Raw genomic sequence first — 71,386 nt, 5'->3', positions numbered from 1 at the left:
GACGTCACACCTTCCTCTGCACTGGGGCCCCCTGGGAAGGCCAGGGGAGTCGTGGAAGAAGGGTCAGCCCACACCCAGGTACAGACCCTCCAGCAGACCCTCCCACAGACGGGCCTGGGAGGCTACAGCCACGTCAGTAATGGGAGCTGCTCCTTCTGCCCCGCCACCGGGACCCCCACCAACTAGCACCGGTGATCAGAGGGGAGTGTGGTGACCTCAGGGCAGCTGCACACCCACCAGCTCCCTGGGGATACGTACCCTGGCTGGGGGTGGGGAACAGAGTGGACCCTCAGCCAGACTCAGAGTGGAGGCAGCAAGGGACTCCTCCCAGAAGGCAGGCCCCCCTCAGGCTCCAGGGGCTGCCCCTTTCCAGGGGGGGCCAAGGGACTCTCCTCATGGGCGCCTAACCGATGTCTCGTATCATTGGCAACAGGGGTCGAGCCCCAGGGTACCAGATACCAATCACCCCACACGTTTCAATGCATATAGTTGCCATCAATCAAGCCCATTACATCCACACAGCCAGGCAATTCCCACCCAACATCGTTCAGGCCATCGGCTCAGAAGTCACTCTGGGAAGCATGGCCACGCTCCCTGCCTGCCAGGTCTGAAAATGGACACAGCACATCGAGCCTGGCTGCTCCAATCTCCAAGCTGCCAGTCACTAAAGAAAGCATAATCTCTGTAAAACACTTACAAATCACTGCTATACTGACACAAAACAAAACAACAACAAAAAATCCATTGCAAAGTAAAATAACCAGGATTGATGTCATTGATTTCTGCCCAGCACAGCCTGCCCATTCAGGATGTGCATTTTACTATAACAAACAATCAATCGTTTGCTAAACAAAAGCATGCCACGTGCAAGAAACACACGTGACTGCCTTCTAAAATACCGCCTGGACGCAGCTGGCCGGGCCGAAACCACACCCAGAGGAACAGGCTGGCGAGACTCAGGCCAAGCAGACACAAGATGGAGGCCCAGCAGTGAGGCCACAGCTCCTCACCTCCAGACTCTGCTCGAGGGTGGAACGTTCAACTCCTGTCGAAACAGACAGAGATAAGCTAGGCTTTCGTGTGATGGAAGCAGATGAGGGGCCTCCATTTCCCGAAGCCCCAAAACTGAACAGGGGGTCAGACACAGGAGGGAGGATAAAGGGGTCAGCCCACCAGGGTGGTGAGAACAGGAAAAGGATGCTCGGTTGGCCTTGTTCTCCGCTTTTCTGTTTTTCTTTTTGCAGACGCCGCCCTGCTCTCATCAGCCTCTGGCCTGCCGTCTCCCTGAGTCCTAACACCATGCCTTCAATTACGTTGCAGAGTTCTGATGGAGAGATGTTTGAAGTTGATGTTGAAACTGTGAAACAATCTGTGACGATTAAGACCATGTTGGAAGATCTGGGAATGGATGATGAAGGAGAAGATCCAGTCCCCTTGCCAAATGTTAATGCAGCAAATATTAAAAAAGGTCATTCAGTGGTGCACCCACCACAAGGTTGATCCTTGTCCTCCTGAGGATGATGAGAACAAAGAAAAGTGACAGATGACATCCCTGCTTGGGATCAAGAATTCCTGAGAGTTGACCAAGGAGCACTTTTTTTTTTTTTTTTTAAGATTGATTGATTGATTGATTGATTGCTATGTTGGGTCTTCGTGTCTGTGCTAAGGCTTTCTCTAGCTGCGGCAAGTGGGGGCCACTCTTCATCGCGGTGTGCGGGCCTCTCACCATCGCGGCCTCTCTTGCTGCGGAGCACAGGCTCCAGACGCGCAGGCTCGGTAGTTGTGGCTCACGGGCTTAGTTGCTCCGCGGCATGTGGGATCTTCCCAGACCGGGGCTCGAACCCGTGTCCCCTGCACTGGCAGGCAGATTCTCAACCACTGCGCCACCAGGGAAGCCCAAGGAGCACTTTTTGAGCTTATACTGGCAGCAAACTACTTAGACATCAAAGGTTTGCTTGATGTTACCTGCAAGACTGTTGCCAATATGATCAAGGGGAAAACTCCTGAGGAGATTCGAAGGACATTCAATATCAAAAATGATTTTACTGAAGAAGAGGAAGCCCAGGTACGCAAAGAGAACCAGTGGTGTGAGGAGAAGTGAAATTTTGTGTCTGATGCTGTAACACTGTAAGGATTGTTCCAAATACTAGTCACACTGCTTTGTTTATAATTGTTGATATTAGAAAAACAGTCCACAAATGCAGCAGCAAATCAGTTGTATTAGCAGAATGTTGTCCTCATTGCATGTGTAGTTTCAGTACAGACTCCAAACTTATGGCTCAGTTTCTTCTAGTATGATCAAAAGTTCTTTTTTCTTTGCTCTGAATAAAACTGAACTGTGGGTTCTCTATAGAAAGTGGCATTTCGGGCTTTCCCTCTTTTTGTAAAGCAATTTCTGCCTAGTTTACTGTCCGGTTAACTTCAGTTTAGTGACTTTTAAAAGTTGGCATTGTAAATAAAACAACTTGCAAAAAATTTTCTGAAATAGAATTAACAACGTATTATCTTTATTCATGAGTTGGAAACTGGAAAAAGGCTACTTGAGGTAAATGTTATCAGAGTGGGGTTATCAGAATGTCTTCCAGCTTCCTGGACTCCACTGGTATTGATTAGCCTGTATGTAGCAGGGCTCCCTTAATTGGATCTGAGGACGTGTTTTTGCATTTTGAATCCTCTCAGCTTTGAATATGTTGGCTAGAGGCTCAGTTACTACTCAGTTTGTGGTTTGAGAGGAAACAGAATTAGACAGTTTGCTGGCTTTTCAATTAAAAAAGACACTTGACCCATGTGGTGTGTCATCTTTTTATAATCAGTAATCCTATGTGGGGAAACCCATAAACACTACTTGCATGTAAAAAATAATTTAACCTTTAATGTTAAAATGTGTGGTGTAACGCAGAAAGCATCAGTCACGAATGCAAGATACTTTCAATAAAAAGTAAGTTACATTAAAAAAAAAAACAAACAAAAAAAACAAAAACGGGCTTCCCTGGTGGCGCAGTGGTTGAGAATCTGCCTGCCAATGCAGGGAACACGGGTTCGAGCCCTGGTCTGGGAAGATCCCACAAGCCGTGGAGCAACTAGGCCCGTGAGCCACAACTACTGAGCCTGCGCGTCTGGAGCCTGTGCTCCGCAACAAGAGAGGCCGCGACAGTGAGAGGCCCGCGCACCGCGATGAAGAGTGGCCCCCGCTCGCCACAACTAGAGAAAGCCCTAGCACAGACACGAAGACCCAACACAGCCAAAAATAAATAAATAAATAAATTAAAAAAAAAAAAAAAAAAAAAGATGCTCAGTCCGGGTCAGGACATGGTACCAGGAACAGGCATTGTGACCCCGGCAAGTCTCAGGCTGCTCACCTAGGGCGGGCATTGTCCTCAGACTCTAAACAGGGAGCTCACACGGTTCCCCAAACTTCTCAAAGAGAAAATGTCTAAAGCAAAAAGGTAGACTTGGTTTTGGTATTTATTCATTTATTTTCTTTTCCATTACAGTTTATCCCAGGATATTGAATATGGTTCCCTGTGCTATACATTAGGACCTTGTTGTTTATCCATTCTATATATAATAGTTTGCATCTGCTAATCCCAAACTCCCAATCCATCCCTCCCACACCCCCACCCACCCTTGGCAACCACAGTCTGTTCTCTATGTCTGTCAGCCTGTTTCTGTTTCGTGGATAAGTTCATTTGTGTCATATTTTAGATGCCACACATAAGTGATATCAGATGATATTTGTCTTTCTCTTTCTGACTTACTTCGCTTAGTATGATAATCTCTAAGTCCATCCATGTAGCTGCAAATGTCATTATTTCACAGAACTGGCTTTGGTTTTTGGTAAACTGAAGGATTTATATGGAAAACGTATTTCTAGTTACCTAAAAACAAATGAGGAAGGTTACCGAGAAAATAACTAGAAATGAGTAAAAGTGTTTTCTTTTTTATTTGATGAAAATCAGTGGGAGGGGTGCCTCTTTAGTGTGCAGTGAATTCAGTTTCCTGAGCACAAAACCATGGTTGCGTTGAGCCAGGTCGTATGTCCATCCTGGGCACTGTTCTGCACACAAAGGTACCTGGACCTGGCTCCATTTGTAAAATGAAGGGAGAAAATGAATTTTTTTTTTTTTTTTTGGCCGCACGGCACGCAGGATCTTAGTTCCCCGACCAGGGATCGAACCCACGCCCCCTGCAGTGGAAGCGTGGAGTCTTAACTGCTGGACCGCCAGGGAAGTCCTGAGAAAATGAATTTTTAATGCAATGCAACTGGGGGCCTCACCATCATTCCTGACCTCCGTGACTTTGAAGGGTGTTTTACAGCCCAAGGAGCCCTCAGGAAAACTCCCCTCCCTCGGCATGGAAGACAGAACTTGAGTTTCCCAGTTGGGCCAGTTCATGGAAATCTACAGGGAAGGTTCTCACTCCGGCTGGCTGAGAAATCGGCAAAGGCGCTCAACCTCTGTCAGAAGCTCTTCCTCGGGGGCAGCCGGCCTTCTTCGCTCTTGGAAGCGAGCGTCTTTCCTCTCTTACAACTGCCAGGATGCTGACCAGCTGGGGCGGGCCAGCTGCATTAAGCACCCCTCAGATTTGGTTTGCGTAAGTGACCATGATTCTTTGAGCCTCTCCCCCAGCTGCTGTGTTCCACTCCTTTAATAAACGTCATTGCTTCAAATCTGGCTTTTCTCCACTTAAAACAGGAAACTTAAAATGTGATGCAGCAAGCTAGACTGAGGTCTGCAAGGCAAGAGTCCTGGGTGCAGGGAGAGAGTGGGGTGACTCCCAGTCTATACCTGTCAGAGGCCAACGGTGGCCACATGCAGGTTCATGAGCCCTTCCTACCACAATTCCTCTGAGCCGGCTTCTCTGATGACAACAGCCACCATTAAATGACCTATTTCATGTTATTTTATTAGGAATACTGTCCAGTCCCCCACGTACAATGTATGCTGTAACCAAATTTCTCATAAAAAGAAAGATAAACAGTTAGCAGGGTGATGCCCAAACATTGTCATTACCAGTTTCAAGATGGAAAACTGTCCTCAAGCCGCGCTGGGCAGACTCTCCCTAGTAGAATCACCTGCCTCTAGTCACCAAATTCCTTGGCTCCCCGCCAAAGGCACCTCCAACTCAGCCTACAATCTGGTCTTATCGTCGTCCCTTAATCTGGCCCAGGTGCAAAGCAGTCTTCCTAGCCAAAAACCTCAGGGCCTTGGTCAGGCAAGACTCGTGAAACTGTAAAAACAAACAAACTGTCGACACATGCATTTTTCTGCAGGATGAGTCTATAGTCTTCCTCAGAATCTCAAAGGAGGACATGAGCTCAAACAGGTTGAGAACTGCTGGGCCATCACACAGAACCCAGACTCTTAGAAGTGTCTGGAGAATCCCAAGCTTTTCCATCTGTCTTGTCCCAGTCTCATCATCCCTGGGCTTTAGCTGCACTCAGATACCCGCTGTTCCTCAGACAGGTCACGTTACTTTTCACCGCTGGGCAAGCACACGGAGGCCCCTCTGTCTGGAATGTTCTAGCCCTGTTGGCTGCCAAGAAAACATCCTTGAAAACGAAGCCTGCTCTATTTGGTGAAGCCCTTCCAGGCCCCTGCTTCAAATGCCCGTCTTGACGGCTCTGTTCTACCTCTGCATCCACCTTTGCATTATATATGCCCTGGAAATGATAGAACAGGCACTGTGACTTTTTGTAACACCAGTGTTAAGCCCAGTGCAAGTATATCGTAGATACACAATAAATGTTTCAATCCCCATTTGTCCCTTCTATACGACCTTACAGACTCTTTTAAATACAACCCACATTTTGATTAAAACCAAGAAATATCCTTTGAAAGAATATCACTGGCTGGCTAAGAATAGGCCTAGCTTGGCCCAATTCTGTGCAAAATTATTAAATTTCTGGCTCTTGCATTTTTATATTATGTTGGGCCAAAATCAGGACTTTGCTCAAAGGAATTTAAATGAGCAGACTGATACCATCTCCAATAGATGACTGAACTTTAGCTGATGTTCGCAACACTGGCGAAAAGTAATTTATGGAATTACTGATGCACTTAATGAAGTGCTGCCAGAAGCTCAGGAGGAGACAGTGCTGAGCCAACTGTATTTGAACTTGAAGGACGGGGTGACTGTTTCAAAGCATTTTGATGTCCAGGACTTAAATGTTGGGCTGTTTATAAAACTAAGGCCACTTTCAGAGCCAGAAAAACCACCTACTGAAGAAAAGCGTTCATTACAAGGAATACTTTTATTAGTAACCAGGCAGGTTTTGAGATGACTTGAAATAATGTGGTTGCAAAGGAGAGTTTCTTTTGATTAGCCAATGTCATAGTGCAACTGAGATGGGTTTATTTTTACATGTTTAAGAAGCTGAAGTATTTTAATCTCTTTGAAAGAGCATTTATGTGTTTTCTAGTCATTAAAGCAAGTGCCCTAAGGCAACATTTTGTGAGCCCAGACTGAGTTACTGTAAATCCCTGAATGTCATAAAAGGATACAAATATCCTGACTTTTCGTTAATTCATACTGATTCCCTACCCCTGTTCCCCTGGAATTGTTGAGAGAGCTTCTGCTTCTGAGATGCAGTGTCTCTGGGTCTAAATGTTAGCTCCGTGCCCTAATGGAAGTGACAGGTCACCCCCTTGCTCTCTGAAATCGTCTCAGGCTATGCCTTGGTCCTTAACTCTTGCCTACAGGTACTAGGATCCAGGGCTCCCATTCTGGAATGAAAAATTTGGAGGCCTCCTCAGATGACAATCATTAGAAGATAAAAAGCTTAGTATCTTGATAGTCTCCCTGTTTTGTAACAAGTGGATTAGTATAAAATGGCTAAGAGCAGGCCAGCCCTGGGAAAAATTGTGACGTAGGAAAAACTGACCACTGGTGTCCTCAAAGCCCTCAAAGCCCCTCCTGAGCCATAGCATATCTCAAACGACCAGAGAAAAGTTTTATCCCGTGACAAGAATCCAGCCAGACTGGTGAGTGAGGGAGGGGAGGCCCCAGGGCTGTGACATCAAATCATGTAAGTGGGTGTCCCCCTTTGAGGCCAGCCTTTTGAACCAGAGAGGAAGAAAGGGAGGCCGGAGCGCCCACGGTTTAACGGGGTACCTGCTGGGACAGGAGGTGGCACCAGCCGGGCTCTGCCCCAGCGGGCTCCCACCCCCGGCACTCGTGCATATTGACAAAGGAGCCAAGGCCAAGTCTGCTGAACTCAGCGGAGCAGACCCACGGAAGCACCGTCCCTGGGACACAGCCTGAAAACGCCAAGTCCTTTTGGGGTCAGAAACAAAATGACAAGGCTGAGTACAAAGGTCACTCAGAATAACATATTGTAACCAAGTAGCTAGGCGACAGGACATTCAAAAATCTTAGCTGAGAAGAAAAATGGAAGTAATTTGCTCCCTAGTACAAAAATCGTTGACTAACGTTCAGCTGGAAACGACCAAATAGATTTAAGGACATTAATAACCAAAACTGCCTGTGTTTACAGAATGGAAATGGAGTGACTTGCTTTGAGGACAAAGCAAGTGTAGCTGAGCAGAAATCAGAGCTCAGATCATCTCGAGCCTTTGATGCCGGTCCTGTCGCCCCTGGACTCCTGGACATGATAGCTGTACCAGTGACCGTCTGGTAAGCAGGAGGCCGTGCTCTCTATACGTGACCTCAATCCATCCACATAACAGCCCTGTTTGGGAAGTGTCATTGTCCCCATCAGAAAGAGGAGGGATCACACTGGGAGACAGTAAGTCACTTGCCCAGAGCCTCAGTGTCAAGAGCCCCAGCCTGACCCCATCCCTCTGCTCCAAAGTCTGTGCTCTGAGTCCTGGGCTGGGCACCTGCCAGTGAAAAGCAAAGCCCGGGGCTTAGATCCACTGCTGGTTCTCAGACAGAGTAAAATCACTGCTGGGGAAGCCCTATGCATACAGCCTCCTCCACTGCCCGGGACAGACAGCTCACACTCGGGTCTGTCACTTCCTCCCCTCCCTCCACTCCTCCACTTTCCACTTCTCTTGGAAGCCTGGATGCCCTGTGAGCTCCAGGCACCTGGCGAGCAACCCAGCATCCCTGGAGAGGATGACGCAGCCAGTGCACCTGCTGGGGAGCGTGGCTGAACGCTGAACACTCGTTCCGGCATGAGCCTTTCTGCCAGATCATATTTAGCGTTGCTGGAACCCAGGCTTGGGGTCCAGACAAGTTTTCCTATCAATTCTTCATTCCCCAGCCAATAAACAGAACAGCAAAACACCTGCCCAAAACGCTTCAGGTTTTTAGCACATAACCAAGGATCATTTTTTTCCTTCAAACTCTCCTCTGTCCCCTGCTGGAGTTTATATTTGTTTCAGGGAGAAAGAAAACGTTGTCACCTTTTTGGATCTCGCATCCAATATACTCTTGATTATATATGAAACCTATTTAAAAACACACATTAAAAAATATATATTTACTTGCTTATTTCGCTGGGAATCAATATAAAAGGGTATGTTTGTTTTTCTGAAAGATATTGCTAACATCTTTTATTTCGTAAGCTTTGACAACTCCTTTGAAGTATTTGCACAACTGAAAGAAAGACATCAGGCTCACATTTCTGGCTCTGGGCCGGGAGCCGTGTGAGTTCAAAGAGGCTGCGAACCACATCAAAACTCCCCAGGTAGAACACCTGGGGCGGCCCTTGATGGACGAGGTTTGGGGAACAGCAGCCAGACGGAGAGAAGAAAAGGAAGCCAGCTTGGTAATCCCCAAACTAGGGGTCTCCCAGCCTGACTCCGGCAGACGCTCCCCCAGCCCCACAACTGTACACCTGCGTATCTGTTGGAGGATTTAGTAAAACTCAAGGAAACCTGTTTTCCTCCGGTGCAGCTGATCTAAAACTCCAACCATCTAGAATGTTATCCAGCACTCTGCTTTTGGAGAAAAACCCAAGTGACAGTACAGTGAGAAGTTAACTCTCCAAAAAAAGCCTTTCGGTATGTCTGGGGTCAGCATGTAAAACTAACACCATTCTGAATATACCCATGAGCCTAATCCTACTCTGGGTAGATCTGGTACCCAGCGCAGAGAGGATGTGGCCCCTGTGATGAACCGGGAACGGGAGGCCGCCCAGCTGTGGATGCAGCCGGGCGTGCGGTCGGCAGCACCGCCTGGACCAGCGTGGATGGGTGAAATCGATCAGCACACTGGGGTTAGGAGGGGCTCAGAGACGGCCCGGTGCCACACGTCTCTCTTTGGAGGTAAGAAAAGTGAAGTTCTGAGGGTTTGGGGGGCAGTCCACAGTTTCATAGCCTTTGTTTTCTAGTCTAGAAGCCATTCTCTTGACCCTGGGGCCACGCTGGTTCTAGACCACACCACTTCTCGATGCCGGTTTGGCTCACTTGCATCTGGCACACAGCCTGGTTTAATCCAGCCCATGAACCCAGGCTAATGCACATAAAACACTGCATCTCCGCCTACCAGATCATTCGAACATTGAAGAGTCAATGGCGTGTGTTAAAGAATGGATTTGTTCATGGAGCACAGATTGAAATACTTAATCACGCAAATTTTACATCATCTTTCAAATTATCATGCAAAAAATAAAGTTAACTGGCATGTCCCACCATATTGATTTGATCTAGCATAGTGGAAGGCACACAAAAGGTATCTATCATCTACTCATGTGGATTCTGAGCTTATTCATTTATTCATTCAAACATCACTGTTTCTTACTGCATACAATACACAGCCTCGGGTATTGGAGGGGACTAATAACCACAATTTACGGAGCGCCAGCCATGTGCCTGGTACTTTATATGCATCAACCGTCACTCTCACAACAGTCCTGTGAAGTAGAGATTACCATTCCCATTCTAGGGGAGAGAACACTGAGGCATGAATCTTGAAAAACTCAGCCAAGGTCATACCAGGACCAGGATTTGAATCCATACCTGAACCCAAAGTCCAGGCTCTCAGAGACATACCTTCCACCCTGAAAACACAAATGACCTGGTAGAGGAGATAAACAAGTCAACTGGAAATCAAAATAGATTCTCATAGCTGCTTCAGGACAGGTAACCTTCTGCAGAACTAAAAGGAAGAGAGATATCTCTTATGGAGAGGGGTTAGGAAGGCTTTGTGGAGACAGGCATTTGTGGGCCTTGAGGTATGAGTAGGAGTCCCGAAGATGGAGATAAAGGGGAAGGAGATTCAGAGTAGGGGGCTGAGCAGGCTCCATCTCTGAGACTCTGGAAAGCATAGGGGTGCCTTCAGGGAGCACAGAGCCATCGCTTCACTAGGAGATGGCACGCCAAGAGAAGTGCTGAAGGCAATCTTGGAACACGCAGTTTCTTCCTAGTGATAATCAAATGTTAAGAAGGCCAGTCTTTATCCTAATGGATATATTTGTTCTTGTTTTGACAGCAGAACCTCTGTAAGTGTAACTCAAACATTATAAATGAAAAAGACATGTCAAATAAAGGAACGGAGGGTGGCGTCCATGGGGCTCCTGACTGATCTCCAACCCGCCTCCTTGGGAGGTCATCTGGGGTCGCTCTGGTCCAGGTCAGACAGTCATTTTAGCAAGTATGTCGGGCATCTCCAGAAGCACTGTCAATGTGGTCCCTAGACAGACCTCTCTTATCCCTCCAGGATCCAGTTCAATTACATAAAAAAAAAAAAAAAATGAGTGGCTCTGCCTATCAACCACAACGGACATCCCCTAAAGAGACACAGAGTCCCCTACATCCGCAGATGCGCTCCTAAAATGTTTCGATTCGTCCAATGATAGCTATCAGAGCCTCCTGTCAGGTACCTGCCTGGCTGGGCACGGAGGACACAGTATGGGCCTCGGGGAAACGACAAGCCAGCCTGTCTTTCCACAGCAGGGTGGAGGCTGGTGTGATCAGACGGATAAAGAAAACATCAGGAAAGTGTTGGGCTGGGTCAGGGGAGTTCACAAGTTTGATTTGGGACATGTTGAGTTGGGGGCATTTGACATCCCAGAAGAAAGGCAGAGTGGGCACCTGAGCCTGGGAATCGCAGAGGACTGGTCTGGGCTAGGACGTGCCTCTGACCTGGAAGGAGGGAGTTTTGCTAAAAGGGGGATGGCTTGGACTGGGATGATGGCAGCAGAAGGAGAGACAAGTGTACCAACGGGGGCACAGTTCAAAGGAGACCCACCTTCACATTCCAGCTTCACTGCTAACCAACCATCGAGCGCTGTCAACCCCTCACACATCCACCTTCAATACGCCCCCTCTGCGGACCCCGGACCCCCATCCTACGGCTGCTGCAGCCGCTCTCAGGGGTGGATGATTTGCACACACACACATCCCTGGAGGGGAAGGGGTAAAGCGCGAGGACACAGCGCTCCGGGGGGCTTCTGCAGGCTTCCTTGGAGGCACTGACCCAGGCCATCTCGGGGCCAGGTGTCCCTCCACAGCAGTGAGAAGTGGCCCCCGTGCAGGGCTTGTGGACCTGGCCACAACGCTTCGCATTCCCTCTGTGCCTCCACAGGGGCCCCGGGAGGCCTCACAGTGACAGTAAAGTGAACTTCCTCAACCACTGCCCACAACTCACTTGGCTGGGGGCGCTAAGTAGGTATGGCTTTAAATCTAAAACCGTCTGGATCCATCTAACGACCTGGCCTTCTACAGGGACAAATCCAGCTCTTAGGTCTCGCTGACACATGGAAAGTCTGGGGATTTTGGGGGGAGGGGAGGGGCAGTTGCTGGTTCACAGGCATCACTAACACCGATGAACAAAGACCTCAGCCCCTGAGGTCACGGTCAGAGGCAGTGTCATGTCGGGGAAGGGCCTGTTTCATGTCACCACCTGGCCCTTTGCTCCCCGAAGGCTTAGAGCCTGTGGTCAGAAAGCCCAGACCTCAGTCCTATTCGCACACAGAGCTCTGCCCCATACCATGAAGGATGAGTGACCATGGCAGTCAGGAGCCAGCCTGGGCCACCGACACCCACCCTTTCACACCCTCCTTTGGCTGAGAGCTCTGGTTCTGAAAAGGCACGGCCCTCCCTTTACCCACTCCCTGCCACAGTTTATATGAGCATGAGTCTACTTTGCAGAGGCAGGATTTCACTGACCTTTCAGACACAAAGACCTCCAGGGACCCTGGGTCAAGAGGCACCGGGGGTCAGGAGCTGGCTGGACGTGGGCCCAGGGACTTCTGAAACATGTGACCAGCCTTTGCCGGTTTTGATCCAGTTCTACCACCTTTCACTCTAGAATACAAGCACACACAGAGCCGGATTCCTCTTTCCTTGAGTTTCCTGGGTTGAAACTCTGGTAGAGAGGTCCTCTTCCGAGACAGATCGATATCACAATTCTGCCAGTATAATTGTTTCACCTTTCTAGAAGGGTTTGCCACGCCAGGAAGGAATTTAGGTCAAGTCCAGCACAATCACTCAGGGCTTGGCTATGCCTCTCCATCCTAGGGGTTGTCCGGCCTTTCCCAGATGGTCCCGGGGAGCCCGCGGGCTTGGCGTTGCGCTGCCCTCTGGCCCAGGAACTCTGACAGGTCACCCTGCTGACGCCGCGGGCCGGCCTGGGCCAGCGGGGCCTGCCCACGTCCCCCGCACTCCCTGCCGCATCTCTGAGCCCCCAGCGGCATCCCACTCCGCTCCCCTCCCTGGGAAGGCAAGGGGCGCCTGGACAGCAGCCCACGCCCCTCCCGGAGTTGGTGCAACTCGGAGTCGCTTCCTCCAAAGGCGCCCGTCTCGTCTCGACCCCCTGCGTGCGGCAGCCCCCAACACACCCGCTTGGCACCCGCTCTCGGTCTCGCCTGCTTTCACACGCGTGCTCCCTGTCGCCGTCCCCCCAGCGCCGTCGCCACCCGCAGACACACACGCTCCTCCGGTCCGTTTACCCAGAGGGAGCGCGAGAGCTGCCAACCTGGTCGCCAAGTTGGGCTGGGGGGGCCCGGGGCCCGAGGGCCGGGGTCGCGCGTTCCCTTGACGCTGGCGCCGGGCGCGCCGCGGGCCGGCAGGGACCGGGCTCGGGGACCCGGCACCCCGGCGCGGCCCCTCCCGCGGCGGCGGCCGAGGCGGCGTCCCCGGCCTGCTCCGGCCGCCCCGGGCGCGCGGCCCCCGGCCCGCACCCCGCGCGCACTCACCTCGGGGGCGCCGGTCCGGTCGCGCCGATCCCGCCGCCGCCGCGGCGGCTCCGCATCTCCCGGGCGCCGGCCCGCCGCCCTCCGGGGCGCCCCGCCGTCCCCGCCGGGCGCGCAGGAGGGTCGTGGGGACGCGCGGAGGCCGCGGGGTCCGGGCGCCGCCGCACCCGCGCCGCCCGCAGCCGAGCAGGAAATTTGGCCGGCCGCTCCCGCTGCTCCTCCGCGCCGCTCGGCTCGGGCTCCGCGGCGGGGGCGGGGGCGGGCCCGGCGCCGCGAGGAGCGGGGGCGACGCCTGGTGTCCGGCGCGGGGAGCGCACCCGGCGCCCGCCCCACCTGAGGCCGCGGCTCCGCCCCGCAGGGTTGGCCGGCGCCCGGCCGGGACCCGGCCTGCCTGGACGTTGTTAACCCAGGCTGGAGCCCCACGCGGAGACCCTGGCCGGGACCCAGGCATCATGTAGGGGGTCAGGGTGTGACAGCCACTTTTACGAGCGGGAAAGGCCCTTGCTACCCAGCCTTGGCCCTGGACACCAGGAAGCGGCGTGGCTGGGCGCCAGCTCTGGGCCATGCAATCGGTCCAGGAGAGCAGAGGGCAGGCACCCTGTACTGCCTCTGGTTCGGAGAAGTAGGGAGAGCCGGGAAATCTCCTGAGCTGGTATCTTCCTCTGTAAAGCGGGAATAAGGGTGGCCACTTGGTGGATGTTGAGAAGGGCTTACTTGTCGTCAGGGCAACATCCAGCACACGCAGGAGGAAGAGCGACTGCCAGAGGGGTCTGGACCGGCTGTTCTGGGGGACAGCTTTCCAGGTGACCTCTTGCAATCTGTTTAGGGAGGTTTCAGAGTAAAGGAGATTCCATGGGGAAGGGCAGAAAGGATACATGTTGTCTCATCTTGGTTCTGAGCCTTCCTGCTGTGCCCTCCACGTTGGTCCAAGGCCCCCGCCCTCATGAAGGATAGTGCATCCCTGTTGCAGGGACCTCACTCATTATGGCTTGTGAATGAAGGAGCCAATGGTGAGAAGCTGATAATTCAGGGTATGTTACCCCACCTTGTATCAGTAGCCAGCAGACCACCTTCTGGGACACTTGGGACCTGTTCTGGACAGAGCTGTAGACCCCAAAGGCTGAGGAGGATGGCCACCTATTGGCTGAGACCATCCACAATGCAACTTCCCTTCCACAGGGTGTAAAGAGGGCTCAAAAAGTGGAGAACCTGAACTCAGCTTTCTTGCCTTGCCCTGTCCATGCTGTCCCTGGGGGATCTTGTCCAGCGCCAGGACTTTAAATACCATGTCTATGCAGGGAGCTCCAGAAAAGCACAGCTCGTCTGGTGGTCTCCTCCAGGCTCTGATCCTCCTGGTTGTCTACCATGGCAGACCCAACTCTTGCTCTGACTCTACTTCTCGGCAGGCATCCTGTCTCCACCTCCCCTCCCACCTCTAATCCATCCCTATGTCTACTTCATGTCTAGCTCCAAAGCGCCTCTTGAATGTGCCCCTCCTCCCCACTCCACTGCCTTCATCTGGTGGCTGCAGTGGTCCGCCAACTTCTGACTCACTGTTTTTTAGGCAATCCTTTCTGAGCACACCATCCAGGGGGACCCCTACAAATGAAACCAGGTCCTGCCTGTCCTCTGCTTAAAAGCCTCTGTTCCGAATAAAATCCAAACTCGTGGGAGGCTCTGCCTGACGTCTCAGCTGCTCCTGAGCCCCTCACCCCGTTCCCTGGGCTCCAGCCCCCAGGTCCTTCTCTCAGGGTCAGAGCCCAGCTCTTCCCACCTGAGACTCCCCTCGTTGGTACCTGGCCTGCACCTTCTTCCTGACTGCCTCTGGAAAATCACCCTGCACCCCTCCCCTCGGCTCCTCTCTCACCAGGTGTATTCACTTGTAAGGTGTCAGTCATAGCCCCCTCCTTCCCCCTCTCTCAGGGCTGTGAGCTCCAAGACAGTCCGCGCTATGCCTCTCCCCATCACCTCTCCATCTTCAGCTCCTGACGCAACAGGATAGCCAGGAGGTGCCCAATAAAAGCCTGTGGGCTGACAGAACAGAGGAGGGGCGCCAGCCCCAGCGCCAGGCAACCCGGTCACCCTGGAGACCAGCAGGTGGGCGGCTCCCTCCTGAGCGCGCCCTGGGGGAACAGCCCCGGTCAGGTGGGGCTTAGGTAGCCCAGTGACTCCAGCCAGCTGTCAATATCCCTGCGTGGTGGCCTCCAGAGCCAGCCTTCTGTACAGGAGGCGATCACTTCAAACTCTGATGAGCACAGCTTTGCTTGTTAACCCTGCAGGGCTGCAGAGGCAGAGACTGTGATGCAAGAAGAGAGAAACAAGTTGCCCTTGTCAGACATCTGCTGTTGGAAAGTCAGCAGCTGGGGGAACATGATGAGGGGCAGATGGTGCCTCTCTCCGGGTGAGATCCTCTCTGCTGGACCCCGCGATTCTTCCCAGAATTAAGCAATATCCCTCAACCTCTGAAGTCTAAAGACATTCATCATCATCGTACAAGAGTGTGTTGTCGGAGACATCGATCCAGGGTTGTGCTGATTCCCATTCGGAAGCCCCTGGATCCTCCACATCCATCTTCCCTCCACCTCTCATGGGCTCAAGGCCCCTCCTGACGTCAGAATCAATTCCCTTATTCCCCTCCTAGGCTCTGAGGACCACCCCCAGCCTCTTGCCATCCTGAACACCTACGTACTCTCATCTTTTATGACCCCAGGACATGGCCCTTCTTACCTCCACAGCTTCCTCTTTAGCCCCGACGCACTTCCTATTTAAACCACCATCGGTTTCACATACGCCATCCTCCCACCTGTCTCTCACCTCCTCCTCTTCACCAAGCCATGCAGCTCCTTTCCTTTAAAACACAGCTGGAGGCAGTTTTCCTGTGACTGGTAATGTTAACTGTAGTTATGTGTCTCGTCTTCCATTTTACTGGAGGACTGGGCCTTTGGATTTCTCTGCAGTAACCCAGATAATGCCCATCATGCTTTAAGGGCTCAACAGATGCCAATCAAAGTTAAAATGCTGAGGACAGAAATGGTCTCTAGAAGAATAAGCAAAAAAGGCAAAATTGGTATGTAGAGAGAAATCAGAGTTTGCTTTTAAACATTGTCCAGAAACATTAACATAAAATTGCTCAAATTTAGGAGATAAAATCAGAAGGTCTTGGTGACTGTTGGCTACAGAGCAGGGCAAGGAAGGAAGATTGATTTTTTTTTCCTTTAATTTTTATTTATTTATTTACTTATTTATTTTTGGCTGCATTGGGTCTTCATTGCTGCGCGCGGGCTTTCTCTAGTTGCAGAGAGCGGGGGCTACTCTTCCTTGTGGTGCGTGGGCTTCTCATTGCAGTGGCTTCTCTTGTTGCGGAGCACGGGCTGTAGGCGCGCGGGCTTCAGTAGTTGCGGCTCACGGGCTCTAGAGCGCAGGCTCAGTAGTTGTGGCACACGGGCTTCGTTGCTCCGTGGCATGTGGGATCTTCCCGGACCAGGGATCGAACCCGTGTCCCCTGCATTGGCAGGCAGATTCTTATCCACTGCGCCACCAGGGAAGCCCAGGAAGACTGATTTCAGGACCTGTCCCCACATAGAGAAAACTCAGGATGGATGGCTATTCCAATCTCTAGAATGTGCCAGAATGAGTAACTCTAGTGGATCCAGAACTTTCCATTTTTACATTACCCATCTATCCTTCTCCCTCCTCTTTTCCCAAGTTATGCCCAAGTATTAACATTTACTAACCAGTGAAATCATGAGGACAGACCCTTTGCTGGAATTTTCCTTTACCCTTTTTTTCTTGGATTACTTTTCATTGTTGAATAATATATCATGTATTATAGAGATCCTAAATGTACAGTTTAATAAATAAGGACAAATGCATCTATCAAGATATTGAACATTTACATCACCCCAAAAAGTTCTCTCATGCCTCTTCCCAGAAAATCTCCCAGTCCTGCTAAAGGCAGCACCTGTTCTGATGTCTATTACCATAGATAGTTTAACCTGATCTAGATCTTCATATAAATGGAATCGTACAGAATATACTTTTTTATTTCTAGCTTCTTTCACACAGCAAAACCTCTTTGAGGTTCATGCTTTATTACCTATATCAGTAATTTAGGTAATGTATCTTTTTTCTCTCATTGCTTCAAAGATTTTCTCATTGGTTTTTTTAAAAATTTGATTAAAATATGTCTTAGTGCAGTTTTCTTTGTCTCTATCACACTTGGGATTAGTTGTACTTCTTGGCTCATAAAGTATATAATATAGTTTATAATATCAGTTTATAGTTTTCATCAAATTTGGGAATTTTTCAGCCATTATTTCTTCAAAAATGTTTTCTGCCTGCCCTCATTTCTGGGACTTCATTTATATGTACATGGTATATCTAATATTGTCCCATAAGTCACTGAAGCTCTTTAAACTTTTAAGCCATTTTTTCCCTCTGTATTTCAGTTTGCCTAGTTTTTATTGCTATATATTTAAGCTTGCTAATCTTTTCTTTTACAGAGCTTAATCTTCTCTGAAGTCCACCCAGTGAAATTTTCATTCAGATATTGTATTTTTAGGTCATAGAATTTTTATTTGGTTGTTTTAAAACTAATTTTTATTTCTCTGCCAAGTTTCTTCATATGTTTGTTTATTGTATTCAGCTTTCCCATTAAATCCTTGAATATACTCATTATAGCACTTCTAAGTTCTTGGCTAATTTTAACATCTATATCATCTTTGAATGTGCATCTATTGAGTTTTTTAGTCCTGATTATTTTCCTGCTCCTTTGCAGGTCTAATTTTTTTTTTTTTTTTTATCGTTTGCAGGATGCAACATTCCTGAGAGTTTAGATTGGTTGATCTTTTGTTAGAATAAGTCTGTAGAAATCCTTATAGGTGAGAGTAGCCCCAGTTTTATGACAGACTTCACTGAAGTTTCATCCTGATAATGTACAAGTTAGTATTCTATGGAAGACTTCAGGAATTCTTACACAGACCTCTAGAACTTCTTTTCTGCACAGATTTATTCTGCTTTGGCACCCCGTCTCACACATTCCAGCCTCCCCAGTAGCCACAAACTTTGATTTCTGTTCCTCTACTCAGACACAAAGCTGCTGTCTCTTTGGGCTTTACTTCTCTGTGCTGCCGTTTAGAAAACTTCCCAGGCAGAATGCTGGGGTTAATGTTGTAATCATCTCATATGTTTCCTTTCTTTCAAGGATCACAGCCTTCCATTGATCAAAACAAAACAAAAATGAAAAAACTTTACCATGTGTGTCTTTCTAGTTTTATACACTTTTATATGGCGGGAAGGTAAGTTTGATATCCTTACTCTGTCATGGCTAACACAGGATTTCCTACATTTATTTTAAATATTTATTGCATTGTTTTGTAATTATCTATATGGATGCCTTCCCCCAAGGCTTGGTCTAAGTCATTTTTGCATCTTTAGCCGCTATCAAGCACCTTGAATGGTGCAGAGTGAATGATTTTTGAATGAGTGAACTAATATACATGTGTATGTGTGTGTGTGTGTGTGTGTGTGTGTGTGGCAATTCAAGATTTATGTTATGTGCTGTTTAGAGTTGTAATTAGTTTAGTAAAGTTATGTGGTTATGTTATTTAAATAGCAGTTAACTTTATACTTAAAAAAAATAGGAAACACATATACATGGCTCAAAATGAAAAAGGTTAAAAAAGTGAAATAATGAAAAACATGTCTCCTTGCTTCCTTGTTCCCCAGACAACCAGTTCGCCTTTTTTGAGACTAATTTAGTTACCAGTTTCTTGTCTAATCTTCCAGAGGAATATTAGGCATTTGCAAACATATGTGTATATATATGAATTTTCTGTTAACTAAATTGCAAGATATGGGTATTTTTCCATACTAGTACTTATAGACCTACTTCGTTCATTTTAGCCTCTGGAGTCAATATGTGGTTGCACCAGAATGTATTTAACTCTGCTTCTGTTGTAGACCACATAGGTTATTCCCAGTCATTTTCTAATACAAAAATAGCTATGTGGAATATCCTTGTTCATATGTCATTCAAATGTCATTTCAAGTATATGAGTATATGTGTGAATATAGAATTCTTGGTCACTGGATCCAGGTTGTTTTTTTAAAAATAGATGAGCAATATGTGTGTGTGTGTGTGTGTGTGTGTGTGTGTGTGTGAGTGATTCTTTGGAGATAAGTTTTCACTATGTGAGTATGAGTGCAGTTACCATTCCACCTGTAATGACAAATAGCATTAATTACTTCTCTTCTTATATGATTAAGAAAGTTTGATTCAACCCCTTAAGTAAACTGACATCTAGAAACTGGAGTAAATACCATTGGAAGGCCAGATAATAAAACAATTCAGCACCTTCTAAGATCTGCTTCGAGGGATGCATGGAATTCCCTCCTATTCCCCACTCAAAAAATCATAAATGTTTATGCTTTGGCAAAAGTGTATTTTTTCCTCAACTTCTTTGAGAAACTTGAAGACCTTCAATGGATTTCTGGCAGAATGAAATGACAATTTCTTTATTTTCCACCATGAAATTCGTGTCTGTAATCCACAGAACATTATTACTTGTGGAATGGTTTAGTATCCACCTAGGTTTTGCCTTGTGTATACTTTTGATTTAGTTCAGGAATTGAGGAAAAATGTTGGTAATAGAATATAATACAGCACTGAGATACCAAGGAAAGTCTCTTGGTAAATAGGAGATAGACAGCTATTTCTTATCAGCTATTAAAGCAGGATAGAAATTTAGTTCTTAAATGTTTAATTTCCGGAAGTATTGCAATGTTAAGAAAGGCTTTTATGTATTAAAAGATTGCCTGTTTGGAAGATAAATACCATATGATATCTGTTACATATGGAACCTAAAATACTACACAATGAACTTATCTACAAAACAGAAACAGACTCATAAACATAGAGAACAGACTTGTGGTTGCCAATGGGGAGGGGGTGGGGGAGGGATGGAGTGGGAGTTGGGATTAGCAGATGTAAACTATTATATATAGGATGGATAAACAACAAGGTCCTACTGTATAGCACGGGGAACCATATTCAATATCCTGTAATAAACCATAATGGAAAAGAATATGAAAAAGAATATATATGTGTATAACTGAGTCACTTTGCTGTACAGCAGAAATTAACACAACATTGTAAATCAACTATACTTTAATAAAAAATTTAAAAATTAATAATTAAAAGAATTTTAAATTGCCTCTTTAATGGAAAATTATGAGTATGTCTAGGCAGCTTCTCTATTAAAATGATCCCAAAGTACACACAGTCTACATACATTTTATAACAAAAGTGAAAATGTACATGAATTAATTAAAAATAGTAAAATAAATCCTGTTATATTCTTTAGAGTTCTAGGTGCTGTAAGATGTATACTTGCGATTTAAAAAAAATGTTAACCTTTAATAACCCACATGACAAACAAAAGAAGAAATCAGCAGCCTCAAATTGTAGAAATAAACAAGAAAGCTAACAGCTTGTCCCAGTGCTTTATCAGCTAGACTAGCACTTTCCAAAGCAAGAATCCTTTAGTAACGATATATTGTGGAGGAAGGAAGAGATGATTGTATATGGTAGACAGTACAAAACGGCCATTTTTAAACTTCATATATGAGTTGCATATTTATTTTCATATTGGTACATCATCTGAGATTTTAGTACAAGTAGGCTAATGGAGATAGTATCATAGTCAATTAATTTGTAAACATATGAATATAGAAAAAATATTAAGGAATTAGAGGTGGGAATTCACATCTGTCAAAACTGGCACCAGTGGAGCTGGAATGATGGAATTGTGGGAAGTCTGGAGCCAGGGCCACTGCCCAGGCACTGACATGACCTTCATCCCAGATTTTGGTCTTTTTCTCCAGTCTATGAAGTCTTCGTGTTCTGGACTGTGCTCTATTTGCAGCAGCCTCTATACCACAGGCTCTGACATCACTTTTCTTTTGTCCACCACACCCAGCTCTGTCTATCTCAGCCCATACTTCATGCAGCCCCTGCCCCTGGAGGAGTCCCCGGACATCTTTCACTCTTAACAGAGGGGGAGACGGTCCCCAATGTCAAGCCCTCTGAGATTCCCAAACCTAGTTGGAAAAGGTTCTTGACTTGAAGCAAGATCACAGATTCTGCGCCCCCAAACTCAAATGAATCAAAAGCAAGACCACCTCCCCCCAACTCTAGGAGGTATGTGTGTGACAGCTTTAGAGCTAATAAAATGCCAAGAGATTTCTGGGGTAGAGGCATATAATTGTTTTTTGCAATAACTTAAAGCTGAGAGGATAAAAGTTCTCGACAAGGATGAAAGTCCATGAACTCAGGAGCAGATCCAAAAGAAACATAACCAGGAAAGAGAACAAGACAGGTGACCTCGTTTGAGGCCCTGTACCAGGTTATGCATGGGACTTCGCCTACCTGAAACGTATGTGAGCTTAAGTCAACTTGATTTAGGTATTTTGTCAAAGCTCTGTACATTCTTTCCTCCTGGATGCATTCGGGGGAAAAAGTGAAAGAAAGTCATCCAGCCAAAAACTGAAGCTTGGTGAAGATAAGACAAAGTGAGCCCAGATAAGGTAAGAAGGATATCAGCAGAAATCACTCACAATGTATTAGAACAAAGCAATGGTTGGACAGAACTGCCCAGGTTAAGCATATGCAAGATAAAAAGAAATGCCAAGGGGACTATGTAAACATACAGTCAAAGGAAAGAAAGACAGAGTAAACCCTCTGGGGTTGGGAAAACACAATCCAATGAACAGTTTCCTCTGCATGTATTATGCTATGTAAAGACTTATAATAAGAAGAATTTGTTAAAATAAGAAATGAATAATGAGATAATAAAACAATAGAGATGAACTGAAGCTCCAAACCACACAATTTCAGATTAAATACATAAGCCAGAAAAAGACTTGACTGAAAGACTAGTTATCCCCACAGAGGAAAGTAATGGTGAGTGCAGAGGAAGAAGGTAAAGAGACCAAAGCAATTAGAGAGAGATGGTGGATGTGGAGGTCAAAGATAACCCAACCCAAGAATGACTGATGTGCCTCAAGGTAAGATTTCAGCGAATGGGGCTCACAATTCAGAAATATGATACAGAAAAAATGTATCTGCCATGAATTGAGTGAACAGATTGAAAAGACAATCTAAGAATGAGAAAAAAAATGATACAGAACAATCTATACAAAATGTATTCAGGTCAGCTACTGCATTTCATGAATAAAGGCTTTTATAACTATGCTATCAGAATAAGAAAGTCACAATCAGAGAGAAGAAATAAAGCCGACCTCAGACTCTTCCACAGCAACATTCAATGTCAAAAGACAACAGAGTAACATGCACAAAATTTTGAGGGGAAGAAAATGTAGCAGCCACGTTGTCATTCAAGAATAAAAGCTGACTGCTTCTTCTGACCCTGATGGAGGAACAGGGACCAGATTGGCCCTCCAGTAATAAAACAGAAAATTATATATATAAAAAAAAGGGTTTCTAGACACTGGACATCAGGCAGAATAGGACTTTAATTCCTGAAAGAAAAGAAAAAAATGAGGTTTTACTGACCACTGCACCAGGGAGTTTCCAAGGAGGAATTCACAGGCAATGGTGCAAGAGAAGAAACCAGGAAGAGCCAGTAATCATCTGGAGTCAAAGAGAAAGAGATCAGAGTTTGGGGAAGCAAAAGTGGCTAAAATTGGTGGTGCAGAGTCTTGGAGAGAGCTAGCTGCCCAGGCAAGCTCTAGAGGTCTGCAGGGAGATCCCTCAAATCTTTGGTTGGCTGCTGGTCCAAAAGGGTGAGAGGAAGCCATCTGAGGTCACAGGAAAAGAGCCACTGGAAAGCAGTGTGACAAACAATTCCTGGAGTTGACACAGAGCTGGGAAGAAAGACTTTGTAATAGAGAACCCAGAAAGAGACCCACACAGTGTGGTCATCTGATTTTCAACAAAGATGCCACATGCCAAGACAATCTATCAGGGAAAGGGTAATCTTTTCAAGAAATCAAGCTTAAACAATTGCATACCCACATGTATAAGAATGAATCTCAGCCATTACTTCATACTATATTAAGAAAAAAACCTCAAAATAAGCAAATAACCGTAAATGTAAGAATTAAAATTATAAAACTTCTAGAAGAGAGCATAGGAGAAAAATACCTTTGCAATCTTGGGTTAGGCAAAGATTTCTTAAATATGACATTTAAAGCACAATCCACAAAATGAAAACAATTGGTACTTAGACTTCATGCAAATTAGAAAATTTTTCTCTTCAAAAGATACTACAAAGAATATGAAAAGATAAGCCAGAGACTGGGAGAAAATAGTCGCAAAACATATATCTAGTAAAGGACTTACATGCAGAATGTACCATATAAAAAACTCTTAAGACTAAAATGGCCACCAAGAAGGATATGTATAAATAAATTCTGATTACTTCACACAATGGTAAACCTGATGTATTGGCATGAAAGAGAGTCCTATGACAAACTGTTGAGATTTTTAACAGACGGTTACGAAATAGAACATGGAGTAGAACCTGATTTTAATATAAACGTGTATGGGCATAAGAATATGGGTATAAAAGTCATTGCCCAAATATGAACACAGTTATTTCTTTTAGGATGAATTTTTAAATTATATTTGCTCTCTTCCTTTTTTCTGTGAGTTCCATTTGATATGTTTTCTAATGAGCATGTATAATGCTTGCATCATGATATAAAATTATTTTCAGACTGGAAGAAGGCTAGAAGGACATAACTATGGAAATTCTGTCCTATCTCTAAAAATGTAGTTAAAATGAATAGACTTAAGTAGAAAAAACTAGTTTTCCCCATAATATGCAACGCTGTGAAGATAAAGATGCACATTCACTGTGTTAAGGGTGTGTGGTTAACTTGGCACAACTTCTTCTGATGAGCAACTTAGCAATGCATAGCAACAGCTTCAGAAAACGTTCACATGCTTTGACTCCCATCTAGAAATCTAAGCAAGGAAATATTCAGAGATGCGGATGCAGGTTTATCTAGAAGGATGTTCATGCATTGTTCTTTTTCAATCATAATTTAAAGTTTGGAGCAACATAAATGTCCACAATAGTGGAGTATTTGTGCATATATCCCCGATAACTCATTCAACAAATATTTGCTGAGTGTCTGCTGTGCCAGGCTCTTTGGCAGACCCTGGGTCTAGTGGTGACCCAAACAAACATGTCCACCTCCTGGTCCATAGTCTAGTTATTCTAGTGGGAAAGACAGACATTATCAACTCATTCCGCAAGTAAGTTAGGTGCTATCCAAGAAAAGTACAGGATGAAAATGTGCATATACAATATTACTTTATAGCCAGATAAAGAATATAATAAAAAGAAGTGTACATAATATGCTGTGAATATCTATTTATTATCTCGAGAAATGATCTTCTTGCCAAATGGGGGACTTTCTCTGAGGGCCAGAAATGATCATTTACAAACTATTCACCACTCAACAGGGAGAATGGAGTCACAAAGACTTAAAGCAGGAATGTTCAGAACCACTTCCATCAGAGAACTAAAGAGAAAGAGAGATGAAACCTCTCAAGTTATAATTTAAATAATGTGCAGGTGTCTGTTGGTGGGAATGTAAATTGATACAGCCACTATGGAGAACAGTATGGAAGTTCCTTAAAAAACTAAAAATAGAACTACCATACGACCCAGCAATCCCACTACTGGGCATATACCCTGAGAAAACCGTAATTCAAAAAGAGTCATGTACCAAATTGTTCACTGCAGCTCTATTTACAATAGCCAGGACATGGAAGCAACCTAAGTGTCCATCATCAGATGAATGGATAAAGAAGATGTGGCACATACATACAATGGAATATTACTCAGCCATAAAAAGAAACGAAATGGAGGTATTTGTAGTGAGGTGGATGGACCTAGAGTCTGTCATACAGAGTGAAGTAAGTCAGAAAGAGAAAAACAAATACAGTATGCTAACACATATATATGGAATCTAAGGAAAAAAAAAAAAAAGTCATGAAGAACCTAGTGGCAAGACGGGAATAAAGACACAGACCTACTAGAGAATGGACTTGAGGATATGGGGAGGGGGAAGGGTAAGCTGTGACAAAGTGAGAGAGTGGCATGGACATATATACACTACCAAACGTAAAATAGATAGCTAGTGGGAAGCAACCGCATAGCACAGGGAGATCAGCTCTGTGCTTTGTGACCACCTAGAGGGGTGGAATAGGGAGGGTGGGAGGAAGGGAGATGCAAGAGGGAAGAGATATGGGAACATATGTATATGTATAACTGATTTTTTTTGTTATAAAGCAGAAACTAACACACCATTGTAAAGCAATTATACTCCAATAAAGATGTTAAAAAAAAAATTAATGTGCAGGTGTGATCCAGTTTGAAAGAGGAAATTTGAAAGGTGCACTTCTTTATCAAGGTCTAAAAATAAGGTGTCAACTTTTCTCTTTTCACTCTCCAGTATCTTTAGCAAGGGCTTCATCTCCTTAGGGTTTCCTTTTGGAACACTTGTTAGGGTCAAGTCATTTACCTTGGTAGGTGGGACTCTGTGTTGTCGGCTGCTAGAATCAGCAACATTTGGGGGGTGCGGATCTTTGCTCCCTCATTATTTAGGAATTCTAGTTCTCTCCTGACGTGGTAGGCTGAACTTTCTTCCAAGGCACTTGAAAAAGAGTTATAAATTAATTGTGTGATTGAGGAAGTCTTGGAAAGACCATGCCTACCCCCTTGTTCCTGCTGGTTGGCTGTAACCATAGCAACCTCTTACTCCAGACCAAAGTTCAGCTACTGTAAATCTTTATGACCGTGTTCATAGTCCAATGTTCATTAGTGTGACCCTTCCTCATGGAGAGCAACGTTTTATATCTCACAAGCAAGTGTTAGACTCCATTTCTAAGTACTGGACTCCAAATGAGAAGGTCCAGAAATATTATAAAAAGATCTTTGTTTTTTTACCCTAGGATCCTTATTTTCCTGAGAAGATGCCTACGGCAACGAAAAGTTTGATGTTCTTATCCAGCTTTGTCACAAGCTTGGGGGCTTCCATCGTAATTTGTTCTATTCTTACAACTCAAGAATGGATCCACAGTACACTTGTCATTAGTGACACTTCTTCGAATGGTAGTGTGATTATCACCTACGGACTCTTTCGTGGGAAGAGTATTCAAGAATTGAATCATGGACTTGCAGAATCAGACAAAAATTTTGAAGGTAAATCATAACTCGTTTGAATGGATACAGTGAGATTGAATTAACTGGGTAAGATTCATACCATCCTGTATTTGGGCCGAATAGCCCTTCAAAAGTAATTTCCTTGTGAACTTAGCTGGGCTGTAGATATGAACGCATATTTTTAATTTTGAAAGTTCACTGAATCATTATTTCAGCTTCCTCGGTTCTGGTTGTGTCTATTAGCAAAACAGTCTAAATCATTCTAGCAGAGGCTATGCTTAAACAGTACTACAGAGTGTATTGATAGGTAAATAGTTAAGTAAAAATATGGAGCACAAACATGGTATTCTACAGCCAGTAGGGAGAACATTTTTAACTGTATTGACTATGGATTTTTAGTTGGAGCAAGAACCTCTGTCCAGAACTTCATTACCGGCATCTACGCAAGGAAAAAATAAAGTGGAAAATATGGACAATTTCTTATCCTTATATCTCAAGTTCATTTCTTTCACTGATTTGAATTTGCAGTCTTACCTCCAATATCTCATTGCTGTTGGAATTGATATTAAATTTCCATTAAGTCTATTAATCGAATATTTTACAGGAATTCCTAAATTTTTTTCTGATTTCATACACACTAATGTCCTACTCTCAATGGGTGGAAAACAAAAATTCCTTGAGAATGATAAGTTGAATTTAGCTATTTGTTTGGCATTTGAAGTTTGAATATATACCATTATGTTTTCTAAATTTAAAACCAAATTTGTAACTTGTTTACCACCTTAAACGGACTTTGTTTCAAAGGGTGCTGCGTGTAGCTCACTACACAGGCTTTATCAGGTATTATGCAGTCATTACCTCTTTCCTTATAAACGTACATCATTTTCTGCCTTATACAAATGTAATGTTTAGCCCTCATGCCCTGCATAATGGTGGGACATTAGCTTTTGACATTAGCTCCAAGTTCTAGCTCTCATTTGTGACTTTATTAATGAAATGATTTCCTTAAATCCAGAGCAACATAATTATATTTCCAAATTACAAATTTGCCTTTTAGACCTTAGCAAAAGCAACGTCTCCCCCAGTATTTTAGCAGCGTTACACGTCTCCTCTGGTACCAGCCTCAGGTCCTCAGGAAAATGAGGAATATTCTCTTTGCGGCGACTAGAAAAGAAGACTTTCAAAGATTCACTCCCATTTTCAGTTCTGTGAATAGCATTTGCGAAACCAAAACTTGTTCTACTTCCTGAATTTCCAGACACTTGTAAAATTTTTAAAATACGAGAAAACAGCCTGTGAATTTTTTGATTTTCATACAGTGTCTGTTTGGAACCAGTTGGCTCCAATTTGAGATAACTGGCTTCAATGAGATCCCTGACTCCCTACATCCAGAGAAGCGCCGAAGAGGCCCAGGTGGGTCAGCACCTGGTTCTAGAACCCCATGGGAGTGATGTGAGCACGGTGGCTTTGGGAGGGCAGGGACAGCTGTGGTCAAGGATAGCTCTGAAGGTGGCAGGGCAGCCCAGTGGGCCCACAGAGGAGGTGAAATATTTGCATTTGCTTTGCCTGGCTCTCTATTTTTACTCTTTTTTCTTTTTCCTACTTTTACTCTTTTCCCCAGAGAGCCACATTCCAACTTCAAGTCACTGTATCCAGTCACCCCAGGGGCTGTAGAAGATAAACGACCTCCCAGGCACTGAGATGCTGCACAATTTCAGGGCGTTAAAATCGTCTAGGGACACCTCAGAGCCCAGGGGGTCTTCAGTGTTGATGGTTTTAGCAGTCGTTGAACTGGGAACACTTGCAAACAGTCCTCTCGGAGAGGGAAAAGTCACGTAACCCGAATGTAGATGGTGGTTCAGCTGGTGCAGGTGTGTGGACATGGTCCCCCGGGAGCAGAACTGCAAACGCGCAGTGAGACAGGTTCTTTAGGACCCCACGGGCTTATTTCCAATCAGAAACCAACCATTGGCAGTACGACAAAATCATCGTATAAATGCCACTTTCCTGCCCTGCCGTGGTGGATTGCCTTTTCGTATGAGAAGTTAACCATGTCAGTTTCTTAGCTAGGATGAGGTCACACTGAAATCTCCAAAGAGCTATGAATGTTGCAAAGCTCTGCTATATTTCTACATAGGATTTATCACATGGTGCCGATTTGGGGCTGTAGATTTTGAAATGAAGTGATGATGGCTGAGTTCAACTTGCCAAAATAATTCAGCCTACAATATGCCAATTGGTGAGGAAAAGAATCAGTCCAACCTGGGGAGGAAACTCTCCGTGGTGTAGCTAGATTGTTCGGGCAGCTCAGGCTCACCAGGAGCTCTACTAGCCTCATCCAGAGGCATCCCAGCTTGTCCAACACCCAGATGAGAAGTGCCAGGTGTCCACCAGTGAGCACGTTGCCTTGCTACTCCAAAGATTCTGGATATTTAATTTTGGTTCAAAAAAACCTTCCTGAGCAGCTACTATGTGAGTGAGGGGCTTGGATCCCAAGCGGAACTGCACAGAGCTGGGGGGACTCACCACCTAGTCTTTCTAGAGAGAGGCCCCGACCCCATCAGTTAAATCCATCAGCCCACACTACTTGTAGGACAAAGGTGTGTGCAGGTCACTATGAGAACAAGGGGGAGTTTCACCCCCAGTGTGCCTCCCCCTGCCCACCACTCTCTTTTCACTACCTACCCCTTTTGTTCTGGGGGAACTCAAAGTTGTACTATTGGCTCAAGCTAAAAATAATGAGGAGAGTGAGTCGGCTGCCAAAATCAATTAACTGCAAGAATGACTGAACTGAAGAAATGAGGTTTGTATCTCCAGAATTTACAAAAAGCCCCTTCTTACTACTCCTAAGTGTCCTCCCATACACATCCCATACTTTCCCCCCGGGGTGGGAGCGACATATCATTTGCCCCCAGAGACATGACCACACTGGGAGGTGGAACATAAAGGGGCAGAAAAAGCTTTCCCCCATCCTTCTTTCTGAGACAACCCTCGTCAATTTCCTCGAGGCTGAAGCCATCAGCTGGGATGTCCTGGCAGAGCTCCTAGGCCACACTCTGGGATCCATGGAGTTAATGAGCCCTTCCAGGGATACACTGTGGTCCAGGGACTGAGAAGCTCCACTGGGTCAGGCCCCCTGGTGACCAGGTGCTTGAGGAGGGGGTGGAGGCCATTCCTCCACACAAAAGAGCCACCGGCTCTCCCTCAATTTCCGAGGACTTCCTGAAAACCAGAGCTAGAAGGGCCAGATGGCCAGTGGGGCTTGAGTATCAATGTCCATGCACAGGAAGCCCGGATGTCCGGATGACCCCCATGTGTGCACTGCCCACCACCCAGTACATTTCGGCCTCCCAGCTGCGGGAGCCGTGGCCTCTTTCCCCGGGGCTGCCAGAATCCGAGCGATTAGTTTCAATTGTGAGGTGGCTTTCTCGATTCCGACGCTTGACCCCTCAAAGGAAGGAAAAAGAACAGAATGTATTTGCTAATTTTGTAGGCAGAGAGCAGCTGTCAGATGCTGTGGGGGTTGATTGTGATTTCATTCTTGCCAACTTTCACTGAACTTCCAGCTTTCATTGTCTGAGTTCTGAGCCAGGAAGGGGAGGGGAGATACAGCTGTCATACCTGTGTGGCAGGGAATTCAGAAGGCCGAAATAGAATTTGGAAATATGGCAGTTAAAATTAAGATAAATTGTCACCTTAATTCATAGAAAAGTGTGAGTCAGTAGGTTCCAAATGGACTCCCTTTTGAGAACTGATGTCTAGTAGATCTTACCAACAGTCAAAAAGAAAGCCAAACCTGACTGTCACTTTCTAATATACTCTGAAAAGGTGGAATGTTCACCATTTGCAAATGAACACCCATTTACAGCTTTTAATAAGAAAGCTTCCCCAGGGCAACTTGGTGCCTTGGACACAGGACGTTTTTCCCACGCTGAAATTTTTATTTTCTAGTTAAGTACCCAAATTTTGTCTTATTGGCTAAGGATAGAGGTCATTTAGTTCCCAGCAAACTTCTGATTCGATGCTGGAGTTTCCTCCTTCATGCTCAGGCAGAGGCTGTGGGAGTGTGGTACAAACAGGAGCAGTTCTTGCCGGTGGTGACTAAGTTTGGAAACATCTGCAGCATTTGACCCTGCACCTCTGAGCAGGTGTGTCCTGCTTCTTGTTTTTCCTATTCTGGTGTCATCTTCCACGAGCTGCAAAATAGGTGTGTGCTACATCACAGCCATGCCAAGCCCTCACCACTGCATCTCCGGGGTGAGCCAGGCAAAGGAGCTAGAGCCTCGGGCTTGAGGGCAGGGCCTTCGGAACTGTCCCAGCCCAGGCGGCTTCCCGGAGGGCAGGGGGCCCATCGGGCACCACCCATCCCCATGCAGGCAACAGGGGGTGGCAGAGAGGACCGCATTCTCAGTTTGATCAATGCCTTTCAGAGTTCTTACCTGGAGTGCATAACAGAGGGGGCTGCGCTGAGAACTTAGCCCTTCCCATGGGTTAATAACAGAAACAGTGACAAGGGCTGGGCACTGCTAGGGACGAGCAGACTGGACGTGTGTGCGCTGAACTTTGCACCCAGGCCCGTCTCACTGAGTGGTGAACTCATGGCCTCTGTGTTGCTGAACTGGTATTTCCTTCTTCTGTCCTCTCTGGTCTCCCGTGGGGTTTGAAGGGCTGGAGCTGTGCTCACGGGAGGCCATACCCACATTTCTTTTCTCCCGCCCTTTGTCTTTCCTGGCTCCTTTCTTGTCTGCTGGCCACACCCTCCTGCCTGCCGGACAGCCCTGTGCTCTTGGCATTCTATCCCTGCTCTGTCTGGAGACACTTCCAGCTCTGGGCCTGGCCACGTGACACGGCCATCAGGATGAATTCTCTCACACACGAGGGTCTTTACAACCAGATCCCCAACGTCCAGATGTCTGAAGGCAGATTTGCTGGCCAAATCTCTTTCATGTCCACCCTCTGTCCGATGACAGGAAATTTACCTCCCTCGCAAAGTACCGCTGATTTAAAAAGAAAAACATCTGAACTAATAACATGTGGGTATTCAGAGATGGAGAGAGGATGGACCCCGCACAAGTATCGTCACATCTTATCGGGAGAGTTGAGCCCGTCTGGCCAGCACGGGTAGGGAGGTAAAGTCAGACTAAATGTGTGCGGAGTCGGGACCAGGCTGGCAGGACCTTTGGAATCACATCTTATGAAGAACACATTGGGGTTTATACCCCTTTTCAAATACTGGGAAAGGCTCCAGGCAGGAGAGGAGGGAGTGGATTCTGCGTCACTCCAAAAGAGGATTAGGATCCAGGGTAAATGTTGTAGAGACACAGAATGAAAAACCTTTAAATGACTAAGGAGACGCAGCGATGGAAAAGGCCACCTTGCAAAGAGAGGACTCCTTGCTGCCAGGACACGTTTCAGGAGGAGGCTGCAGATCTCCTCTGGCTCCCAGGGCCCCTTTCTTGAAAATGCGCCATCCACAGCGGAACAAGAAGGTTTCCATGGCCGTTCTGGTTTCTGTTCTTTAAAGCTGCTCTGGGGTGAAGATGTGAGAGGCTCCTGCTCTCTCCCAGGGGACCTGAAAAACAGGAATGGAAAGAAGGAACCTTTTACTTTTTCTTTCCCACCCCCATCATGGTTCTAACACCTTGTAATTCCCAATGATGGTGTTAGTAAATTACCAAGGACTCTGAAATCTTTTTCCCAATTTACTTTTTTCCTTCTGTCGCTGTGACTTTCACAGAACCTCTTGGTAAACACTTTATTGAATGTGCTGGCAATCTCCTAAGGGCCTAAAACACACTGGCTGTTCTTGGAGATGTTTATAAACGCATGGCTGGGTTTCCAGGTAAGTGGTGGGGGTGGGGGAGAGCGCATCTCTGGTGTCTGCTCATTTTGTAAACAAAGGACAGAGCGGAGGAAACAGATGCCTGGGGAGGCTGGCTGCTGGTGGTTAGAAAGAGGAGAACGGCAAAAGCAGGAACTGATGGCAAATGGCCCAGGGCACCTGTGTTTCATGTTACACAAGTGCATATCCACGTCTGGAGCTCCCCTACACTTAAGAAGTATGCAAATTTTATGAAAAGACTGACAGTTTCTAACCCCAGTGCCTAAGCGGGTAGAATGGGGAAGGAGGTAGAATGGGGTGCGTGAGGGTGGACCTGCCCTCCGGTCCAGAGCTGGTCTTTGCATTTGGTGCCACGTGCTTACCAAACATTGCTTTAGTTTTAGGGACATTGAACAATTCTTCCCCGAAGACTCTGCACTTGGTGGTCATCCTGTTCCTGGTCCTCAGTTTGTTGACTTCGCTGTTGAGCTCTGGGTTCACCTTCTACAACACCGTCAGCAACCCCTATCAGACGTTCTTGGGACCGATGGGGGTGTACACCTGGAGCGGACTCAGCGGTGAGTATCGGCCGAGACGACGTGCTCTCTGCCTCCGTCCCCCTGCTTCCCTCTCACACACGTGGACACACACGGTCACGGTCGAGCCATGGGCATTAAGAGGGCCCCCTGTGTGCTGAGTTGCGTGCTGGGGGCTGAAGTTTATTTTTGTAAACTTACAGCATTTATTCAGTATCTTTGGAAATAAAATTCTGTTTTAGGTGCCCAGGTAAGAGACCAGAGTGAGGTGAGGAAGGCGTGTTAGGTGTTAAAATATATGACATACCCAGTCTTTGCTTTGGAGTATCTGGTGTAAGGAGTTGAACGAAAAACACATGCATCCACAAAACATTCACTGGGCTCCTGCGGTGTGCTTGACTCCAAATGAGGCTCCACGTGATGTGTGGAAGTCAACACGTGAACACACATGCATGTGTGTTATTTAGTCTCCTTCTTGCCCCCATAGAGCAGCAGTCAACTTGGCTTAAAATCTAAACCTGAGCGTGGCACAGAGAGCCACCAAGAATGCCATTTTGGAGAATCTGGGGCCAATGCCCTTCTTGTGGGCAACCTGTGAGTCCCGGATGTTGCTGGGCGGTGCTGCTAGGTTGCGTGACTTGTTTGCTGGGAAAGGTATGGGGTGGGGGATGGGAAGTGGAGCCCAGCTTGAGTCACAGTGTTTTGGACTTTCTCTGGGTCTCTGGACTCTGTGGCCACTGTGTCTGCCCAGGGACGTGGTCACGTGGGAGCCTCGTTGCCCCTGCTGGGCAGCCGGGTTTCTCCTGCTCTTTCCCTCCCTCCACCATGAGAACCTGATCTCGAGATCGGATCAGAAGCAGCCCATCCTACTAACCGGGCGGCTCTGGAGGTGGTCGCGTGTAAGCCACAGGTGGTGCATTTTTTTTTTAAATAAGTTACTTTATTTATTTATTTATTTTTATAAATTTTTTTTAAATTTTATTTTTGGCTGCGTTGGGTGTTCGTTGCTGCGCGCGGGCTTTCTCTAGTTGCGGCGAGCAGGGGCTACTCATCGTTGCGGTGCGCGTGCTTCTCATGGCGGTGGCTTCTCTCGTTGCAGAGCACGGGCTCTAGGCACGTGGGCTTCAGTAGTTGTGACTCTCAGGCTTTGGAGTGCAGGCTCAGTAGTTGTGGCGCACGGGCTTAGTTGCTCCACAGCATGTGGGATCTTCCCGGACCAGGGCTCGAACCCGTGTCCCCTGCAGTGGCAGATTCTTAACCACTGTGCCACCAAGGAAGCCCGGTGGTGCATTTTTAACACAGACCAGGAACGTTCAGGGACAAAGAAAGGTGCCCTGGATACTAGGCTGTAAGGAAGCCTCAGAGGAGGGGCTCTGGGCAGCAGCTCTCTCCCATCCCCCTGCTGAGAGGCCATCCTCACACTGGCCGGTGCAGGTGGCAGGAGGGGCCCCTGTGCTGTGGCTCCCAGCGGTGCGGTGCTGAGAACGAACACCCAGCTCTTGGGGGAGGGAAGCCCTGGCTGCAGCCCTGGCTGGTGCGAGTGTGTAAACACTTCCACTGAGGCCATTTTCAAGCTAATGGTTGAGGAGATGTGTGAGCCAGTCCCAGCCCAGCATGGATACAAGGGAGAGCCATGCAACTCACTGATCAAGCAAGCACAGTTCATAACTATCATGCACCACAATGATGGAAACTTGGGCAGCCCTGGGCAAGCCTGCACCATGGCCACGTCGCACGCTCACCCCCCAGCTCTGAGCGTTTGGTGTCAGGCTGGTATAGCCACATCCACACACAACTAGCCCTTTCCTTTCTTTCTGTCCTTTTATTACCTGGTGGTAAAAACAAACAAATGCCCCAATTTAAAGGGCATCTGCTGTGGGCCAGGCACAACAGTCCTGTGGAATGAGTATTCCTGCTTCCTGGCTCCCAGTGGAGCTGGGGGAATTGGTTCCAAACTCAGAGATCCTCATCCAGATGCCCGGGTTCCTTGCCCCAAGCTGTTTCTAGGACGGTAGTTCACCTCCGTCAACCAAAGCAAAGGCAAGACTCATTGGCACTCATTGCCAGGGTAAAAAATAGATTATTTTAATTTTTGCTCATATGATTAAGAAGCTAAGGGACACTGTGGCTTCAGGTACAGCTGGATCCAGGGTCTCAGCCAGCACCGTCAGAACTCTGTTTTCCTCCAGTGTTCCCTCTATCATTAAGCAGCTGGGCTGGTCCTCTTAAAGGCAAGAGGGCTGCCAGCCCTCCTCACCAATGCAGCAACCCCAGGAGAAAAGACGACTTTTCTCCCCAAATCTGACTCTCACTGGAATTGCCCTTCTGCATTTCTGGAGCAAGCTCCATGGCCGGCAGGGTTGAATTCACTGACTGAGCCCCTTGGCAGAGGACTGACCACCTGGGAGCTGGGGAGGATGGATCCGAGAGGAACATCGGGCTCTCGGACCAGACGGGAAGGTCCGATGTGGGCCCAGCGGGACAAAGCCGGCCCCCGTTCCTCGGTCTACACTTGCAGGGCTCAGAGCGCATCCCTCCATCTCTGCAGGAGGGAGCCCCAGGCTTTCAGCCTCTTTCTCCGTGGTCGAGTCTAAGCTGGCTTTGCACAGGGCACATTTGTGGAGGAAAACATGGAAAACGGGGCCTGCAGCCTCCCTCACCCCGGTCCCCACCTGCTTCTAACAACAAAAAATTGTTTGCCAGGCAGCAAACTCCCGCCACGTTCCCTCCCAGGCTTGGGGCAAGTTCTGACACACAGAGAGGCTGTGAGCTGGGCAGAAACACATTCGGAGACTTTGACTTTGCCTCTATGTTCAGCATTTGGCTTTGCCTCTGAAGGCCCTCACAGCCTCCAGCTTTGATAGGGCAGACTTGGGCCCCGAGTTTGGTCGGAGAACTTAATGAAAACTCAGTTCATGGGAGGCTCAACCTGCAGAGGGTTTTGGCCACAGAGATGCCATCACTGTGTCCTTGCCTTGGGTCACCGTGGGGAGAGGGCAGGGGTCAGGCTGCCCTCAGGGGTCCTGGAGGCAGAGGGAAGGGCCACACACCCCTCTCCAGGCTGGGCTTGGACACCCTCTCTTTGGCTGCAGGGAAGAAGAGGGAGTGGTTCTCTAGTTTGTTTCTGAAGGATCAGGAGGGGGTTCTGCTTTTTTAAAAATTTTATTTATTTATTTGTGGCTGTGTTGGGTCTTTGTTGCTGCGTGCGGGTTTTCTCTAGTTGCAGCAAGCGGGGGCTACTCTTCATTGAGGTACACAGGCTTCTCATTGCGGTGGCTTCTCTTGTGGAGCACGGGCTCTAGGCGAGTGGGCTTCAGTAGTTGTGGCTCGCGTGCTCAGTAGTTGTGGCTCATAAGCTCTAGAGCGCAGGCTCAGTAGTTGTGGTGCACGGGCTTCTCATTGCGGTGGCTTCTCTTGTTGCGGAGCACGGGCTCTAGGCACATGGGCTTCAGTAGTTGTGGCACATGGGCTCAGTAGTTGTGGCACGTGGGCTCTAGGAGCACGGGCTTCAGTAGTTGTGGCACGCGGGCTTAGTTGCTCCGCAGCATGTGGTATCTTCCTGGACCAGGGCTTGAACCCGTGTCCCCTGCGTTGGCAGGTGGATTCTTAACCACTGCGCCACCAGCGGAGCCCTGGGATTCTGCTTGGAGGAGAAAAATACCAGCATCACCTCCCGAGCCCCTGTGCCCTCTGACCCCAGCCTGGAATGGCCCAACCCTGACCCCAGGGGATAGAACTGTAGTCTGAGAGATGACAGAGCCGGAGAGAACCTTGCAGACGGTGTGTCCCAACACATTTGATCCTCAGCCCAGGAACCGAGAGCAGAGCGTAACCCGGCAGCTCACACGGCCCGATGGGGACAGGCTGGGGAGGGAAGCCAGTGTCCCGAGCCTTCAGGGGCTCCTCCTTCTACCAGGGGCTCCCTCCAGGCCCAGTAGATCTTCCGTCCCAGAAGCCGGACGACAGGCTGTGAGAGGCGTGCCCTTTTTCAGGGGGCTCAGGTCAGCATCCGTGTCCCTGGCGGCCCCTCCCAATTCAAATCAAAGCATCCACTTCAGGAAAAAGCATTTAACCCATTTCCATCCTACCCCTTTATGACTAAGCTTTCACTAGAAACTTCCCAAGAGCACAGTGAAGGATAATTAAGGGGTGTGAGACGCATAGCGCAGAGAGCAGGGGGTTTGTATGTACCCACTCCTTTTATGATTAAGAAATAAAACCATTAGGTTGAGGATGAAAGACCGTCATCACGGAGAGTGAGAACTCCTCACGCAGAAGCCCTCTCATTAGGGCCTCTGGAGGGCCGTTCCCTGGGTGTGGGTTACGATCAGGACAAGTTTGATGCCAAAATGTCCTTCTAGTTCTGGGTAAATGTCAGCAGATGACGAGTCACGCAGCCTGGGTCCCAGAGGACCTCCGTCCTGGGGACTCCCGGACAGCCACCCGGCGCGCTCAGGCCCCGCCCCACCCGACGGTGCGCCGGCGGCATCACGAGTCTGGAATGTCTGCGTCCTGACCTTCCTCCTCCCGCCTTTTTAAACAGCTTTATTGAGATATGACTCACATACCATATAGTTCACCCATTTAACCTGTGCCATTCAGTGGTTTTAGTGTGTTCACAGATCTGTGCAACCATCACCACAGTTGATTCTAGAATATTTTCATGGTGTCAAAAGGAAACTCCCCCCCCCCCCCAGCCCATCCCCAGTCCTAGGCAGCCACGAATCTACTTTGTGTCTCTAGCTCGCGCTCTTGGGAAGATGAGGGCTGAGGCTCGGGGAAGCTAAGCTCGTCTCCCGGGGCCAGTAGCCGGAGCCCTTGAGCCCTGCTCTCTCTGACTCCAGAGCTGTGCTCCGTAACTAGGCCAAAGGAGCTTTCCAAAGTCAAAATGGAGGAATGCTCTCTAGTGAAGGACCTTGTGAAGAATAAAAAAGGGAAGGTAAACAATTTAAAAGGCTCTTCTAAAATGAGTTTAGTAAAGAGATCCTTCCTGGTTAAATGCTGTACTCCGTTGTGTGTAGAATGAAATCCCAGCTCCCGAGCCGGCATTCAGGGCTCTCCGGGTGGGCTCATCCTCTGTATCCAGTACTCAGGACCCTCAGGACCCCTCCCCGTCAGATGAGCTTGTGCCTCACAGACCCGAATGCTCTGAGTTCATCATCCACCACGAGTCTCTGTTGGGGCTGCCTTTTCTATCTGTCCTCCCTCGGCCTTCCCATCCCGCTGGCCTCTCTAGATAGTTTCCCCGTTGACCCCCGTGTTCAAGCATTTATTCCTCACTCATTCAGCACACCTGCTATTGCCCAGGGAAGTGGGCAGAGCAGCTCCTTCTGGAAGGACTTGAGCTGAATGCTTGTCCCTGTCCGCAACTGCCCTGCACCAGCTTTCGCATTTGGAGCCTAGAATCTAGCTCGCGTCTTTCATTCCTTTTACATTCTCCCTAATGCTTAAAAGAGAGTGAATCCCAGTGTAGATATTCAGTGAGTACCCATAGAGTACGTGTGGTAAAGGAAAACAGTGACATTAAAAAATGTATCACCGTGTTACCTATGAAACTATTTCTTCCTTTCAGCATCCTTCATATTCATAACCATGGTGCTCTTTGTGGGGAACACACAGTCCAATCACCTCTCAGAAGAGCTGGCCCAGAGGCTCTACCCACTTTACCCGGCAGCCACTCACAGAGGAGCGTCCCACAGTTACGGATACTCGTTCTGGCTCTCCCTGCTCGTCATTCTTCTAAACGTAGTCACCGTGGTCGTCATCATCTTCTACCAGAAGGCCAGACACCAGAGGAAGCGGGAGCAGAAAAAGCCCATGGAATATGCCCCAAGGGATGGAATTTTATTCTGAGTTCTGTACCCGCATTTGGTGGTTAGGTCTACTCTGTTGTGTGCCGGCTCCCCGAGCGGTAACTGGCTGGCTTGTCTGCAGGTAAAGTGCAGCCCTGTTGGACTGTCATTCCGTGACAGTTTTTGTATCTCATGACACTATGTTCTTCATAACTGATGTACCCTTGCAAAAGGATTCTTCCCACGAGGGTGGGGAAGATGAAAGAGAAAGCTCTCCAGTCCTTGTAGTGTTCAAAGCAGCAGAATGATTGTGAGCCTACGGACCCTTCTGACCGGGTCTCAGTCCCTTAGGTAATAAAGCTTTGGGTTACACACCTTCCCTTTGAGTTGCTCAAAGCACTTTGGTACCTACGATCTCATTCACCTCTGGAGAGACCACGCATTCTTCTTCCACTCTATGAAGGAAGACTTCCAGGCACAGAGAGATTCAGAACTTGTTTTTCCTAGACCAGGTGTTGGAAGCAAAAGGAGAGACTTAGGGGTGTACGACCTGGTCCTCTGGACCCTCAACCGCCAATATAACTTAAGCCCAATGGTGAGTAGAAATGCTGATATTCATTTTTGAGTTTCCAAGATGGGTTTTTTTGTAGGGAAAAGATTAGGAAGGAAGAAGATCAAGGAAAGATTAAAATTATAGCCCTACAGCCTCATGCTAAGAAGGTTAAATATATTTTTGCTTTAAAAAGATCGTGGTGAATTCAGTCAAAAGAGAAATGTCATATTGTGGTAAGTTCTAAAAACCCCATCAACCAACCCTCTGCTTAGTTGCTGCAGTGTCCCCGACACAGGTGTAGATGGTCAGGTGGGAGTGTATCACCCATCAGCAGACTCCTGCCCAGCCAGAGGCTAAGAAATGGGTTCCAGCTCTATGGCTTGCAGGCATACCCTGATTCAGGGCCAGGGCAGGTGCACAGCACAGGTGATGGGTTGCCTTCTAAGAACAGGTGGGTGGAACGAGTTCATGGCCTCCTGAGAGGACAATGGGTGACCTGGAATATTTTAAAAGACACCAGATGGATTCGGCCTACTTCGCCAGTAGGATATTCTCCCGGAAAATCACTTTGAGAATCTTTTGGGCTTGACAGAACACTGACAGAATTCTGAAATAATCACCTTTCATGTCTTGATGGAACCAGAGCCAAAAGAAGCAGAATTCCCTTAGTGTAATTTACAAAGCAGCAGCTCTTTGGACAGAAAGATACATCCTTTATGAAACTGGCAGAGACTAACCATCTTCTTACCCATTACTTTTTAACAATCTGTCTTAGAAATAACATTTTTCATTCAAGAAACATGCACTGAATACCTGCGATGTGATTAGTGCCTTGCTAAGCCAGGTACCTGCCCCCGCGGAGATCACAATTGAACAGTCAAGACAGACATTCAAAAAGCAGTCACTAATTCCGTGTGAAATCCGTTCTTAGTCACAAAACTGTGTTCATCCTTTGAAAGGTCAGTTCTCCATAACCTCCCTCCGCCAAATCCTACTAAAGTTAAAATTACTCTAATAAATCAACTTAGTGTGAAACTGAGCATATTAAAAATATGATTACCCACAGTGAAACTGTTCTAAATTCTTTGAAGCTAAAAACATTTATGTTCTTTGGAAGTTTGAATTTTATATCATATTTTGATAATAGGGATGAGTAACAAAGAGGAAACAGATGAGGGTAACAAATTTGCCCTCACATCCTGTATCAGTACGAAGGATTCTGTAGCTGGTGAAGACTGTGTTTACTCATCTCAGCATTGGAGCAGAGCTCGGTTTCTTTAGGGGACAAACTATCTTAATTCTTATATCACAAGTGGTCTTTGAGGAACCATTTAAGACACGGGAAAATCAGGTAAGTGGAACTACAGTTCACAGTTCGGGACATGAAGAGCTTTGCTCTCTTACTACGTCCGAAGGTAGAAAGTAAAGAAGCTGCCTGTGTGTTCAGTGGAAATCTTCTTAAGGGAGGACAGGGCTTGCTGACTATTCACAACTACAGGCAATGTGGCACAACCCAACTCTGACCTCCTGCCCTGGCCCCCGAGACGGGTCTTTTAGTGAATGTCCGTGGGGCAGGGAGGGGGACTGACTTTTTTTCAGGGAAAAAAGTGCCGTTGAATAGTAATTTGCTGTTCTAAAAACTACTAATAAATGTGCATTCTCTTACTTTTCTTGTAATGGAACCACTTGAAACACTATTTTGAAGGGGTCCAAACTGTTCCATGAAATATGAATGTTTCAAGGGTTGTGATATGACCCCTAATCAGTCCACGTGGTCCTGTTATGATGAGCTTAGTTTACCATATAAAATATCATGCTCTTTAGTTTTATAAGAACATAGAGTCTGTGATAATGATTGTAGGGAAAGTCGTACTTTACACTAATGTCAAAGTGATGGGGCTCCTCTAATGGGCTGATGCTTGCAAAGCACGGTGGCAGACAGGGGCCTTAACCTCCAGTTAAGCTTCGCCTTCATCATTACAATTTGATTTGATCATCTCACCAAAGCCGGTGGACCAGGCAGGGCAGGGGGAGTTGTCTCCTTGGATATGCCACTTCTCTGGGTCTAATTAACCATCCTGCAGCCAGCCCCACGTGGCCGTACAGGATTGGTACCCGTGGCACATAGCCATACAGGTGGACGTATCAGCAGCCTCCTGCCTTCTGATTGGCCTCTTGGAAGCCCTAGGAGCCTGCAGTTCTGCAAAGCATAGGCAGGTGCCAAGCAAAGTTCCAGAACAGGTTCTCCCTCTGCCAGCCCATCACCCACCCAGAGTGCATCCTTCTTTTTCACTGAATCCAGCCACTGAGTGCAGACTTGAAGCCAGGTTCTTAGCTGTCTAACCTGATGTCTTTCTACAGCCTGGACCAGGACGCAGAGCAGGCGTGTGTGGGACCGGATGTCTAGGAGTCAGGAGGCTTTCTGATTCTGAAACTCCAGCTTGGAGAGAAGCCAGGCTCCTCGGTCCCTGAGCCCCACGGGGGTCTCCTGACCCTGGGACCCAGATTCCCCCCGAGGGCCTTGGATACATAGGTCCCCCCGCCAGGGGCGTGGAGGACTGATGCCTCCGTAGCAGCTGGGGCTGCAGTCTGCTCTCTGGGCCTCATTCCCTGTCCTCACCCCCAAACACCCCCCGACCCAGGACACAGGACCCAGTTGGAGGCTCCATTTGTACACTGCTCTGACATCTCATAGGAGCCGCAAGAAGCCAGCAGTACCCCCCTTCTCTGAGCTTTTCTCATGATGAAAAAATAAGTAATAAATAATAGAAATGACAACCGGTGTGGGATTGAGCAGGGAACGTCTGCAGTCAGGCTGCCTGGGGTGGAGAAGTTAATCTCAGCAAGCCTCATTCTAATCATCTGTGAAGTGGGATCACAGTACCAGGCTTCGCTCTCAGCAATGTGAGAATGAACTGTGATAAAGGATGTAAAGAACTCGGGGCCTTGATAACTGATGGCCATCCCTCTCCTCAAAGAACTGGGAGCCTGCAGAGAGTGGTGGTGGCAACTTTAAAAGCTAGAGAATGTTGCCCCTTTAGCTACCACATTAATAATTCTTTTGTTCTGTAAATGAGCAACAAACAACTTAAACCCCGGGAGGCTAATAAACTTGCCCAAGTATCCACAACTGGCAAGTAGCAAAGCAGCACGAAAAACAGGTCTCCGGGCCCCTGTTCTTTTTTACTAATGTTTGATTCGGTTCCGTAAACATTTGTCTGCATCTGGCTGAGGGTGGACCGAGGGGACAGAGGAGAAGGTCCCTGCCTGTGAGCTCTGCCCGAGAGGAGGCATGGCCTTCGCGGTATTGCCCGTGGGGCTAAGCCGCACATTTCACCGCATTTGTGTGTCTCACAGTGGATCTGGATCTGGTTCATTCAGAACACAAAAGAGCAGCTTGCTCAGGCAGAAGCACCCAGTTTGTTTCAAATAAATCCTCAGCCGGGCTGGAGAGGGCGGGGTCCCCCGACATGACCCTCCCACACACACTCAGATGAGGCAACGCCCCGTGACCTAAGAACTTTGTGCTTCGTAAAATAGAAAGCGAGGCCCAGCTTACTCATGGTGACCTGGGTCACTGGATTGTTAAAGCCGAGCCCAAGGAGGAACCGAGACCTGGGGAGTCCGTGGAATATTAAATGCCCTGAACGCGACTGCACGGAAGGTCAGCCCAGGCTGTTCTCCCTGCCCTTCCTGCTCTGTGATGTCACGCTGCCCACAGACTCTGAGAATTCTTAGAGCATCACTTAGAATTCCAGACAACGTCCTAGTTACAAAAAAAGAAAAGTGAACCTGTCTTTGTGACAGGCTTCAGACCGTGAAGGTTTCATTTTCAAAATGTTTAAATGTTTAGTTAAACAACAAAATTTTAGCTAGAAATACGTTGTATTTTACGACTATTCCTTTAAATGAACTACTTTAAAAATGAACACCCCTCCTACCTCTGTCTCCCACTCCTCACCCAGAGGCGTAGACTTAATAATTTGTAACCTTGACCCTTTGTAGAATGCTCTGCCCCTCTGGCTGTCCTGGAGCAGGGCACGCCCACAAAACGGTCCCTTCCGCAAGCAGGGGTTTCTGCTTTTCTAATTCACTGCACAGATGGTGGGTCTTCCAGAGAAGAGTGTGGTCACAGCAAACGTCACCATCTCTCAATGTGTGCTTCCCCTAAATGCTCTACAGGCGAGAATCCATTGAATCCTCCTGGCAAAAGCAGGTGCTGGTTTAGAATTAACTCATTTCACAGATGAGGACTGAGGCTTACACTGGTTAAATGGTGTGTCCACAATCCCACAGCAAGGGAGACATTGAGCAGAGATGCCAGCGCAGACTGTCTGCCATGTCTTGGGTGGGGCACATGCCCTGGGGGCCGATAATCTTACGGTGGCCCCTTGTGTCTGTATCAAAGGGTTGTAAAATGTCCCAAGAGCACATCCACGCACTAGACCTTGGCCTCCATCAGGTGTCCTCCTGGTAAGTTGGCTGGATTCCTGAAGTGCTGAATCATTCTCCTTTGGCTTAAAAGTTTAACTATTTTCACCAGACACTACACACTGAGTGTTATCTTTATGTACTTAAGGCAGACTAACCTCTTCTTGATGGCTCCATGACTGTGCTAAATAGAGGTTAAGTATTCTGTTGAAGGCTGGTGAGGAAGTGCAGAAAGCACATGCTTATGTGCTGAGACTTAGGTTTTAGTGAATACACAGTGAACAAATGTTTATTGAGTGCTAAGTCTATTTAAGATGGGTGGCAGAAGGTGGGAACCCAGCTGGACAGACAGACCTTGAGTCCACCCTGACGAGGCTTTCCAGCAGAACCTCTTTGGGAGCATCTTGAAGGTGAACCTAGACTAATTGGGAAGGTTTCCCGAGAAAGACGTGGCCTTTGCTCCACCCCGAATTCTGTGACCTTAGAGAGGATCTAATCCAACCCTCGGGTTACACGGAAAGCAAGGGAAGCTCAGATCTAGGAAGTCGAGGGTTTCTAATCTCTGCTTCCTCATTTGAAAATAAGAAATAAAAGGGTAGAGGAAGATTCAGGATCCTTTAAATTCTTGGTTTTTTCTTCTTAATTTCATTAAGTTTATTGTTTAAAGAAACATTTACATAAACACAAAATGTGAACAGGTCAAGGTTCCAAGTATGCAGGACACATGTGATAAGTGTTTCCCAGGGAACTTCCGTTCCTATAAAAATTTTGTTTTTGCGAATGCTGCTATTATATTCCAGGAGGGGTATAACAAGCCTGCTCTGCAGGGGTCTCACTTTGCTGTATAGTGTTGTTGAAACGTTCCTTTCAGCATTTGCCTCACAAAAGTCAAATAACGCCGTCTGCAGCAACATGGATGGACCTAGAGATGATCATACTAAGTGAAGTAAGTCAGACAGAGAAGGGCAAATATCATCTGATATCACTTATATGTGGCATCTAAGATATGACACAAATGAACTTATCTATGAAACAGAAACAGACTCACAGACATAGAGGACAGACTTGTGGTTGCCAAGGGGGAGGGGAGGTGGGGGAGGGATGGAGGAGGAGTTTGGGGTTAGCAGATGCAAACTATTATGTATAGGATGGATAACCAACAAGGTCCTACAGTATTAGCACAGGGAACTATATTCAATATCCTGTGATAAACCATATTGGAAAAAAGTGTATATATATGTATAACTGAATTGCTTTGCTGTACAGCAGAAATGAACACAACATTTAAAATTAACTATGTTTCAATAAAATAATTAAAAAAAAAATAGCACACACAAGAACCTCAGGAAAAAGGGCAATGAATGAATGATGACGACAATCAGGTACACTTGATAGGATAAGAAAAATTCGCTTCATATTCCAGAATGAGAAATCTTTGAAAAAATGTTCAAATTTCCAGACTCCTCCATGTTTTATTTACAAATGAGTGCCCAGGAGCTTGTGGTGTACTGTTGAGGAAACTCTGAGGTCATGTGTCTGGGAGCTGTGTGGCTTTTTACTGAGCGTACCAACCCACGCATGTTTCACACCCTGCTGTGAATGCAGTGCCTTTGGAAGGTTTTTTGGCTGTACTCCGACCCAAGTCAGTTAATGCCACTCCACCTGATAAACTGCCACCCCCAGTGTGGCTCAATGCAAACATCTAGCTTAATGCCTCCATGAAAACTTGGCTGTCATGGACTCGTTCAATCAAATAAAAACTTGTAGAGAATTTTGATAGCAAGATAAATGATGCATCACTTTTTCAGAGGGTCATAGAGATGGATGGCATTTAAGATGCTCATGGCTAAAGATCAGGAGTTCGTAAACCTTTGGTCTCAGGAGGACTCCTTTGCACTCTACAGATTGCTGGAGGACCCTCAAGAGCTTTTGTTTATGTGGGCTGACTGTACTGATATTTACCACATTAGAAATGAAAACTGGTAAGTTTCCACAATGATCATTTTTTATTTATTAAAAAACCCCAACAAATCCATTACATATTAATACGAACAACATATTTGAAAGAAAAATAACTATATTTTTTAAAACAAGAAATAATTTAGTGAGAAGAGTGGCATTCTTTTGTATTTTTGTGGATCTCTTAAATATCAGGCTTAACAGAAGATGGCTAGATTCTCCCATCTGCTTCTGTCTTCCATCTGTCATCAGTTGTTTGGCTGAAGAAAACTCAACCTCACATGGAGATATGGTTAGAACAGAGAGGAGTGTTTTATGGCCCTTTATGGGTCTTTGCTTTAAGGTCAGTTGCCATGTGGAATCTGAAACTATAGGAGTGAATTTTTCCTTCTCTGTTACATTAACACATTGCATCCTTTGCATTGGTCTCTTTTGTACTGTGACTGGATCATTTAACCATGCATGATTTTGTAGCATCAAATATTGATCACTTGAAAAATACTGGTTCACTGACTTAGGCAGATCTTCCAAATGTTGACACATTAATTATAAACATCGAAAATTCACATTTGTTAATATTGCCACCAATCTCATCAGAAAAGTCTTGAAGGACTGGGAAGCTGGGAAGCTCAGGATGGCAAATACAAGTTTTCCAGAATTCTAATCTTTTGCTTGAAAGCTCAAATTTTATCCTTGGCAACAAATACTGTCAGTTGTTTTCCTTGAAGGGACAGACTCACTTGATTCATTTTTGAGAAAAAGTTTGCCAAATACTCCGGCCTGAATAACCATAGTTTGTCAGTCATTCTTTCAAATAGAAATGGCACTGCATGAAAGAGGCAGTAAGTTTAGCTCACGTTTCAACCAACCTCACAAGTGCTTTCCCTGGAGACGCTCACAGTGCTTGGGTATGCCGCAAACACGCTGTGTGCATATTTTCATTTCGATCAGAGGTGTTCTTAACTAGAACTGGCTTTTTTCCCCACTGCAAGTACATGGTGGTGAAGAGCATGGTAATGTCTGGTGCAGTTTGATGAGTGTCTTCATTTGTGCTAAAAGTGCAGGCAATTTTACCCACCATTGCAAGTACCAGCCCAGTTCAAAAGGCAGATGACATCTTACTATTGTGATGAAGATAGTTTTGACCAGAACCCAGAACTCTATTGCAACGATATTTGAAAAGGAAGGTTAGGATTCCAAGACAGTTTCCAAGATGTAAGTGAGAGTCTGTGTCTTTAAAAAGCCTCAGAACATGGTCCCAACTAACAGAGTAAGACAGCCATGTCTTACTCTGTTTCTCTGGAGAGTGACAGTTACAGGGGATGGAGATGTAGAGAATGTAATTATATCCACATCATGCAACGAGATGAAGCAACTGAAAATGATGATTGAGAAGGAAATATGTACACATAATATTGTGTGAAAAAGGCAGGAGTTCTACTGCTAACGGGGGTATCCCAAGGTGCAGAGAGGCAATGGATTTTATTTTTTCTTACATTCTCCTGTATTTCCTACAATTGGCATGTGTTACGCTCATATTCAGAAATAACGACCAACCTTCTTTCATTCTTTTAAAAAGGCAGAGATCAGGAAATGGGAAAAATCAATCCATTGATCACGAGGTCAGCAGGTCTAAGTGTCGTAGTCAGAATCATAGAAAAAAGGTAAAATTTGAGTTGCAAAGCTTGCTGAGTCTGAGTCCAGCGGCAAAGCTGGGAGAGCAAAAAGACGACATCCACCCCGGCTATAGAGGGGAGTCCCCAGAGTGAGAGCTGATCCAAACTGGTCATTGTCGGGCAGATGCTGGCCACGGCTGCTACAAATGTTTATTGCTAGCATTTGTAGCTGTAAATGGCCTCCCATGTTTACTTGCTACAATCCCCAGTGGCAAGAGGTATCTTCCAGGACGACCTTGAACGTTTCCCACATTCTTTGCGTGAGGTTCTGTTGTGGGCTGAATGTCTGTGTCCCTCCAGGTTCCTATGTTGAAGCCCTAATCCCCAGTGGGATGGTACTTGGAGGTGGGCCTTTGAGGGTGATCAGATTTAGATGAGGTCATGAGCGTGGGGCTCTCCTGATGGGGCTGGGGCCCTTGTAAGAAAATGAAGAGAGGGGCTTCCCTGGTGCCGCAGTGGTTAAGAATCCGCCTGCCAATGTAGGGGACTCGGGTTCGAGCCCTGCTCCGGGAAGATCCCACATGCCGCAGAGCAGCTAAGCCCGTGCGCCACAACTACTGAGCCTGCGCTCTAGAGCCCGCGAGCCACAACTACTGAAGCCCGCGCGCCTAGAGCCCGTGCTCTGCAACAAGAGAAGCCACCGCAATGAGAAGCCCGTGCACCACAACAAAGAGTAGCCCTCGCTCACTGCAACTAGAGAAAGCCTGCACGCAGCAACAAAAACCCAATGCAGCCAAAAATAAATAAAATTTAAAAATAAAAAAATAAAGAGACAGCAGAGCTCTCTGTCCCTCCGTGAGCACCCAGGAAAGGCCACATGAGGACGCGTGAGCAGGTTGCTGTCTGGAAACAAGGAAGTGAGTCCCCATCAGGAACTGAGTCTGCAGGCACCTTGATCTTGGACTTTTCAGCCTCCAGATCTGTGAGAATTAAATGTCTGTTGTTTAAACCACCCCACCCCCAGAATGTGATATTTCATTATAGCAGCCTAAGCTGACCAAGACAGGCTTCTTAGACCCATTCATCTATGGGGGGCATGGTCAACTTGAGCAGACCGGCCTCTCAAAGGTAACTTGTGTTTTGTGATAAGCCCCGCAGAGCGCTGGACAAAGGAAAGCAATGAATTGGGTGCTGGCTCTCAAGTGGGGTAAGAGGAGGCAGCAGGGAGCTAACGTTGGCCACTGCTCACTCCTGTACGTGGTGGGAGTACGGGTGGTGGATGAGCCCACAATCAGGAGCTTGGCTCCAGCCGAGGACTTCCAGCTAACCAGCTGTGTGACCTTGAGCTGCAGCTTTTCCTCTTTGGGCCTCGGTTTCCTCATTCACATGACGGGAGGCCTTCCGTGACCCTGGCTCACTCCTACATCTAAATGTTGATTAGGTCCACTGGGGTCTTTCATGAAGGTTTGAAAAAGGCAATTCTGCAGACTTTTTGTTCCTAACCATGATGTTGCAGGTAGCCTTTGGGTGGGTAAGAGGGTGGGGAGATTGGGCTTAATCTGGGGTCAGGCATGCTGACAGCGAATGGGCAGATATGAGAGGAGGACAGATTTGTATCCTCCAGAGGAGGATGGATTCCAGCAAAGGGGAAGAAGCCCTGTGCTGACAGGCGGTCGGAGGCCCATGCCCTGGATCCACAGGCTGGCACGTGCTCGCCTCCGTCGCTTAGAGGACACCACGGAGCAACCTGTCCCTCTCGAAGGACTCAGCGCAGGCTCGGGAGATGTGGAGATTGAAGAGGCCTTTCACAGGGCACACATCTGAGCTGTGAGCACAAAGCCCAGGGCTGTCCCTGCCTGGGACCCAAGCTGTGAAGAGAGGGAATCTGATGGAAACTTCATGGGAGACTTCGTATCTTGTCCACCATCCGCTGAAGGTGAGAAAAGACAGCCATGATTTTTTTTTTTTTAAAACATCTTTATTGGCGTATAATTGCTTTACAATGGTGTGTTAGTTTCTGCTTTATAACAAAGTAAATCAGTTATACATATACATATGTTCCCATATCTCTTCCCTCTTGCATCTGCCTCCCTCCCACCCTCCCTATCCCACCCCTCTAGGTGGTCACAAAGCACCGACAGCCATGATTTTTAAGGGAGCACCACAGCCAGGGTGATGGTGGAGGGAAGGGAATCAACAGGGAGAGCCTGTTGGCCCCAGATGAGAACGAGAGAATTTACTGAGGCTCCCGCGGTTCCTCCGAGGGACATGCAGACCAGACACCATTGGCGAACAGCCTCCTTTTCTAACCACTGGCACACCTGCTCCCTTGCCTGAGACTTTCTGTTGGGAGCAGAGTTGCCAGTTACACTTCAGAATGTTCACAACGAGCCCAATTTCACCCACACGGTGATGTTTTGATGCTTTTCAACCGGAGAAAGCAAAGAGCCAGCGCTCAGGGGGCAGGTAGAATAATCAGCTCTCAGAGAAATGCAAATCAAACCACAATGAGACACCACTTTGCACCCACTAGCCTGGCCGGAATCAGAGGCAGAGAACAGTAAGCGTGGTTGAGGGTGTGGAGAACTCAGAAGCCGCGTGTACAGCTGCTGGGGATGTGCAGTGGTGCAGCCACTTTGGAAAGCAGTCTGGCAGCTGCTGAAACAGGTAAACAGAGTTACACGCGACCCAGCAATTCCAGTACTAGCTATACACCCAAGGGAATTAAAAGCACATTTCCACATAAAACTTGTACATGAATGTTCATGGCAGCATCATTCATGATAGCCAAAAAGTGGAAACCATCCAAATGCCCATCCACTGATGAATAGATAAACAAAATGTGGTGTAACTATGCAGTGGAATATTGGTCATCCATAGAGAGGAGTGAAGTACTGGCATATGCTACAACATGAATGGGCCTTGAAAACACGATGCTCAGTGAAGAATCCAGACACGAAAGTCCACATATTGCAGAATTCCATTCATATGTGATGTCCAGAATAGAGAGATCAGGAAAAACAGAAAGTAGATCAGTGTGCTTAGAGCTGGGAGGCGGGACACAAGGATCAAGGAGAGACTGATCAAGGGTTCAGGGTTTTGTTTTGAGATGGTGAAAATGTTCTAAAATTGTGGTGATCGTTTCACCTATCTGTGAATATACTAAAAACCATTGAATTGTACATTTTCAATGGGTGTGTTGTATGGTGTGTGAATTATATCTCCATAAAGCTATTTAAAAAGTCTGTTACATTCACTTCTAATATTTTTACATGAAATAAACAAAAAATTGCTAAGACCATGGAAGCCTCCTTTCTACCCCATCCCCGGTTCTGTTCCCCTTCCTCCCTCACCAAGGTAGCCACAATCACAGATTCTGTCCTTCTGTCCATGGTTTAGGTCACTTTTCCATAGCCCCTAAGCATCTTCTATTGTCACCACCACAAAAGCTCTGGGAGACTGAACCATTACTAACCCCATTTGGCAGATGAGCAAACTGAGGCCCAAAAGGTCAAAATTGAGCTGCCCAAGGTCAAAAGTCCTAGCTGACTCCAACTGGATGCTATTGTCCCACCCCTGTGTTAGCAACCTGCTTTTTCATTCCCTGTTTTTCCAACCACCTTCTTTGGTAAAACCTCACAAATGATCCCATTAATCTGTTTCCATGAAGAGAACATTATGAATAACATTATCAGTGAATATGTTACACGCAGAAATCTCAAAACATCTCTGGTATTTTCCAGGACACATCTTTACAGTTCTAAGGTGATTTTATAAATCCTTCTATAAAAGGTGAAAATTGTTATTCTGAACAGCTCGAGCAGACGATCTAGGTTTCTTAAGTAGAACTCAACTAATTCTCACCTGCCGGACCTGCGAATGTCACAAATCTTCCAAGAAGCCTTGAACATTTTATGGCTTTTGTCAGCAAAGGAGGAGAAACAGAGAGAGGTGGTGAGAGCCTTTGCATTTCACACACTTCATCATGGAGAAGATGGATGTGCTGTGAGCCATGAAATATCTGCCAAAAAAGGATGAATGAAACCGGTAAACTCTCCTGGAAGCCCGACATGGGCAGCCCCCGACCACTCCCACCCCAGCACCCCTCTGTGGCTCACCCTAAGAAACCAGCCACTGCACCTCGGACGAGACGCCCTGCCCACTGGCTTTTGTGGGGCCCCCCGGATCTGCGAGGCATCGTGGGCAGACATGGAGATGGACAAGACGTGGCCCTTGCCTTCAGCGCAGTGTTACCTATTAACTGATGTTGACTTGCTTCTTATCAAAAGTTGGCCCATAATAGTGAGAAAGAGCAGCTTTTTAAGGGACCCTTTATATCCAGGAACAGAGATGCACAAATTGGCTGGTGCATCTCAGGCCACGGTGTTTTCAGGTGAGCCGGAGCCCACGGAACCCCAGCTCCACTCGGGCAATCCAGGCGAGAGCCCCACTGTTATGGGCTGAATTGTCCCCCAGAAAGAGATGTTGGAAGTCCTCATCCCGGTGCCTGCGCATGTGACCTTATTTGGAAATAGGATTCTTGCAGATGTAATTAGCTAAGATGAGGTCACACTGGGTTAGGGTGGGCCCTTAATCCAATATGGTAGACTTACAAGAAAAGGGAAATTTGGACAGAGACGCAGACACAGAGGAGAAGGCCAGACGAAGACAGACACAGGGACAAGACAGCCACGTGGAAACGAGGCAGATATTGAAGTGATGCAGACACAGCCATGGAACATCTGGGGCCACCGGGAGCTGGAAGAGGAAGGAAGGATCCCCCCAGATCTCAGAGGGAACCTGACCCTTCCATCACCTTGATTTTGGACTTATGCCCTCCAGGACTCTGAGACAATAAGAGTCTACTGCTTTAAGCCCGCCAGTGCATGGCACTTTGCTGTGGCAGCCCTAGCAAACCAGTACACTCACTCTCTGAAATCCCGAGGTCCACTCCCCCGGGACCCTGTTCCTTCCCTTTGTTGGGCATGGGGTCCTGGACTTGGATCTTTCCCGCTCTCTGCTGTTCTCGGTTGTTGCCACTGCTCCTGAACCCTGAACTATGACCTTCCTGCCTGTCCTTGATGACGCATGGTCCTAGCCTGGCTTCACCCACCAGGGACCCCTCAGGGAGCTGCCGAGACATGCTGGTGGGTTTCAGGACCACAGACCTCTCTGAGAAGCTCTGTCAGTGACAGGACACAGAGCTGAATCCCCTCAGCCTCCTGACTAATCACAGGGTCTCAATCCAGGGTCCAGACAAGTACCCCCAGGGCTGTAGACCCTGGTCTACTATTTCCAGGAACCCAAGAGGAGCTTCACGGAAGATGCCCGTCTCCCGGCCCCGAGGAGCGCCTGGAAAACTCTGCCAGCGCCAGCCCCTACAGGACCATCTCCATGTTTCCAGGTCTCCGGCAGCCTTCTCTTTCTAAGAATCTGGGTCCAGAGTTTGTCCGGGTCCCTGAGACCAGGAGGGTGTGAGGAGCCAGGAAGCTGGGAACTCCCGGCCTCCCGGCCCCTCTGGGAGGTGTGGTTCCCGCCCTTGATGGGTGCCCATCTGGCAGGAGGCCTCCCACCCCGGACCTGGGTCCTCGGTTGCCCAGTGGTGCATAGGCGGCACGTGCGGAGAGCTCCAGCCGGGCTGAGGGTCCCCGTGACCGGGACCCGGAGCCGTACGATGACCCGTGGCCACTCCGGAGGGGATGCTCATCATCAGTGGAGACGCAGCCAGTGACTGCGACGGCAAGGACGGCCACAGCTACAGCCCTTCGGCCGGGACGCGGGGTCCTGGGTCCCAAGGTGCCTCCCGAGCCTGGGTCCCAAGGTGCCTCCCGAGCCCCTCCGTGACAGTCCCCAGACCTCACGAGCCCCTCCTCCCTGCCGGCCGGCTTGGCTGACCCTGGACTAACGCTGCAGCTGGCGTTGCACGGGAGCCAGAGCCCAGGGCTCATTTCAGCCTCGGGTCTGCAGGCTCTTCGTTCCCTGCCCATCAGGAGGCTAGAAGAGAGACCGAAGGCTTAGCAACTGTTATAGACATTCAACACAGTGAACTTATGCCTGTTGAATCTAATAATACATTTTACAGGCCTTTTTATCTTATTTTCTAGGTTTCATGTTTATTGAATTTTACAGAAGTGTCAGTCCAAGACGAACTGAGAAAAAGAAATAAACCTGTCCTTAACCATGGAGAGTTTGGGATGCACTGGTCTGTATCCTGGCCCAGAAGCGAGCAGATCCCAGAGGGCCGGGGACCCTGGTGGTCTTCTTGGGGGTCGGGGCAGCTACTCCCATCAGGCTCCACTCTGTGGTCAAGATGCTGAATGCCTGTCGCTGGACCCAGCCTGGGGACGGGCACCAGAAAGCAGGTGCCCTGGGGAGACACAGAGGCGAATCAGAAAGCCCCAGAGCTGCCCCGTGGGGCTGCTCTGGGAGCTGGGATGGCCTACTGTCTCACTGTGGGGCATTTCTGAGACAATGGCTGTGCCCTGTGGAGGCTGGGAGGAGGGTGGCAGTGGGCAGGCATGGGGTCAGGGGTCACCAAAGGCTGAGTGAGTGAATGAATGAATGAATAAAGGAGTGTTGGCGTGGGATGGAGGGAGACAGGAGGGACCGGAGGTGTCAGAGCTGAACGGGGCTCCCTGCACCCTGCCATCCGCATCCCACCCCCCCACACGCACAGCTGAGGGACAGCGTGGAGGGAGACCCAGGGGGAGGGCGGCGGGGAGGCTCAGGGAACTTGGCTTTGCTCCCACGGGGTCAGGATCTCACTTCCTGGCCTTGGCCACTCTCTGCCTCCTCCCCCCGCCCCTACCAGGGACCCTCCCGCCGAGTTTCCTCGTCCGTAAGCTGCAGCTCTAGGCCAGAGGTCAGCAAACGACTTCCCTTTCGTGGGCCAAGTCCAGCCAGGCCCCAGCTTTTGCGGACACAGTTTTACGGAAGCACAGCCGTGCCCCGGGAGTTAGGCACCGCCCGCAGCTGCTGTGAGGCCCCCGCAGGGTGAGGGGTTGTGAGGACAGCGTATTGCCCTCAAAGCCCTTAACTGACTATTTCGCGTAGCCCCTGCTCTGCCGTTCTCAGTGGGAGCAACACTGCCTCCTAGCGGGCTATTTGGAAACTGTTTCTGGTGAGTCACTGAAACACTCTCATGTAACTTACTTTCAGTTCTTGCAGCTCCGCTTTCTATTAGAGTCAAGCCATTATGTTTATCTTTTTTGAAAGGTGGAGCATAAGCAGGTGATAGTCTCTATGGATTCACTGTGGAGGCATTAGAGACAGCGGGACGACAACATCCTTACAGCCCCCGGGCGGCCCGGGACCCCGCCTCGGCATCCCACGGCCCTTTCAAAGCGGCACCACTAGAGGGCAGTATAAGCCCGCGAGTGCGTGGCTGGAGCCTGGGCCGCCGGCGCCGCTGAGAAGCAAGCGCCCGGGACTGGCAGGGGGTCCTGAGCTCTCAGCAGGAGTCGAGGCACCAGCGGGGCCTGGGTCCGAACCGGGGAAGGGACCATTCCGGTACGTGAGCCATGGGGGAGCCGAAGCCCACCTGCCTTTACTTGGATGTCGCCCCAGCCCCAGTGATTTTGGAAATGCCTTGTCCTCAAAGAGGCTCCTTCAAAGAGGGCTCTGCTTGGTCCTCCCCTGCAGAGTCACATTTACACTCTAAAGTTTCCAGAGGTCGGAGGTCAGACAGTGAAGGAATCCGCCCCTTCAGCTAAACTGACGCCCTCTCCAATTTATTTGACATTAGGGTCTTGTGTGTGTGTGTGTGTGTGTGTGTGTGTGTGTAACACCCACACCATGAAGCGGACCTCGGTGAATGCTGACTGACCCTTTTTGGGAATGCTTGGCTTTTGGTTTGGTTTTGTCTTTAAAGCTGGATCCTTGTTCATTTTCTAGCTGTCTTTGCCAGTAACCCAGGGCTGGTTTCTCGGAGGGGGAAGGGAGCATGCTGGCAGGCAGGGTCCCATCCCCACAGGGCTGGAGGGAGCAGATCCTGTGTTGCTGCGGGAAGGAGCGCTTGCCAAGCGGGAGAGCGGGGCTCACGGATTCTAAGTGCTCTCGGACCACATCCGTCATAACTGTGGGTCAGTTCACTTCTCCTGATTTCTGTGTCTCCCCTTAGGCCCCCTCTTGTCTGGGAAAACGATGGGTGGCTGACAAAAGCAGCAGATAACTAACGAGAGAAAGTTGTGTAAGAAATGTGGAACGACCCCAAACCTCTAACATGGTTGCCCTGTTCCTCCTTGGACCACGGCTCCCGGGATGGACAACGGGAGAGCCGGGAGTGGTGTGATCCTCCTCTCCATCTCCCCCGGCCTGAGAACACAGGCCGGTGCCATAGGACACGGGCGCTGGGTGATGTAGCCGGGAGGAAATGCAGATCCCTGCATCCTGAGACGGATGGGGCTCATGTTGGCAACAGCCACTGAGCAGTTAGACTAACGTCACTCCTCTACGATGCGAAAGGTCAACTGCCGCAACAGAAATCTGGAGATGAGTCTCCGTCACCATTAATGGGTGTCACTGTGCAGTTGATTTTTGCTGAAATCCTTTTAAAATCCCATGCCTGTTACATCCTTGTAGATTCCAAGTGTTGGAAACCCCCCTCCTTCCCTCCTCCCCTTGACCTCACCCACTACCCATGACAATCTAATTCTTAATTCTTCCACAGTATGTTCAAGACCTTGAGACTAGGCCACCTCCTCCAAGAAGCACTCTGGGGCCCCCTTTGCTGTGCACCCTCAGCATTTTATTTGCATCTCTCGGGTGCCCACTGTGATGGGCTGGGAATCCTTCTTGCACAGAGTAAGCTGATTGGATTAAACATGAATCAATGAAATAATTTTCAAGACAGGCATCTCGGAGGTGCGTCATACCCGCCCCTCTCCCACCCCCCCCCTCCTGGGGGACCCCGGCAGCAGTCCTGCCTTCGCCCTGCCTGCACGCTGCCCTGCTCCCGCCCACGGCCCCAGGCCCCCTCACCACCCCATGCAGGGCCATCCCAGCCCCACCTCACAGGACCTCAGCCCCTGCTTCCTCCCGGCCACCTGGGCCCTACTGCCCTTGAGTCCCCAGTGTCGCACCCCAGCCAGGGCGGCCCTCCAGTCCTGTGTGCCTGTTCCTCTCTCCCCCTGAACTTCACTTCAGCCCACGGGGAGCTCCTGGGGCTGGGGGCGCTCTGGAGGCTGCGTCCGATCCGCCCTTGTCTTTCACTTGGACCGGTGGGGCCTGCCCACCACCCTGCCCCCCAGAGCTTTGGCAGTCACCCCCTGCCGACCAGCCCAGCCAAAGTGCATCCTCGGCCCGGCCAAGTCCCATGGTGCCTTGCAGACAGAAGGTGACAGGGCCCGGCCCCAGAGCAGTGGTGGGGGGTTTACAGACCACACTCAGAATTAACTTGGAAACCGCGTGCTCTGAGCACTTGGTGTCACGTGCACACTCAGTTTCGAGTGTTCACTTCGTCCATCTCAGGTAGTGACATTTATAAAAACTCCTTACTTCTCTGCCTGAGGGATGGCGACCACAGCTGGACCTTGACCGTCTGCCCTCCCGTGAAGGGCAGTCGCTGCCAGCAGAGCCCTGGGAGTCCGGGGGGCAGCGGCCAGACCATGGCCTGTGGCCTGTGGCCCGTGGCCCATGGCCCGTGGCCCGTGGCTGTCTCCCTGCCCCCCTGCAGGGCTCACTTCTTTCTAACAGAGGCTCGCGCGGCCCAGGGCGCTGCTTGGAGAAACCAGCTCTCTGGCAGTGGGAACTGAAATGTAAAAGTTAATTGTTTTATTAGACTTTAAAGAGCGAAAGAACAGCCCCCCAACAGCAAGTGCTTAGGAGTTGTTTTCTAATTTATTTTTATAACGAGTTTTCACTTGGTATTGATCGTCAAGGGCTCTGGGGGGACCTGTGCCCTGGCCCCTCTTGAGGGCTGATGCAGTGGAAGGCAACGTGTCTTCCGGTTTATAATTAATCCCTTTCTTTTAAGGAAAGCAATCAGGAAGAATCTCCTGACGCTGGGGATTTTCCCTGAGTGAAATATTCTCAAAGGCATTGCCGGTCTTTCTGGAACAGAGCAGAGCAGCTTCTGGGGGATGAGTGGGAGCGTTGGGTTAGCGTGAGTCTTGCTAATCCTTCCTAGAGTGAAAACTTGTTTGCGTTGTGAGCAAACGACTTCCTTCCCAGACCTGGGGTGGGGTGGTCACACCAGCTCCCTCCCACCCTTTCCCCCTTTGATGGGATTACAGCTGCTTGGGGAGATTCATTTCACCTAATAGGCTCTGATGGATGGCCCTCAGCGGGGTTGAAACATCCCCTGGCCTGAGGGAAAAACTCGCATTTCTTCTTGAAAAATTATTTCTCACAGACTCCATTTAAATTCTTTCTCAATAGAAATTTCCCATAAGTTTATAGCTCTTGAAGATTATCATTCTCTCAAACAGAACCCTAGGAAGGAAGGTAGATTCTTCTTCTTTTTTTTTTTGTTTGGTGTCTTTCCTTTTAGGTGTTAAATGTCCATGTAGGATTTATTTGAGTGAACACAGGTAGGTTAATTCTATAAACAAGGACCCCAGAGGAGTCGGTATTGCTGTAACGTAGAGAACCTTATTGTGACGTAGGCCATGGAACGGCACTGACTTTCTGTGTTTTTCATGGGATTCAGAGGACGTGTATGATCGCATCCGCCTGCTGTGGACCCCAGAGGTTGCTGGGCAGGTCCTGGGAGGGATGTGAGGACAGACGGACGCTGCAGGGGCTGCGGCCGGCTCTCCCCTGTGCTGGTCCCTCTCCCACGGGTCTGTCCTTCTCTCCCCCCAGGCCTCTGAGCAGGTACTGCCTCCCCACCCCCTCTCTGCCCGTTGCCCCCTGCATCACATCCCCACCCCCTCTCTGCCCGTTACCCCCTCCATCACATCCCCAGCACTTCATCTTCCGGTTTGTCTGATTCTCTGTCTCCACATTCCCGCTCTAAAACCTGTGCCCGAAATGGCCCCTGGACCACAGTCGTGCCCACAAGGGCTGCTGTCGAGTGAACGGAGGATGGGGAAGAACTGGGGTTTGGTTCAGGCCGCACCGCATTCGCTGTTTCGCTCTTGGGCAAGCTCTTTGGAGCCCCTAAGCCTCAGTGCTCCCATCTGTGCTCTGCAGCTGGTGGGGGTGGGTGGGTAAGGGGGCTCCGGAGCCCACATCCTGGCCCCTCGGATTGAAGGGAGGATGGCGGATCCCTTCTCCCCAGTTCCTCATTACGGCATGGGGCAGGGAGGACCAAGGTGAGAGGTGAGAGCTGTGCAGGTGCCCCAATGGAAAGCCTAAGAGGGAGGAAGCATCAGCTGGGGTCGGATGGAAGAGACCGCACTTCTCAGACGCGCGAGCAGAGGCCGGGCCAGGGGGGTCTCCCGAGGATTCCCAGGGCACCTGGCACCTCTGGGCGCCCTTGTCGCACGACAGTGTCGTCATTCAGGGCCTGTAGCTCCCAACCCCACCTCTACCCACAGGCTGGTGGGCACAGGTATGGGGTCTTGTTGGTCTTGGCGTCCTGCTGTCCAGCAGAGTGGGTGCAATACAGGAGGACGCCCTCAACCAACAGCGATTCCGCACGGGTTTGACAGTGGGGCTGGGTGGCAGCGGGGTAGGATGCCTGAGTGTCCCCGGGCACCGGGTCTGTGCTGGGTGGGGTGAGCGGCGGGGACGGAGCCGGAAGCGTAGCCAGAGGCAGGGCTTGCGCACTATTTCAAAACTGCCTCCCGGCCCCGTGTTCACTGGCTGAGCTTTGTCTTCTCAGGATCCCCACCCACCAACGGCTCCAGGTGACAGGCAGTCTGTTCTACACGGTCCAGCTGGGGCAGTACATCCCAGTTTCTTGTTCCAAGTAGATTCTAAACGAAAATTATTAGAGGAAAGAAAGGCAGAGTATCTCTTGTGGAGTGAAATATAATCCAGCAGTTGCTGAAGGAATGCTGTCTGAGCACCTGGGGTTTGAGGAGAGTACGTGGAAACTAAAAGAGATGAATGTACATAGCACGTCACCCAGTCCCACGGTTAAGAGATGCTCTGCAAAGGGACATAGGTGTTAGGTTAAGTAAAACAAAACCACAGAGCTTTGCTTTCCAAGGTCAGAACTCTGGTACCCCATCTTATTACATACATGCATGACTCTTATAATTTTATGTATGTAAAATTGTGTGTTATATATGTGTATATGTGGTATATATGTAATAAAGATGGGCTATAAAATTCATAATTTTGTATACATGTAAATATATAATCAAATATATAACACACACATATACACATATATGCTATACCAGGGTCACAGCTAACCTCTTAAATGCCCGATCTGTTTAAGATGTTTAATTTAAAACACAGTTATCCTGTGGGCTGCAGTGCTATTAACCCTGGTGAATTTTTTTTTTTTTTCTGAGACCTGGTGATGGACTCCTTTACCCCAAATCTAAGAAACAACAGATTTGCTGTGTGTGAGCCCCAACGGAGACGAACATAGTCTTGGGTGGAATGTGCCTGCTACCCTTTAGGGAACAAAAGACAAAAATGCATCATTTTCAGGGGATGGGGTGGGATGGGATGGAAGAGCATATCAGAGAAGGCTTCCTGGAAGAGGTGATGTGAAAGCCAGTAGCAACTAGTCAGGCAGCTGGGGAAGAAGCAGGTAGAAGAAGCAGCAGGTACGAAGCCCCTGAAGTGAGGGACTGTGCTGGGTTCTGGGGGCTCCACGTAGGGGAGGGTGGCCGGAAATCAGCCTGGAGGAAGAGAGCAGTGAGAAGGCAGAAGTGGAGGCTGGATTCCTCTGTGATCGGCCCTGAATGCATGAGGTCCTGTGGGGTCTGAGCTGGGAGGGGTGGCTGTGAGTGTGGTTTATTTAGATGGCCATCTGGGCCTCTGTGCAGAGGCTCTGGCCACTGTTCAGTGATGACCAGGGCCGGGGGTGGAGCAAGCGGGAGGGGGCAGTGGGGCTGGGAGAGCAGGTGAGGGTCTGAGCCACGGAAGGATGTGGGGCAGCAAGGAAGACCATGGTTTAGCCAAGACAAGAAGATGGGACTGCTGGGCTCTGGGGGTGGGCTGGAAGGGAGTGGGGGACAAGGAAGCCCTTGTGGCTTCTGGGGAAGGCGGAGGGTGGCTGAAGGAGGGGCAGGTCCCGGATGGCGGGAAAGAGTTCACCGTGGGACATGCTGAGTTCAGGTGCATTTGGGACATGGGCTACCCAGGAGGAAGATGGTTGTGCCACCGGGGTCCCCGAGAATGGTCTAGCTGCAGCTTCTGGAGTCATCAGTCTGGGGACGGGTGGTGGAGGAAGACACGGGAAGACATTCCTTGGCCAGGATCGTCCAGAGCCCGAGAAGAGGCCGGGCTGAGAGCTGAGCCCACAGTCGTGAGGCCCCCTCCCCCAAAACACACCCTCTCCACCAAGGGCCCCAGGAAGCAGTGCCCCCGACACTGCAGCCCCGAGTCGGGCGGCGAGTGGGAGGCCCCCTGCAGCCCCCAAGGACCCTCGCAGTGCTGGGAGCCTGCTCTCACGCCCAGCGGGCTGTCCTGGAAAGACAGAGCTGAAGATCCCCCAGATCAGTTTCCGCGCCGAGTGAGCTGCTGCAGAAAGGCTGAGTGACAGCCTCGATAGAGATCGCTCCCTGTTTACCTGTAAACAGAAAGCCGCTAATCTCTTCCTCTGCTGCCCCCTCATTTAAGCAGGAGATGACAGGGATGAAAAGGCCCCCAGAGAGTTGAGAAGCCTGGGGCTTTGTCCTTTTCTGAGGGGGACTTGGGTGCCTGGAACCGACTCCCCGACAGGGACTCACTTCCCCTGTCAGTCCAGGCAGCCCCAGCCCAGGTTTAGGGCCCCTGTGAACAGACTAAACAAGCACGTGGCCTGTCGCGCAATAAAGACAACGCTGAGTCCCCAGATTCTGTTTGTGTGGGAGAAATAGTCTGCTGTTCGGCTAACTGGTGAACTTGGAGATGCTACGGCCAGGGGTGTGATGGGGTGAAGGGGAAGCTGGTGGCCCCAGAAGTTGACAAAATGCCTTGCAGGGTGTTCTTGGGGATGGGGGGGCACTCCTTCTGCCCTCGCAGGGTCTCCAGGCTCTGGGTGGTCTCCCCAGGTTGACCGCTCACCTCCCCCACGTGGTATGGCCCTGGGACCCCCGTTCCTCTCTTTCACCTTCAGGGAAGAGAAAACACCTTATGCAGAATTTGCAGGAGGGTCTCTGCTGGGCTTCTGCATTTTCTCATTTCTCTGATTACATTTATTCTTTGGCTAAAGTTTTTCTACAGATGAGAGGCAGGTGGATGACATGGAGGGGGTCTGTCCTGGGAAGGCCCCAGAGGGTCCTGCTCAGTTACAGGTGGACCCTCTCTCTTCTTCTTGTGCTGTCTGGTCTGGACAGAGGCTGCGACGTCCTTCAGAGGGAAGGATCACATCCATCGCTCGTTACACAAATCTTTCCTTCACCCACTGGTTTACTCACCCTCTGTTAGGTGCTCTCTCCTGGCTACACAGTTCTAGGAAGGACACAAAGACCGAAGACAGCACTCTGTCCCAGGACCCTGCTGGCATCTCACAAGTCTTCCTTAAACATCCACGTACTCACCTGCGTTCCAGGTTTATGGAGGGAACAGCTGTGGGATAAACCCTTCCTGGAAAAGCACTCTAAAGGGCCAAAGCTTTCAAAATTAGACACACACACACTCACACGCATGCACACATACAGGCATGCTGTCTCTCTCTCTCTCTCACACACGTACACACACACTCACACGCACGCACACATACAGGCATGCTGTCTCTCACACACACACACTCACATGCACGCGCACATACAGGCATGCTGTCTCTCTCTCTCTCACACACACACACACACACACACACACTTTGTTTTGCAAGTCACTTCAGTGTCTCCTAGAAAACCTTAATAATAAAGGCTGCACCTATTTCCAAATATCACATTAATTTTAATCTTGGGCTCCTGGTCTATGTTTTCTCCTTCTTCCAAAGCACATGTTCATAAAGCAGAAAGAGGAAACTTCTGTTGCAGGCAGAGAAAGATCACTCAACATCTGACTCTTAGTAGACCCGGATTAAAGCAAGTGAACACCTGAAATCAAGTTCCCGCTGCCAGGTGTGTCACCCTGGACTACGGGCTGTCCCTGCAGACACCGCTGAGTGTGTACGAGGTCCTCAAGAGGTCCCGCAGTCACCATCCTCCCGCTTCCAAAGCTGGTTTCCCCAGATCAGGTTACCCAGCAGCAAGTGACTTGCCTGCGGAACAATGACACCCAGTGACAACAAAGCGTGGAGAAGGAGGCCACGCTGGGAAGTCCAGGCCTGTGACCGGGCTTTGAGTCTGGCCTTGGGTCTGCTGCCTGTCAGCCCTGGAACCTTGAGCAGGTTGATTCTATGGCTTCTGCCTGTTTCTCCACAGAGATGAAGTGTCAGTTCCCTGCGGTTAAGAGAAAAATGGCTCCTGATGCAGAGCTTGGGGACAGCGCCAATGTCTTTATCGACCTGGGCTTTTGGGTTCACCTGGCTGCCTGGTGAAAGCCACATCAAGGTCCCTTAAATCACCCTGACAGGGGACCAGCCAGACCCGCCCCGTCCGTCTTCCTTCATTTTTCACAAATGCAGGAGGAAGACCCAGCTAGCGGGGCCACCAGCTTACCCTGCCCTCGTATAAGAGATTTTAGAAGCCCCCAAAACAAACAAAATGAAACTTCTGATGGTGATTCCTCACGGGATTTCTGAGCTTGCTGAGAAGAAACACCTTTATCTAAAAGTTGAGATTGTTGACGGAGTGAGATGAAAACTCTCCCTCTTGCCCCAATAACTCCTTGCTGCTTCTTGCTTTAATCTTTAGGAAATGAATGTCCATTCCTATTACAAATTGAGAGGCTAGAGAAATTTAAAAACATTTAAATTTATATTTAAGAATATCATAGCTTATATATCCTAGGAGGAAGTTATAGGATGCACACAGTGAAAATTGCATGCTCTCCAAAGTACAAATCTTGCTGAGACATTGTGATTAATAAAAAACTATTTAGTAAAGCACAGTGACCGCCTTCTTTTTAAGAACAAGGTAGGGTTTTCAGCATTATGAAATTAATACAAATACCTGGGAGCTAAGGACCTGTGGGGTAAGTGATGCTTTGAAACTGAAGCAGAAGCCAGCATCCTCCCGCAAAGGAAGGCAGCCTGGGAAGCAGGCACTGGGAGTGGTCCAGAGGGAGCCACAGGAGGTGATCCTCTCCTGCAGACGCTGTGTAACTGGGCTGACTTTTCTTTTTCCTATTGAGTGTCAACTTGTGGCAAACCAGTGGATTCCTTGTGTCCTCTGTTTCCCTAAATTGTGACCTAGGCAGCTCCCTCCCACGGAGCCGAACCTCTGGGGACTGGAGTTTTCCCTTTGAGTTGAAGCTGTTCATGCTCCATCTGGATCCCAACCATCCCACTTGCCCCAGTCTTATGGCTACTTCACCTCTTGCCGTCACAAAACGTACAAGAAGCGTTTCCTCAGATGCCCGCTTTGAGTGCCTGTTCCCCAAGAAAAACGTCTAGTGAAGGAGCAGGTTTCTTCCCTTAAAAAACTACTTCAGGCTGGTGTCCAAGGACCTATCTGTTGTATAATTTTAGTAGGACAGATTCATCAGGACTTCTTGACTGCTATCTTGAGAATTTGAAAAGCTTGTTAGCACAAAAAAAAAAAAAGAAAGAAAGAAAGAAAGAAAAGAAAAGAAAAATGAGAATGTTTGGAGGCTCCTTTTTGTTATATCCCTTTAAGCAGAAAACCAGTTGTAACCAGCACGAGTCAGTTCAAGTGTGCTCTGTCCTGTAATTCACACCACCAGCCTGCAGAAATGAAGAAGAATTTCTCCTTTAAACTTTTCCACATTAAATGATGGGTTTTTATGATTTTAAAGTATGACTGTCACTGCGGTGAGAAAATTGTACACTCCCTTCATCTTGCTTTTCTTCAGGCTTTCAGACGAAAATGAGGGAGCAAAGTCCCCAAACCAGGAAGGTGGAATGTTTTCCTTTGTGCAAAAATTGCTTGGAGTCCTTCATTTGTACTAAAAGCGAGGTGACCCCAGCAAGAATCTCCATGACAGTGGAGTGTAATTGCAGTGAAAAATTAGTCTAAATTAGTGAAAAGACAAATGTTGCCATCTGTCAAATGACATTTCAATTGTCTTTACATTTTCATCCGTCTTTTAAAGTTTGAGTGTTTCATCCCAAAGAAAAGATTTTGAATGCCAAACAGAAAATGGGCTCCACATTCGTATTTCCATTCTGCACGTGAGGGTGAAAGGAATTACATCCTCACACGAATGCCTCCTGAGCATTTTTCTAGCTTCCTTAATTACTGGCAGTTTTTAAGGGCTTTAAATGTGCCTCTGCAATTGCTCTCGGCATTGCCAAAGGGTCTGGACTTAACGGTTTCCACTGGGAGAAAAAAAATGAGCTGTGCATCTCGAGCTCTGTGTGTGTGTGTGTTTGTGTGTGTGTGTCTGTGTGTGTGTGTGTCTGTGTCCCTACAGAATCTTTACTTACAAAGTGGTTGAGAAAGAGGGCTAGCTTCATCAAAAACAGACATCTTTCTACGGGTATCTACATAAACTGATGCTAATAGCAGATGTATGATTTGTAGAGACTTGGCATGGTCTTTCCAGGGAAGCTGCTTGGAAACCCCAGAGTCTTTTTCAGCAAAAGTTTATAGGCAGCTTCATAATTTTAGAGCAGGGATTCTCAACCCCAGCATGCCTGACATTTTGGGCCTGATGATTCTCTGTCCAGGGACTGTCCGGTGCATTCTAGGATACTTAGCAGCATTCCTGACCGCTACTCAGTGCCAGTAGCACTACCTCCTTATCCTAAAAGCTGTGACAACCAAGGACATGTCTACACATGGCTGCATGTCCCTGGGGGCGAGACCACCAGAGTGAGGTCCACTGGTGTAGAGACCCGTGTGTGTGTGTGTGTGTGTGTGTGTGTTACTGGTGGTGGGAAGTTAAACGACCCCACGTATCCCAGACAGGCGTCCATGGAGCTGACTCCAAGCCATCTGACACGTCTCAAGGGACACTGGTGTCTTTTGTCCTGTTTACCTGAGGGGCAGGTGGCCGGCTGGCGTCTTTAGGAAGATTAATCAAATGCCTCTTGGAGAAGCTGCCCTGACTTTGCCTTCGGGGCTCTGCCTTTCGCCCCGACTCATCCCCCCCTCCTCCACCCCACCTGGTCCTCGGGATTCTTTGGGACATGGTGACAGGGAGTGTTGATTTCAGAAGATGCATGAGCTCAGGGAGCCCCTGGCTGGGTTCCCAGGACCCGCATCTCTGCCCTCAGCCCTGGGTCTAGCCCACCCGGCCTGTTTCCGTAGCCCCTGACACCACTTTCCTGATCAATGAGGGAGAGCTTGCCTCGGGACACGGCTCCCCCCTTCACATTCTTCGGAGGCCAGTGGGCTCTCCCACAATCCCCAGGGATGTGGCAGCCCGGCCCTATTTGCAGCCGCCTGGCCCCGAGAGCCACGTGTGCTCCGGCTGCTGGCGGTGCTGCTGTTGACTCTAAAGCTGTAAAAGGTCAGCGCCAAACAGGCCGCCCTGGAAGATGAGGGAAACCGAGTCCGGGATTCACTCAGGATCACACAGCTAGTGTGGACAGGCTTCCCACACCGGGCGGCCTGTTCTGAGTCTCTCTTGGCCTCCACAAAGCCAGAAACGGGTGCCTTGTACAGGCAAAGAAAGGCCACACAGAGCAGCTCCATCAACCCTCCCTCGGGGATGCGTCCTCACTTTGAGGACTAGACCCCAGAGATTCAGAGGGGAAAGAACCACCAGTTCTGGCCTTGAAGATGGAACTTCATGGTGTGCAGATGAGGGTGGGGTGAGGAGGGGGGTAAGAGACCCAGATCTATTGCCAGAGACTTTCTCATTGATCTATCCACCACCTAGCCACAAATCACAGACCCCCTGGCCTGCCAAGCATTGTGCCGGGTGCTAGGACCCAAAGACACAAAAGAGATGGCTCCTTCTCTCCAGGGGCTCAAGGTCAAGTGGGCCATCAGCGTGGCTGTGGCCAGCCGTAGGGCCCCTCCTGGAGGTGGGCAGGCAGCTGGCACCTGCCTCCTCTCTCTAAGGAGGTCCCTCACCCAGTCCCTGGAAGGTGACTCAGGGCCACGATTTCTGAGAGGTCAGCCCCCTGTCCCTGCCAGGATGAGCTCCGCAGAGCTCTGAGCCCGGTAGGCAGAGACATGCCTGCTCTGCACCCCCTGGGGGGCCTCCTGCAGAGAAACTTGGGTGTTGCTGAGGGATCTGTGTTGTTTAGAGAAAGAATTAAGCAACCACTTTTGTTTAAAGACAGATATCATATGATATCATTTATATGTGGAATCTAAAAAAAAATGGCACAAATGAACTTATTTACAAAACAGAAATGGATTCACAGACATGGAAAACAAACTTATGGTTACCAAAGTGGGAAGGAGGGAGGGATAAATTAGGAGTTTGGGATTAAAATATACACACCACTATATGTAAAATAGATGAACAACAGGGACCTACTGTATAGCACAGGGAACTATACTCAATATCTTATAATAACCTATAATGGAAGAGAATCAAAAAAAGGATAGATGTATATAAGTGTATAACTGAATCACTTTGCTGTCTACTGAAACTAACACAACACTGTAAATCAACTATATTTCAATAAAATTTTTTTTTCAAAAAGAAAGAATTACTAGGCTGAGGACCAGAGGGAGTGGGCATGAGGACGGAGGGCATGAATCTCCTCAAACACTTTCATGAAGATATTGTCCTTGTCTCTGCTTCCTGTGGACCAATGTCTGGATCTCGTCTGTGCCTCATTCAGGGGACAGAGGACAGTAGAAACCTGACAACCCAAGCAGCTCGACTGGGGAGACTTTTGCCCCTGGAGGCCTTGGCTAACCCAGGGCCCGGGCAGTAGAGTTGCCCCACTGAGCAAATAAAAATATAGGAAACCAAATTAAATTTGAATTTTAGGTAAATAAAAAATGGGACATATTTACACTAAAATTGTTTGTTGTTTATCAAAAATTCACATTTAACCTGGCATCCTGCCTTTATCTGGCACCCCCATCAGGGATGATGGGTCAGCTGACTCCTAGGAAAGCCCCCCAGTCTCACCCCAGGGGCACCCAGGAGGTGGGTGTCCATCTCAGCCCCGCATTAACCACCACCAAGTGACCTGGAGTGGCTCATCTTACGTCTCAGCTTCCACTTTCAGACACGAAAAGCTTACCCAGGCCATCTTCAAATTATGGGTCCATAATTTAATTTCCCTTTGCTTTTTAAGTGTACCATCCATTACATTAAAGCCTATACAAGTTGATAAAAAAGCACAACCTTCAAGGAAGCTGCCAGGTTTATGGATCCAACACCATTATTTTCCAAATCATGTTCTTTAGGACAACAGTAGGTTAGACAAAATGAAGTGTTTTCTCCCCGCCCCAAAACTACATTAAGAACTGCCAGAAGGAAACTGAAAATATTCTACAACTCTCTTTTTGAAGAAAAACTACCTGTCAACATGAAGTGAGGCATGCAAATTGCTAAGCCCAGTATCCAATGAAATTTAAAATACATTGATGAACAGAACAGGAATAAAGATATAGACATAGAGAATGGGCTTGAGGACACGGGGGGAAGGGGAAGCTGGGGCGAAGTGAGAGTGGCATCGACATATACACACTACCAAGTGTAAAATAGCTAGCTAGTGGGAAGCAGCCACATAGCACAGGGAGATCAAGCTCGGTGCTTTGTGACCACCTAGAGGGGTGGGATAGGGAGGGTGGGAGAGAGGCTCAAGAGGGAGGGGATATGGAAATGTATGAGTGCATGTGGCTGATTCACTTTGTTGTGCGACAGAGGCTAGCGCAGTACTGTGAAGCAGTTATACTCCAATAAAGATCTATTTTAAAAAATACATTTTAAGATGAAACTTGGGCAGTCTCTAGCAAGTCCTTAATTTATGCAACTTACACGAGTTCAGTCAGAAAACATTCTAAGGCAGAAAGAGCCTGCGATTAATGCCCCTCGCCATGGCTCTTCCCAAGTGCATGCTCCAGAGTGAGTGTGGTCAGTGATCCAACCCGAGAGCCCGCTGGACACTCCTGGAAGCAGGGAAGTAGGATCCTATCACCTAAAGATGTGGATGCAAAGTTATCCAATGCGGCGGCACCTTGAAACACAAGGCGACTACTTCAAAGAGCGCTCAGATGCCCCAGTCTCGAGCGGGACCCTGGTCATGCCGAGTTACTGAAGAGGGATGTCGTGTTAGTTCCCAATGAGGCACCCCCTTAAGAAATATTCAAAGGAATGTTCTCGGCTGATTCTGATCAGGCTCTCTTTTTAAATTTAGCACTCTGTTAGTTACTGACCTCCAACTTAGCATCTTAAAACCTCAAAAAGCATTTATTATCTCACATTGTTTCTGTGGGTCAGGAATTTGGCCATTGCTTGCTGGATGGTTCTATCTTGGGGGCTCTTTTGAGGTTGCAGTCAAGAATTCAGGGGCTTTACAAGGATTCACAGGGATTTCAGGGGCTGGCAGGGGGCCGTAGTCACCTGTCTGCAGGCTGGACTGCAGCTGGAGGAGCCACATCTAAGATGAGGCCCTCACGTGGCCACTGGCAAGAGGCCTCAGCTCCTGACCACGTGGAGCGCCCCAAAAGACTGCTTGAGCATCCTCACAACATGGCAGCTGCCCTTCCCCCGAGCAAAGGAGCCAAAACAGAAAACAAAGAAAGTTCTTGGGCAGGGGCCATGCTAATCTTCTCTGTATTGTTTCAATTTTAGTAGATGTGCTGCTGTACACCTGAAATGAACACATTATTAATCAACTATACGCCAATATAAAATAAAAATTAAAGAAAAGTCCTTGATGTCTTTTATAACCTAGTCATATCCACCATGTTCTATTCATTAGAATCGAATGGCAAAGTCTAGCCCATGCCCAGGGGGAAAGGGATTTGACTCCACCTGTTGAGAATAGTGTTGGCAAACCTGTGGACGTAGTTTAAAACTACCACAAGGATAGCACATTCTAAAGCTGTACAACTAAAGCTCAAACAGATGGGGTTTCAGGCTTTAGCTGGAGGAAGGCAATGTTTGAATCAAGGTTCCTAAATCTACAGCTCCCAGGTGGCGGGCACTGCCTCTGCTTGGGGACTGAGAGACGGTGCCTCTCTGGAAGCCCTGGCCCGGGGGGAGTCTCCTGTACCTGTGCCCTGGGAGCCTGGCATGTAAACTGACCTCCCCCCCAGGGCACTCCTCTTGGCGCCAACGGGGCAGAAGGCAGCAGTACTGATGGGGAAGGATGGGCCACCTGGGCTCCCAGGCTCCCCTCCCTTCCAGACTCTGAAGAGGCCACGATGAGTGTGGGAAAGGACATTTTGAGGCCAGCTAGGGCTTGAGAGAAAGGGAAAGAAAGCGAGAAATTACAACAGAGGCTGGGCCTGAGGGTCACGTTCTGGAGAGGCTGCGGTGGAGGAAGGCAGAGACGGATCCAGGCTCAGCTCTCTGGGCCTCTGCGATTCTGCCTCCAGCGGACGTGAGGTTGTCTGGCTCGCGAGGCTGATCTGCTTTTTGAGCACATATGGACACCAGACTAGGGCTCGCTTTGGGAACCCAAGGGCCTCTTCTGGACCACAGGGCCTGGGCCTGTCTGTGGTACCCAGGCGGTCTGCTGTCTTGACGGATGCTGGGATGGCCCCATGAAAGTGAGAGAATTTTCATTGGTCAACAACCGTTGTAACTTCACACTCAAACATCATCTGAGGACAAGACCCCAGGTCTGAAGAGCATCACTGCCCCCCTGCTTCTGTCCCCCCGCATCTGCTCACACCCCCTTCTTCCCCCGCGAGGCTGGTGAGCAGTGGTCTCCCCTGGTCCCCCCAACCCTTAGCTATCCTGGTCACAGGCAGTAGCTTTTCTGGGTGTCTGTCTCCCCTCTCAGGCTGGCGTTCTCTGGTCCAGTGAAACGTCCTCTCCTAGGTCTCCTGAGGGTTTTTGTTCATGGGCAGCGTCACTGAGAAGTCCAAACAATAACAAAGCTAATGGTCACTGGTACTCATACTTACTCTGAACCACGGGCGCTAAGGAGTTCCCTGCACACCACAACACCCCATGAGGAGGAAGCAGGAGGCGGGCGGAACTCACCCAGCCTGCAGGTGGAGGTCCAGCCCTGGGGGGCACGCTCAGGGGCCTCTAGGTCAGGGCTGTCTCACAGAGCTCTTGCCGATGATGGAAATGTTCTATTGTCTGCACCGTCCAATACATGGCCACCAACCACACGTGGCTGGCGAGCACTTGAAACGTGGCCAGGGCAACTGAAGAGATGAGTTTTTGCTCTTATTTAATTTTAACTTCTTTAAATAGCCACGTGTGGCTGGGGACCACCACTTTGGACCACGCAGGTCATGGTGGTCCTGCCCCTTCATTTTACACCCATAGAAACTGAGCTGCACGGAGAGGAGGCGGACAGCTTAAGAGCCCTTGGGGGTTACAGAGAATAGGATTCCCTCTGGTGGCAGAGTCCTTGTCACCCACAGCAACTTGCTGACAGGGGCGGGTGTCTGCCAGGCTGAGTGGCAGGACAGGTCCCAGACGGGCAGGGAATCCCTGCTTTGTCCCGGCGGGTGCTCAGCTCTGCTTGGAACACAAAATCAAGACCTCCAAAAAGCAGGGGAGGGTCAAACGCTGGGGCGTCACAGTGTGGAGCCCCACTGCAGACCCCACGAGGTTGGGGCCTCTTTGGGGTCTCCTTTCGGGGTCTGAGCACTCTGGTGACTATTTCTCCCCAGCTGACTCCCTCAGACACTGAAAACCCTGAATGAACATGCAGCCTGGCGATCACCCCTCAGATCAACGTAAAGGCCTGTGAAAGCCATGTGAAGCAATGAGTCCAGCGGGTATTTCTTTTCCACTTAAGCCCACAAATAATGCTCTCTGATTATACAACCATTTGTGGACTCTACAAGCCAGACGTTTAGGCAACAGAGTCGAGCCTGTTTCCCTCAAGCAGTGTGAAAATCCCAGAGTTGCATGTCAAGTATTACTATTTTTAAATGAAATGGAGATCAGGGTGAGGAAAAGACTAATTTAGGCTAAACTGGCAAGTACATATAATTTACAAAATTATGCAAAAGTAAAAGACTTCAATTTCCTTTCCATCAAGGCATATTCTGTGAGAAAAACCAAACTGTCTCATGCCTCTGCATTTGTGCTGTTAGGTCCTGGGACTAATTTGGGGGATTTTTTTGTAGAACTCTGAGTGGTTCACCACAGGAAGTCTGTGAAAACTCTTAGGCGCTGTGCCAGGGTGCTGCAAAGGCAATGAACTT

At 48.6% G+C, this 71,386-nt stretch overlaps 1 protein-coding gene and 2 pseudogenes across 1 annotated transcript; 2 read left to right on the top strand and 1 right to left on the bottom strand.

Moving 5' to 3' along the window:
• Positions 1–1,299: 1,299 nt before the first annotated feature.
• LOC137767828 (S-phase kinase-associated protein 1-like) lies at positions 1,300–2,356 on the top strand (annotated as a pseudogene).
• Positions 2,357–25,981: 23,625 nt separating this feature from the next.
• CLRN3 (clarin 3) lies at positions 25,982–40,541 on the top strand. Its single transcript, XM_068548759.1, has 3 exons — positions 25,982–26,340; positions 32,521–32,700; positions 38,231–40,541. Exons 1-3 carry the CDS (start codon positions 26,112–26,114, stop codon positions 38,509–38,511), a joined length of 690 nt encoding a protein of 229 aa, XP_068404860.1. The 5' UTR covers positions 25,982–26,111; the 3' UTR covers positions 38,512–40,541.
• A 28,252-nt stretch (positions 40,542–68,793) lies between these two features.
• Positions 68,794–68,872, bottom strand: LOC137767917 (U6 spliceosomal RNA; annotated as a pseudogene).
• Positions 68,873–71,386: the final 2,514 nt, after the last annotated feature.

The sequence above is a fragment of the Eschrichtius robustus genome, chromosome 7 (assembly GCF_028021215.1).
Source record: "Eschrichtius robustus isolate mEscRob2 chromosome 7, mEscRob2.pri, whole genome shotgun sequence".
In the NCBI taxonomy this organism is placed as follows: domain Eukaryota; kingdom Metazoa; phylum Chordata; class Mammalia; order Artiodactyla; family Eschrichtiidae; genus Eschrichtius; species Eschrichtius robustus.
The sequence above is the reverse complement of the archived record's forward strand: the minus strand, read 5'-3'. Positions and strand labels throughout refer to the sequence as shown.

Bases quoted from the DNA above. Each gene is read 5' to 3' on its own strand.
- CLRN3 (XM_068548759.1), top strand. From the start codon at position 26,112: ATGCCTACGGCAACGAAAAGTTTGATGTTCTTATCCAGCTTTGTCACA. The intron at 26,341-32,520 runs GTAAATCATAAC...ACATTGCTTTAG, and splicing joins ATCAGACAAAAATTTTGAAG to TTTTAGGGACATTGAACAAT. The intron at 32,701-38,230 runs GTGAGTATCGGC...TCTTCCTTTCAG, and splicing joins CACCTGGAGCGGACTCAGCG to CATCCTTCATATTCATAACC.